The sequence below is a fragment of the Mya arenaria genome, chromosome 14 (genome assembly GCF_026914265.1).
Source record: "Mya arenaria isolate MELC-2E11 chromosome 14, ASM2691426v1".
Classification (NCBI taxonomy): domain Eukaryota; kingdom Metazoa; phylum Mollusca; class Bivalvia; order Myida; family Myidae; genus Mya; species Mya arenaria.
In genome coordinates, this window is record NC_069135.1 from 5,477,336 (window position 1) to 5,531,595 (window position 54,260).

General features: G+C 36.4%; 1 protein-coding gene across 1 annotated transcript; it reads left to right on the plus strand.

Moving 5' to 3' along the window:
- The first annotated feature begins 10,127 nt into the window (after positions 1–10,127).
- LOC128217479 (uncharacterized) lies at positions 10,128–50,054 on the plus strand. Its single transcript, XM_052924634.1, has 36 exons — positions 10,128–10,303; positions 18,569–18,644; positions 19,426–19,502; positions 20,728–20,941; positions 21,521–21,797; positions 22,697–22,901; positions 23,205–23,260; positions 24,702–24,836; positions 27,690–27,773; positions 28,409–28,528; positions 29,899–30,091; positions 30,426–30,613; positions 30,857–31,154; positions 31,438–31,646; positions 32,258–32,517; positions 33,173–33,284; positions 33,561–33,689; positions 35,158–35,263; positions 36,809–36,994; positions 37,402–37,604; positions 38,586–38,851; positions 39,440–39,527; positions 39,878–40,039; positions 40,391–40,592; positions 41,542–41,682; positions 42,381–42,615; positions 43,022–43,205; positions 43,450–43,684; positions 45,062–45,175; positions 45,818–45,999; positions 46,774–46,945; positions 47,202–47,246; positions 47,618–47,687; positions 48,007–48,062; positions 48,440–48,694; positions 49,456–50,054. The coding sequence occupies exons 1-36, from the start codon at positions 10,231–10,233 to the stop codon at positions 49,515–49,517; spliced, it is 5,670 nt and encodes a 1,889-aa protein (XP_052780594.1). The 5' UTR covers positions 10,128–10,230; the 3' UTR covers positions 49,518–50,054.
- The last annotated feature ends 4,206 nt before the right edge of the window (positions 50,055–54,260 follow it).

Below are 54,260 nucleotides of genomic sequence, written 5' to 3' on the forward strand. Positions count from 1 at the left end.
AAAACGAATATTAAGTATTACCAATTGACCCGAGTGTGACCAACCGACATGGTTATTGCAATCGTCACGCCCTCTTCGCATAATGAACATTTTGACAAAAGTGTATTACAATTCCCTTAAGCATGGCAAAGTAACTACCCTGAGCATACACTGTTTTTAGCAATAACCTACTAGTATATCTTTTGCTATAACTTGTCCTTGAATATGATGGTTGAAAGCTAAACAACTCTTATATTCTAATACAAAAGTCTTTAAAAGAGAGCATCTTTTATTATGACCTTTTTTCTTGAAAACATATATCTTAATGGTTGGAGTGGCACTTATCTATGAGCTACTTGAAACAAGTTGATTTTGCCATTGCTAATTGCGGTTACTTATACAGCCTGTTGTGGCTCATTCCTTGGTTAACAAGCATTGCTTTGATAATTGAATCGCATTGTTACCAGTGCTATACTTAGAAGGACGATTATCGCCAAATCCAAATACCTGTAAATAAGATAATTCATGGATTTAAACGGAAAGAAGTCTTGTAGTGTCATCCGTGCATGCGATTTCTCGTTAGTCAACAAACAATACTTGTAAAAGTTGCGACAAATCAAAAGGTCAAAAGCGAACGTTTGAATTAATATCCTGCGCGGTGATCTCCCCTGACAATCTGATTAGAGCGTGAGTAGCTCGATTTCAACTCTATAAACTCTGCTCACCTTTTTGATAGGTTTAATCAATTATTCATGCATTGAGTTTAAAACAGAAAATATATATATTTATTTACAATCTTCACCGATATGAAACTTTAAGTATATATGGTCACATGTTTGCATTGTGGCAGTGATTCCTGTTCTGTAAGGGAAGTAACGATGCGTGGATTTTGAATTTGATTAGCACAGGTATCAACGCTAAAAGAAAGGTGACAACCTTGCATTTTTTATGTATGGTACTTTCTTCATCGTAATTTTCTTGGGAAAATAATTATTTCTTTACAGTTAAGTCCTGTCTTATTTTTTGAGAAAATCACTGCCTTCATATAGTAAATACTTTTAGGTTAAACACTCAGTAAAACCCTAGTTTTTGGCATAGTAAAAAGTATACACGTACATTCAAACATTACAGCGTTATGTATGTGATATAAGAAACTTGTTGTATAAATATGAAGAGACAATTGATAACATATCAAGACAGCAAATAATGTCTTAAGCCTAATGGATGTATTTGTCAAGGCTTGTAAGGGGAGTGAACTGTGTAGAAGATTGATGCCTTTTTGATCTTTGTCAAATGATCTGCAGTAATGAGTATGGTAATTGTATAAAAAAAAATGTTACAGATGCGTCGAGTTTCAGCTGCACATTCTCTTTGTTTCCATTTATTTATGTATGTTACTGAATGATATCTTTTGTTTTCCTTTTATTATAATAAATGGTTATAGGCTTATGATTAATGATCAGTTCTAAAAATAGTATTCGTTTATCAACCATGTTATGAATCATGATACCGCTGTTTCATACGTATATATCTTCTGCACGAAACGATAATTCAAGCATGTTGCTGAAATATAGAGATATTATGTCACCATATTTAAGTAGCGCGTTATTTTCAAAGTCTCAAAGTAAGACCTTTCATGTAAGATATGAACTTGAATGCATTTCAGAAATATCCAACATTTCAAAGTCACTACATACTCGTATAAATTCCTGATCAAACCTATCGATCATTTATTAAATATCGTTCTCGTCCTGAAATTATGAAAATATTGCATAAAATGGACCAATCAATAAGCCTGTTTGTTCCTGACCTGGTATTCGCTTCGGTCCTGTTATTATAAAGAGCATTATGGAAAAGCTATTGGAATTGCTCTGCAAATTGTTGGCATTAAGTCTCGCAAAGCACCACATTCTTTTGGGAGCCAAGGTATGTCTCCAAGGCGATATAGACCTCGAAGTTTAAAGCTGTTTACATTATGAGAAGATCGTAAACAGAACAAAAACTCGAAATTGATCGGACCTTTCAGCTTTGTCAAAGTGTTGATTGATGACAGAAAAGTTACGTCAATCCTCATGTAGCACTTTGTATGGAACATCCGGGCATTTTCTATTTATCTCTGTATAAAGTCAATTTTTTCCTCAAATGTAAATATAATCGTGGAACGATTTTTTCCCTTTTACAAACAACACACAATAAAATAAAGCATTTAAATGTAAACCAAATAAAAACGTCATTGATTTGTGTTCTGTTTACAAATTTTGTTTAAATATATATTTGTATAAGAATACTTTAAACCGAATACATAGTACGTCATTAAATGACTTTGTATTTATCCATGTTTTAGCTTTGAAACGTGAACAAAGGGTCTTTTATTTAAATTGATCACAAGGTCTAAATTTGAACCGGTGGCGAGGAAAATGAAGAAGCAAAATATTATACAATACAAATACAAAAAAAAATGCATTTCAAAAAAACTCAGTCATCACATTTTCATTTAGTGAGTTGCTTGTGACATTTGAATTTAGAATTCTACCATTTACTCTATAAATCATAATGGCTTCTTTATTAGGCTACATTAAAATCAGTTATTATAGCATTTTTTTCTTACAAATATGGAACTTTTTTAGATTTTAAAATTTGTTTATTATAGTGACACAGAATCAAATATTATTTTATATTGATTTTTTTAATTATTTAAAAAAATATGTATGTATGAGATGTTCAACATGATAAGTTAATTTAAAGTATTTTACGTTGTGCAACATAACTTTTATATATTTTTGAGGATTAATTTTCAAGCGTTAATTTTGAAGCCTTTATTTATTGCTATTGTTGGTGTCCATTGTCATTGTTGGCGTCCATTGTCATTGTTGGCGTCTTGCCATTGTTGGCGTCCATTGTCATTGTTAACGTTCATTGCCATTGTAAGCATACACTGCCATTGTTGGCGTCTATTGCCATTGTTGTCGTTCATTGTCATTGTTGGCGTCCATTGCCATTGTGAGCGACAATTGCCATTGTAAGCACCCATTGCCATTGTTGGCGTCCATTGCCTTTGTGAGCGTCCATTGTCATTGTTGGCGTCCAATGCCAATGTTGGCGTCGATTGCCATTGTTGCCGTCCATTACCATTGTTGGCATCCGTTGCCATTGTGAGCGTCGATTTACATTGTTTGAGTCCATTAGCATTGATGGCGTCCATTGTCATTGTTGGCGTCCATTTACATCGTTGGCGTCGATAAGCATTGTTGGCGTCCGTTGTCATTGTTGGCGTCCGTTGTCATTATTGGCGTCCATTGCCATTGTTGCCGTCCATTGTCATTGTTGGCGTCCATTGTCATTGTTGGCGTTCATTGTCATTGTTGGCGTCGATAAGCATTGTTGGCGTCCGTTGTCATTGTTGGCGTCCGTTGTCATTGTTGGCGTCCATTGCCATTGTTGCCGTCCATTGTCATTGTTGGCGTCCATTGTCATTTTTGGCCTCCGATGCCATTGTGAGCGTCCATTTACATTGTTGGCGTTCATTAGCATTGTCGGCGTCAATTGTCATTGTTGGCGTCCATTGCCATTGCTGGCGTCCATTGCCATTGTTGACATCCGTTGCCATTGTGAGCGTCCATTTACATTGTTGGCGTCCATTAGCATTGTTGGCGTCCATTGTCATTGTTGGCGTTCATTGCCATTGTTCGCGTCCATTGCCATTGTTGGCGTCCATTTTCATTGTAGGCATACATTGCCATTGTTGGCGTCCATTGTCATTGTTGGCGTCCATTGCCATTGTGAGCGTCCATTTCCATTGTGAGCGTCCATTGCCATTGTTAGCATCCGTTGTCATTGTGAGCGTCCATTTACATTGTTGGCGTTCATTGTCATTGTTGGCGTCCATTGCCATTGTTGGCGTTCATTTTCATTGTTGGCGTTCATTGCCATTGTTTGCGTCCATTGCCATTTTTGGTGTTCATTGCCATTGTTGGCGTCCATTGCCATTGTTGGCGTTCATTTCCATTGTTGGCGTTCATTGCCATTGTTTGCGTCCATTGCCATTGTTGGCGTTCATTGCCATTGTTGGCGTCCATTGCCATTGTTGGCGTTCATTTCCATTGTTGGCGTCCGTTGTCATTGTTGGCGTCCATTGCCATTGTTGGCGTTCATTGTCATTGTTGGCGTCCATTGCCATTGTTGGCGTCCATTGCCAATGTCGGCGTCCATTGTCATTGTTGGCGTTCATTGCCATTGTTGGCGTCCATTGCCATTCTTGGCGTTCATTTTCATTGTTGGCATCCATTGTCATTGATGGCGTCCATTGCCATTGTGAGCGTTTATTTTCATTGTTGGCTTCTATGACATGGTTGGCATCCGTTGCCATTGTGAGCGTCCACTGTCATTGTTGGCGTCCATTGCCATTGTTGGCGTCCATTGTCATTGTTGGCGTCTATGACATGGTTGGCATCCGTTGCCATTGTGAGCGTCCATTGTCATTGTTGGCGTCTATTGCCATTGTGAGCGTCCATTGTCATTGTTGGCGTCCATTGCCATTGTGAGCGTTTATTTTCATTGTTGGCGTCTATGACATTGTTGGCATCCGTTGCCATTGTGAGCGTCCATTGTCATTTTGGGCTTCCATTGCCATTGTGAGCGTCCATTTTCATTGTAGGCGTCCATTGACATGGTTGGCGTCTGTTTACATTGCTGGCGTCCATTGTCATTGTTGGCGTCCATTTACATTGTTGGCATTCAATGTCATTGCTGGCTTCATAATAAGCTCACCTGGGTTCTTCTTCCTGCCTTCACCAAGTTGTTTGAAATTATCGTTCGTTTAACTGTTTTCAACAAGCTATTTAAAATACAAACGCTCATTTTACTGCATACTACTATTACTTCATTGTATCAACACTATGTTTAAAACCTATCTACTTATGTATCATTTCATTGATTTCAACACGTTGTCTGAAATCCATCCGCTCATAATTCTTAACATCCGCATCATTTCATTGTTTTCGAAACATTCACGAAAATGTCAACATCGATTAGTACAATTCACATCTCGAACCGTATTCATAAAATGTTCACCTTAATGGAAAGCTTCCTTTTATCTAAGTTGATTTTCAAGAAACCTCACAATGTGTGTACACTTAAAATATGAAAAAGCAAGGAAATGGTCTAAATAATTTATGCATATGAATATGTATTTGATCAAATGTAGAGGGTATTTAAAATAATCTTTTAAAAAAAAAATCGAAGTTGAAAATATTCACTTTTATGAATACGGCTTCTGCATTATAAATACATTACTCGGTTAATAAGCCATGCCAAAACGAATTTGGTGAGACTAACATACATATATAAACATAATGTGGGGGTGTGTAAGCTTATTTATACCTGCACTCGGGCCTTGCCCATACCGCGAGTGCTCCAATAAGATTGTTAGTCATTTTAGGTTGTTGGAGCATTGTGCACTGACAGGATGAAACGCTAGTTAAAGCTACCCTGGTTCTTTAACGTGCATCAGTGTATAGCACTGTCACACGGGTCCCCACTTTAACGTCCCCCCGGAAGACGATGAGTGTTTTAGTGGTGCTCCGGGAAATCGAACCTGCGACCCCTGGATTGACAGTCAAGTGTGTTACCGTAGGATTTGAGAAGAATAGTGGTATTGGTGTTCTCCCCTCACCAAAGAGATAGGGGTTAGAAGCCAATGAGGTGTACTTTCTCAGGGCCTGACAAAAAGGACACAAGTACTGGTTTCTTCCCAGGAAACGAACTCGAGAGAGATGCGTGGTTACAAAGAAATCCTATCCTAAATCAATGCCATTTTTAATATTAAGCTTTAAAAATGAATTATATGCGAGAGTAAATATGTAAAATACATTAAAATACAGAAATGGGCTGAGTACAACAACTCAAATAGCCCTTTTCGAAGGGCACACTGTTTAAACTGAAATGAAATAAATAGCCAGAAGAGAAACATTTATATACGTATTGATCTAGTTTTAACGACTTGTTTTAATGTTTATTAATCAAATTAATTTTCGACGCTATTCAATATGTGTTTAACATTGCATTGAATGCGGCAAGAAAGGCAAACAGAACAGATAAATAGTGCTTATAATTAATATAATATAATGTATGCCTTTCCAGTTAAATCGTTAGTGACAAGACGTTGTACAAATACAATTAAATATTAAAAACATAAAAGAGTAGAAACCTATTTATTTTCTAAATATATTTAGCTATTGAATGTTTTAGTATTGCGGTTTATTTGTTGATGAAAACATTTGTTAAGTGCAAAGTAATTGTGACAATGTTACGACATTTGTTTAATGTTGCGGGGAGTTTAAAAGTCGCTTTCTGTCGCGTGGAAGTCAATAAAATGTCATTATTAATTCATATAAATTCGAACACTCATCGGTCGCATCTTGTATATTGCCAGGAGGAGCCAAACACGAACCTTTTAAACTGTGTAATGGTACGGCAGTCAAAAAACAAACCGTACAAATCTCGCAACCCTTCTGTGCATTGTTATTCCCCGTCCAAAATTAATGTAACATGGTTCAACACAAGGCGTATAACAAATGAATTGTGGAAATATAGTTTACATACTGATGATGAATGCCGTATGACATGTTTTTTATATTATTTTCGGCGTATGTAAGACAATACATCGTTGCTCCATGACTACCAAACGAGTAAAGCTTTGATGGACTTTCAATACCCTTCAGATGGACACTTTAAATCAAAAACGGTTTTATATTGTTTTAACAATATTAAAGGTTATGTTTTAACTTTTGACCTGTGTCACAGTTGTTCCGTGGTAATGTAAAGGCTATGTTTCAACTTTGGACCTGTGTCACAGCTGTTCCATGGTATTGTAAAGGTTATGTTTCAGCTGTTGGAACTGCCGTAGCTATTCAATAGTATTATAAAAGTTATCGTGTAACTGTTGGACCTGTCACAGTTGCTCCATGGTATTGTAAAGGCTATGTTTGATCTGTTGAACCTGTCAAGGCTGTTTTATGGTATTGTTAAGGCTATGTTTCAACTGTTGGACCTGTCACAGCTGTTCCATGGTATTTTAAAGGCTATGTTTCAACTGTTGGACCTGTCACAGCTGTTTTATGGTATTGTAAAGGCTCTGTTTCAACTGTTGGAAATGTCACATCTGTTCCATGGCATTGTAAAGGCTGTGTTTCAACTGTTGGACATGTCACAGCTGTTCCGTGTTAATGTAAAGGCTATGTTTCAACCGTTGGACATGTCACAGCTGTTCCATGGTATTGTAAAGGCTATGTTTCAACTGTTGGACCTGTCACAGCTGTGCTATGGTATTGTAAAGGCTCTGTTTCAACCGTTGGACATGTCACATCTGTTCCATGGCATTATAAAGGCTGTGTTTCAACAGCTGAACATGTCACAGCTGTTCCATGGTATCGTAAAGGCTATGGTTCAACTGTTGGACATGTCACAGCTGTTCCATGGTATTGTAAAGGCTATGTTTCAACTGTTGGACTTGTCACACCGTTCTATGGTATTTTTAAGGCTATGTTTCAACTGTTAGACCTGTTACAGCCGTTCCATTCACAGCCGTTCCATGGTATTGTTAAGGCTATTTTCAACTGTTAGACCTGTCACAGCCGTTCCATGGTATTGTTAAGGCTATGTTTCAACTGTTAGACATGTAGCAGCTGTTCCGTGGTATTGTTAAGGCTATGTTTCAACTGTTATGCCTGTCACAGCTGTTTTATGTTATTGTTAAGGCTATGTTTCAACCGTTGGACTTGTCACAGCCGTTCCATGGTATTGTAAAGGCTATGTTTCAACTGTTGGACCTGTCACAGCCGTTCCAAGGTATTGTTAAGGCTATGTTTCAACTGTTATACCTGTCACAGCTGTTTTATAGTATTGTTAAGGCTATGTTTCAACTGTTGTTCATGTCACAGCCTCTCCATGGTATTGTTAAGGCTATGTTTCAACTGTTGGACCTGTCACAGCCGTTCCATGGTATTGTTAAGGCTATGTTTCAACCATTGGACCTGTCACAGCCGTTCCATGGTATTGTAAAGGCTATGTTTCAACTGTTGAACCTGTCACAGCCGTTCCATGGTATTGTTAAGGCTATGTTTCAACTGTTGGACCTGTCACAGCCGTTCCATGGTATTGTTAAGGCTATGTTTCAACTGTTGGACCTGTCACAGCCGTATCATTCACAGCCGTTCCATGGTATTGTTAAGGCTATGTTTCAACTGTTGGACCTATCACAGCCAGTCCATGGTATTGTAAAGGCTATGTTTCAACTGTTGGACCAGTCACAACCGGTCCATGGTATTGTAAAAGCTATGTTTCAACTGTTGGACCTGCCAAAGCCAGTCCATGGTATTGTGGACCTGTCACAGCCGTTCCATGGTACTGTAAAGCTATGTTTCAACTATTGGGCCTGTCATAGTTGTTCCATGGTTTTGTGACGGTTATGTTTTATGTGTACGGATTGTTCCTGTTGCTTTTATCGTATAATAAATGTGAATGTTTCACTGATGGTCGTACTTTCTTGGTTTAATTGTAGAGTAACGGTTAATATTTCACTCATGTGCTTGTCCATTGTTTTAAAATGTTTTACGTTTTAACTTCTGTGCCTGTTCCGGGTGTGTTCATTGCATTGTTTATGTAATTATTTGACCGCTGGATGTTTCTGTCTTGTATCCATTGTATTATAAAAAAAATCCAACTTTGTTGGTTTCTGTAATATTTTATGTTACACTTCCAAACTTCGTTAACGCTTCATCCATATTATTTAGTTGCATTGGTTAAGGTTATATGCTTTGGTTTATTTTACATTGAAAAAATGAAAAACCTTTATTATATGGGCATTGGGCATATACAGCATTGGGATATTTCTGGAGACGGCAGCCAGGGACGGTTCCAGGATTTGATGGGTCAAAAGAGGGGGCGTAACTTAATGGCCAAAGGGGGAGGGTGGCGGGCAGGGGTAGTCCTTTAATAAAATATTAACAATATATCTCGTGGAGTTGTGCTTTTTAGGCGTATTTTATTACTTTTCTTCTCCTATATTTAAATTAAAAATGAACTTGGGCGATATTAGGGGGTTTAAAGTATATTAGACCACAATTATGATCGGCAGTGTTTGTCAGATAAGTTTTACGACTATGATTCTTAGGGTTGATAGTTTTATCTGATGTTTAACACTTGGTTGATTCTTAGAGATGTTGGCACCGTTTTTGAACATGCTTGGACCAGTCATTATGTCGTGCAAGTATTCAGGCACGCTGTCTCCGGTGGTTTGCATATAAAGCGTAGTTCATGTTTTTGGGGTGTTGTCGTTAGATGTAATTATCATAGACTGTCCCTGCACAGTGTTAGTTTTTTTTCAAATTCAAGTCTGAAATGGTGTTTGTGACATCTATCTCTTAGTTTTCGCCTTTCATAATGAATATGTTTTGAATAAGTGTTACCAGAGACTACCCGATCACAACAGATATTTTAGTACATATTGGTCCGTGATGAAAGTAAGTAAAGACATGTCGTTTTGTCATTTTGGCTTTGTATCGATTAAAAAAGACGCAACATAAGCCACTACTGAAGTTATTAATATTACATTGTATTGCATTACCGATATAAAATCAAACATTTATATGTTTGGCTGGATAACAATGTGATTAAAACATGCAAATATATCTGCTTTTTATGCTCCACGCGTTTTAATTAATATTTGATAGTGAATAGTGAACATGAAGACAGGGACTCAATGAATACATTACTGCCTTGTGAAGTTCTGTAAAGCAACACCGTGTCCTACAACCGAGATTATATATGGCGGCGATCAGAGGCATCGATTAACAAGAGACCGTTGTGGAAACATCCATTACCAAGATTAAAGTCAAAAGAAACACAGGTCTTAAGTCGGGGCGCTACCTTAATGGCATTGTATGATCACTGGTTTCAGATATCCGATCGGTATTGTTAAAGTGCGATTCAATGGACAAGTCAACAAGCTCTTGGAAAAGCAATAATCTAAATATAAATGTCTTTTAGCACTACCTAGAATTCTGTCACCTATCCAAAATCAATGTGGATTCGATCAAATGTCCCGCGCAAGATATTCGCAGATATCAAGGAGAGTGTGATACCGTCGGACACATTAGATAAATGAAATGACTTTTTAAGTGATACCACTAGGAATAATTATATCGTCTCATCATTTTTGAAAAGTTATTGCGACACTGAAACTGGATAAAGGAAATGAAGACTTTTGCTATTTATTTTGTTTCTTTTATGGTCATCATATTCAGACTTTCTGCTGGTTCCGTAAAAGGTAAGAGCACTTATTATAAGTTTCACATAACATACAACTTTTATGTATCATTATTATTATTATTATTATTATTATTATTATCATTATTATTATTATTATTATTATTATTATTATTATTATTATTATTATTATTATTATTATTATTATTATTATAATTGTTATTGATATTATTATTATTATTATTATTATTATTATTATTATTATTATTATCGGGCTATACCTTAAGTATTAGAAATTAAAACAGGAAAGCCGGGAAGTTGTCTACTGTACAACGAACACTCATGGTATGTAGAATTCTATATTTAAGATAGGCGTTAATACCTCAGGCCAAAGATGTTTTTTTGTTTTCTTTCACTAACATCACAAAAATAGGGTCAGGAGATAGGCATAGCTTTGTTTGAGAACCCGGATTTCCGTTCCAAACCGACCAACATATGGGTGTATCGCTATTATTGAGAATATAATATAAGTTTAGAATATAACATAATCAAATTTTAACATATTCACTCATATATGATCATTTTTTAGGATATTACAAAAAAGTACACACTAAAGCATAAAAAGGTCAAGGGTTGGGAGGAGTGGATAAAGGGTCGGTCGGGATAGTGAAAAAAGTACGCCGTATGTGCTTACAGAATTTAAAGTCGGTTATTTTAATGTATCTAAGAACCACAAACAAGATTATTTCTCTTAACAATTAATATTACTTTGGTCCACTTCTGCTGCAGCACAGTGTGTGTCAGTTGCATCATTTTATTCAAGAGTTTTACATGAATCAATGTTGCTTTCCATTTACTGATTACGCTCGGGTTGACACCCATCATGAGCAACAATAGCAATGATAGGATACTCATCTATAGCATTTGCACATGGGGCAAACTTGCATCGCCGGGGGCAAGTATTCTAAGGTGCTCAATTAGCCCCTAGGGTATTTTGGGGCTTTTTATAACGCAATTGCGAAACATGGATATTATGAATTAAATGTCAAAAAGTTCTGTGCTATATAGAAGACTCAACATAATGATCATGTTTTATACAGTTAATGAAAAGTGAAATATAAAATCGTTCACGTTTAGGCCGTGCGGATCGAAAACGCCGACCGATGGGCGCATGCGGACGCCGGTGACGAGGCTGAATGAATTACGGACCACTCGGCGTGCCCGAGGGTCGGATCTATGTATCTGCCCCGCAATTGCGTGAATGATACATTGTTTGTGCATTCGCCAAAAGGGATTTGTTTTGTAACAGTAAATTATGTTTTTTTATACATTTGAGCCAATGATGTTGTTACTAATGCATATATTCAAGGTCAACGTTAATTAAATAGTTAGCAAGTAATTTTACCGTTTATTTTTTTTGGAATTATTTAGATACTTTTAAATGTGTCTTACATTTACTCTGCTCTACCGAATCGTTATATTATTGATCAAAATTATACTCAAAAATAATATCAGATGGTGCGCTGTGGCACGTGAATCGTCTTATTCCGGGTACTGAAGATTAAAAATAACAATTCTGTGTTCTCGGTCCAGATGGAAAAAAAAACTTCCTTAAGACATTTGCGTGAGCCGGTAACAAGGCTTGCCGCAATGGAACGTGCCAGGCGGTCCAAATTTCATTTCCGGACCAGAAACACATGCTTATTCTTCTTCTAGTACACCTTGATTTAAATTTAGGTAGGAAGCACGTTTTGTACTTATAAACAAAAAGTGCGCTTGACGTTGTTAGCAGATGTCATGACGAGTATTTTAATCTTTTTGAATGTTCACGTCAGATAGCTCCTCTAAAATCCTGTTTTTGGGGATCACTTAATTCATTGCGCTTTATTTAAATGTCATAACAACCATTGAACCATTCAATAAACTAAATAAAAAGCAGCCCGATGTCACGCGATGTCACGCGTGACTCGTCTGGCAAGAGGGCGCCAAATAGAATTCTCAAAATGGTTCCATTCACCGGAAATGCCTGACCGGTGTGCGAGAAGGATGTTTCTAGGCCCGCTAGAAACACTGAAACGCAGATCTGTTATGCAGGAACATACAGTTCTATAGGTAAATAACTCAAGTGATTCAAGTCATATTGACAGGACTTCATATTTGATTAAAATATTTGCAACTTGAGGCGATATTATGAATCATGACGTTCATAATGAATATTACATGTAGTCCTTAGAATTCACGAGATCTTCTTAAAGCAAAACCTGGGCTTCAATCAGAATCAATTGTTGCGGATAAACAAGTGGGTGTAAATATTGAAAAAGTTATGTACATAATTATTGTTAAATACCATTTCAGATCTCGCTGTTGGATTTGGACAATCCATGTTGTTGAAATGTCGACGAAAACAAGCATGCTTTAAATTCATTTAAAGGGCAAATTACACCAATTCGAAAATGTCTATTAAGAAAACGTGATATAAAGAGCGGGCACTAATTCGGTATTTGTAGAATATATTTGACTGAAAGGGAGCACCCTTTTGGTTGTAGGAAATAGAATGTGTGGACATGAGCGAGCACTAATTCGGCAACAGACTATCGACCATATGACCGAGATCGACACCATTTATGTAATAATACATTTAGTATACGACCGAGAGAGGACAACAATGCAGTAATTGTACATATCATAAAAAAAATATGTTACATTGAGCCGGCACCAATTTGTAAATAGAATGTTATATATAACCGCGGGCTTAAATGTGGTAATAAAACATAAAATGTATGACCAAGTGTGGTTACCATTTTGGTAATAGGGCATTTAGTATATGACCAAAAGAGGCTAACAATGCGGTAATAGAACATAGAATATATGAGTGTGGTCACTATTTTGGTAATGGGGCTGCGAAGATACAATCAAGAGCGAGCACCAATAACCAAGTGAGGGGACCACCTTGTAGATGAGACATACTATATATAACTGAGTGAGGGCACCAATTTGTGTATAGGACATAAAATACTTGACCGAGGGCGGGCACCACCTTGTAAATGAGACATACTATATATAACTGAGTGAGGGCACCAATTTGTGTATAGGACATAAAATACTTGACCGAGGGCGGGCACCACCTTGTAAATGAGACATACTATATATAACTGAGTGAGGGCACCAATTTGTGTATAGGACATAGAATACTTGACCGAGGGCGGGCACCACCTTGTAAATGAGACATACTATATATAACTGAGTGAGGGCACCAATTTGTGTATAGGACATAGAATACTTGACCGAGGGCGGGCACCACCTTGTAAATGAGACATACTATATATAACTGAGTGCGGGCACCAATTTGTGTATAGGACATAAAATACTTGACCGAGGGCGGGCACCACCTTGTAAATGAGACATACTATATATAACTGAGTGAGGGCACCAATTTGTGTATAGGACATAAAATACTTGACCGAGGGCGGGCACCACCTTGTAAATGAGACATATTATATATAACTGAGTACGGGTACCAATTTGTTTAAAGGACATAAAATACTTGACCGAGGGCGGGCACCAGCTCGTAAATATGACATATAATATGTGACAGAGCACGTGCACCAGTTGGACAATAGGACATTGAATAAATGATCATGTGCGGGCACCAATTCGGTAATGTTACATATAATATATAACCGAGTGCGGGCAACAATGTCGTGGTAGGTCATGGAATATATAACAATGAATGAATTATCCAACAGTTAAGGTTTAAATTGCAAGAGCCAAGTATATGTAAGTGTTCATTTTGGCGATCTACAGAAAAAGGAGCAAGCGCAGCTAGGCTGCTGGCCGAGAACGCTTGCATCATTTTCTGTAGAACGCAAAGAGGAATTCTTAATTTAAATGGTATTTGCACTTATTTAACTCAATAGCTCCGCACTCTGCACTGTTATACGTGGCATAAAGGCGCGAAAGTCAAATCGTGATAGGTCATAGAACCTATGACATTCATAATGGTGAAAGGCTCTTTTCAATTACGCTTTTCTGATCTCTTTCCGCGTGAGGCTGAATATCAACAAGAAAATAGGACATGATGGTACTGAATTGTGCTTGTGCGGTTGTATATTAGAAGGAAAAGAATAAAAGAAGTAGAAGATATAATGTTAGACTTATTTTTTGTACGGAAAACATTTCACAAATATTTTGAATGTGCAGTCAATAAGATTCGATAGCGGAGATTCGGGTTCATGACGTAAGTCTCAACTGCACCCTTAGCTGTATATCATACTCACTTCGCGCATGTGCAGATGGAAGAGCGATCTATGAAAAAAGACAACTTTACCAAATCATGAAATCGACAAAATACTCTCTACGACAATAAATGGTTGTGTTCACCGTCAGATCTGCTCTACATAATATGGAGCTGCAGTAAAGAGGGTAAATCCTCGATTGTCATTGGCTTACAAATATGTGCGAACACCAAAGTTCGTATTATTCTAGAATTCGATGTTGATGTAATGGGGTAAAAAAAGTTCACCACAACTGTCATTTTGGTCAGAATAAAATGAACCAGTTGTATTGCTAAATTAATGTAAAGACCCTTAACAGTTATCACAGTCAACATACTATTACTTCATATTAAGTGCACGGGAGCAGTGGGTCTATACCACGTGATAAATTACGTCATATATGCTACGTCGAAAGGCAACAGTTTGCGTTAAATGAATACTAATTTAAAGAACAAAGATATAAAAAAAAATCTTTTATAACACCATTTTAAATGAAACAAAAGGGCAGTTAATGCCGCTTAAAGAGCCTCGCCTCCGTTTTATTACCGGAGTTTGATAAGGTGATTAGTTTCATCAAACATTTTGGCAAACCTGTTTCTAAAATAATATTTTGACAGTGCTCGGTCAGACGGCCGTTTTAAAAAGGTTTGTCGCAGTGTTTTAAGAAACAAAACTCACAATAAAACTCTATTAAAAGACCGAAGGCTGGGCTCCGTGATCGCCGTAGACTTGGCTATGTTTCATGACTGTAAAATGGTGAAAACATAGTGAAGTTATCTTAGTATAAAAATTTCATTCGAAGCAAAATGTTGCCCTCCGACGTAGCATATATGACGTTATTTATCACGTGGTCTGCACACACTGATGAGGCAGGCGAGTGTTTGTGCGCTCAACATCTACTTGAGTGTGGTGTCATAACAACTCCACCGTTCCATAAATCATGATGCACACACATATACGGTATAAACCAATAAGCCCCATACGGTGTTGTACTCCGTGGATCATGGCGGCTTCCGGATTAAAATTGATTTTGTTCTCTTTGGAAAACTACGGACATGTCAAAGCAAAGATCGATTGTGCCTTTATTGGCTTTCATCTTTGAACAGTAAAGCTTTCACACTTGAACGTAAATGAAAGTGTTGTTCGTTTTAGTTTATGAAACGGAAATTAAATTCTAAAGGGTGAACGTTCGATAAATTGTCCCGGAAGTGGTGTCCTAAAACATACATTCCGCTTTTAGACAGAAAGATTCAAGGCACAACAATTCAAAGTTATAAATGGAAAAAAAAAAACACGAAATGTTCTGAATGTACAAAGGAAGTTAGACCATATATTTAAATACACATATACATATTTATATATATATATACATTGCATTTGGTGATCATGAGGTGAAATGTATTTCGATCTAACAATGAATAGATTTTGTATATTATATTCATAAATAAGGTTTTAAAATGACTGTTAATTGTAGTTTGTACAAAAGAACGCCATTTTTTAAATGAACATTACGTCTTTTCAGATAGAAAAAGGAAGATTATTATAGGAAATATAAACCCACAATACATGTTTAAAATTAGCTCACATGGTCCGTGATAACATATATAAAATAAAATGGATAACATATTAAAATAGAGAACAGATCATTAATCCATTTTTGAAACACTTTTTAGAACTGTATCTATAGAATTTGACATAGAGTATATTCAGAAATACATGTATACATCATGTTCATGTGTATACATACATATCATAAATGATAAATGAATTAGTCATGATATACATATATAACAAAAACACAATATTTTAATATTTACATGAAAATTACTGTCAAGCAAAGTTAAAAGTATACAATTCATGCAAAATAACTTGATAAAGGGTTATTTAGGAATAATAATTGATGAACTGTGCCTTAATTGTTCTGTATTAAAACATATGGTAAAAACATAGTTTTGCACGGAATGTGATACCTTTTAAAATACAACTAATTCACTTTATCTTGCTAGTGATACACACATGACAAACCCAAATAACTGTGTCCCATTCCCACTCCACTAAATAGAGAAAACGAAAAAGTAGTAGGAGGGTTTAATTCTGTTGTTGGTATCATTCTGTGTGTATTGCAATATTTTAAAAAAATATTCAACTGATCATTGTTGGACGTGAAGTAAGACTATGACTGAACCACGCAGATTTTCTACCCGTATCTAAATATCTATACTTGAACATATGTTTTTGTTTTATTTCATACGCAGTCAATGTATAAACAGCTGTTTTTTTAAAATGTCTGCATTTTCAGACTTAAACTGCCTTAAACATGCTTGGTATCTCACTATAGTATTGCTTAATATGTTTATATCGCATGTTTTATACAAAACACTGTCAAATAACAGGTGGTACTTACCTTCTAACTTATTGCATGCTCTACATCAGCGATAATCTCTTGAAAGATGGACATATTTCGGTCTTAACAATTATGTTGGGCTATCCAGAATTTATGAACACCATAATTAAATAACATGTTTATAGCATTTACTGCCCAGATTTTACATAATCTCTAAATACTTTTTTGTCACTGAAAAAAATGAACTATTTTAAACCAATATTTTCAAAGATATGTCAATTAAATGGAATATGGTACAAACCCATTCTTCCTAGCTCATCACATACAATATGATTTTGTGTCGATGTTTTTACTCCTTTGAATTATAACAAAATATTGAGTATAATCTTTCTATATTGTTATGACGTCTTTGACATTTTGTCCCAGCCTGTGTGATTACTAGTAAATTGGATTTTTTTCAGTGAAAGCAGGCTAAAACATCAAAAAGTGATAAATATGAATCTAAGATTCCTTGCTGAAATATGAAATATCATTTTTATTTCTATTTTCTATAATTCATAGGAAAGCATATAAAAAGAAAACACGTTATGGTTGTACATTGCCTTATATTTGAAATAGGTACGCCATTAAAAACAACATGACCTTAACAACTTACCAAGGTACTGTATATGGACACTTTAATTCGGGTTTGATTTTTTTTTCGGAAGAAAACTGAAATCTTTTAAGTATCTTTCACGTGTATTTGGTTCGAATCGAAATAACCGACCCGGGGGCATGTGTTGGAGCTGGTAACGATGCCTGTCGAGTGGGTCGGATGTTTTGGTGCCCCCATCATGTGAATGAAACTGTTCATATCTCAAACGTTAAATTTGCACAACAATTGACGCTTTAAATTATCTTTTACGTATATACGGCGACGTCATGACCCGCAGTAATTTGACGCTAAAGTCTCTAAAAACGTCGCTGTCTATTTTTTTTTAAATTATATGTACAAATCTATATCTAATTTTGACTGTGTCATTCTCACCTGAGTTTTAATTGCGTATAATATCATTGAGAAATGGCGCGCTGTATAGTAGATTTTTTACTCGGGCTTAGGAAAAAAGATATTTCAAGAAATTGTGAAAATACGGAAATATAGGACCACACTTTATTCAACGAGTTTAGGAACTTTGTTTATAGCAAGCGAGCCTTTAACGTTCTGATTAATGAATAATTTCAGCATTTTTATTTCAAAATCGTTATTCAAATGGCATCCTTTTGACGCAATTGTCAGCATATGTAAAAGACCACAGAGATGTTGACGCTTTTTTAATAAATGAAATTTATGCGACGTTTAATACGTGGAAAAGACATCATGATGAAAATATTTTTATAAATAGTACTTTATGTGTTAACCAGGGAATCCGATCCCAAAATAATTGAATTTTGCACTCCTGTGGACCCTTTATTTTTTGTTTGGTGTTCAAATGTATGTCATTTCAAGTTCCATTTGAGTTGACAAAATACAAACTCCAATATCTTTTTTCAATAATTTTCTTTCGGCAATTTATTTGGCATATTAGAAAAACAGCTGGAAATATCCTTTATAGGTTCCCCATGTATCAATATTGAACATTTTGGCTTATTGAGCTATGTATATTTAAGGGTGGGATTCCTTTAACTCATAAATTGTGTCAACTCGTTCTTAGAGCAGATGTTGTTTCAGGTCAAGATGGGGTGAAGTCATCGAAAGTTAAAGAGGACTGGGAGGACCACCCCAAGCAACGCAAGCCTGACCACAAGTTTGTATACCCTAAAGTTATACTGATTGCAAATTACCTTAGTATTTCAAGTTATTTGGGCATTGCATTATTGGAGCTTGGAATACCGCGGCTTTATGTCTGACATCCGACAAATTAGTTTCAAAACAGTGCGACATCTCAAGCTTGCCGATCGACTTACCACATCAGAGGAAACCGACTGCATATACTTTATCGTATCACCATTGTACATATAAACTTCTAGGAAGGCTGACTCATAACCCGTAAATCATCCATCCATAGAGTTTGCATTGGTTTTACATTAACCAACTAATTAAAACTCTCAGAAGAAGGGCTAGACCTTTGAAGTGCCGAAAACCTACTATTCGAGACCGACTTTGGGGCGGTACAAAATATGTTGAGAAGTGATACTGTCAGCATAATTTAATTACCTGATTGTAAATACATGTACATACAAAATGTATGTTTTTCAATCAACGTCAGAAAAATGGTATGCAGATAGAATTATACACAGAGACTGCAGATTAACCTAGCGTACGGAAATATGCTTTACTTCAAATGTATGTATACCATGATGTTATACAGGAATGGAACACGTTTATCTCCATACATTTTTCATCAGTTTTTATTTCAAAAAATATTAAAATGTATGAATCTAATTTAAATAGCATATTTGTTTTGAAATGCTAGCGAATTTAGTATACACTACGTCAATAGTGGAAAGAAAAAGTCCACGAACACCAAGTTCATGACTCCAACCAACAATTACCATGAATTTTAATTTTTTTAATACTTTTGACAGTGCCAGAAAGGTAATAGATGAATGGGACGTTGCAGCGAAGTGCTGTCCAAACTGCCAGAGCGACTGCGAGAAATCAGGTTATTTTTGTACTGTTATATCGGTATATTTGGACAGGAAATATAAGAAATATATGTGCAGCTAGTGGTGTCCATTCCGCACCAGTCTTAAATTGTATCATAAAAGGTTAATTGTAGGTATGACGGTGTATAAGTATTTATTATAAACTAATTTAAAATCTGTAAAAAAGATCCGCTTGTGCAATAGCATTGTGTGTATACCACGTGATAAATTGTCATCAATGCTACGTCGGAATGCAATATTTTCCTCTAAATGACGTCTTTAAACGAAGATAACTTTACAATTTATCCACCATTTTAAATGAAACCTATCGCAGTCTACGCCACTTACAGAGCCCTGCCTTCGGTCTTTTACCAGTGTTTGATTGAAAGTTTAGTTTCTTAAAAAGACTTGATGGAGCACTGTCGAGCCATTAGTTGATTGAAACGTAGGCAGGGCTCTTTAAGCGGCATAGACTTACCATTTATTTCATTTAAAATGGTGGTTTTAAGTCTTCATTTTAAGCAAAATGTTGCCTTCCAACATAGCATATATGACGTAATTTATCACGTGGTATATACACACTGAATAGGGGCAACGCCACTCTGAGTTCGTTCAGAATTTAAAAACAACGATGTCAATTCACAAAAGTGCATTACTAAAATGCCATTAAGTATGCTGTTACGAGTCGTGACATTTAATGTGACACATGTGATATTTAAACAAGCGATGTATTCAATAAAAGGGTAACTCGCTCGCTTCTCTTCGGATGTGGAAAGTCGCGAGTCTATTCCCGGCCGCGACACACCGAAAATATGGCACCGGTAACTTTCTTGCCTGGCGCTCGGCATTCCAACGGTAGTACTTGGAATACTGAGTTGTTTTAAACCCAGGAGAGTAGCGTACTGTGTATCAGCGCTTTATATCGGGAACGTTAAAGAACCAAGAGTAGAAATGTATGAAATGAACCTCCCTGATTTCGACATGATTCCCAGCTCCACGGGTGGGATAAAGACAACAAAAAATCCAGTTTGTCTAAATCCTCTGTGTTTGACCCCCTGCTCCATCCTCAAAGCATTAAACGTATTGGGTCGATAAAACTATTATACAAACCTTCTTTCCTTTTAAGGGAGAGCGTAATTTAATCGAAATCTAACTACTCTTAAAATTGTAAAGCGTTAACTAATCTATCCATACGTTTTAATCTATCAACAAATAAAACTGAATCACTTTTTGAAACACCAGTTGAGCGCCGCGACCCCAAGTTCTACTCGGCTGTACAGATGGTTAACGTTCTTGCGGAGCACCACAAGGGAAGGACTTACATCCCCTACAACAGCACCACCTACCCCGGAGATCCAACATGTCCTTGCCGTGCCTTCACCTACAGCATCTCCTCCATCGAAGGCTCCAAACCAGATGATTCCGATGATGTGCGCAAAATATTCCGCATAGAACCGTAAGCATTGTTTGATTATCGTCTCTTCTATTCTGTGTGCACTCGTTAAGGATGCACTCTTACTCCGAAATAGGATGTACCACAATTAATACAATTGTTTTAATTTACCGGAAAGGAGGAATAAAATTAATATCGAAAACAATGCCCCTTATGAAGGATATCGTGTTTACTTTGAAAGAAAGGTGCATAAACTAGGTGATTCTACCTTATTACACGATAGTTGATCGCTGTAATTCTTTAAGCACTCACCAGTCATTTAATATGTGTGCGATATAATATCAGTAATTAATATTATCCGTAAATGCATTATTTAGTAAGTAGTTTAAGTTGTATCACTAAAAAGGTATGCTTGTTATACATGTGTTTGTATTGATTCTGAAAACGAGTGTCACTGTAAGCGTTTCATAACATTTTAAATCTCCCGAGCTGACTCTATAATTAACTGTGCTACTTATCAATTTGAGGCAGTCATCGCTGGTGGCATTTATACTAAGATATTATTTAATTATTTTATATAATATTCATTAGTATATCATATCTACTTAGCGCCTTCGAGTTAATATGCTTTGATATATCCAGTCACACAGGCCGACTGTACCTCGAAAATCACGTGGTGATGGGTCCAAATGAAATGTACGTTCTTACAATCACCGTGCGGAACCGGTTAACCGGTGCATCAGATGAGATGACGCTCTCACTCAGCTCCCCCAAGCGGATTACCGACATGTTCTCACCTTTCGAGGGCGATAAGAATGGATTCGAGGGGCGCGTGTTTGATGACGTGAACGAGGGGCGCGAGTTTGATGACGTATTGAGTGTGAACTCTGAACCGCACAGTCGTCATAGAAGAGCTGCAGTATGTGGAACCGACCCCATTTTCTCGAAATTCCTCAAGCTTAACAGGCTTTAGAAGCTTATTCCAATTTGCCTAAGTGCATAACTCACTCTGATTTTGATAATGGAAGTGGTTTATAGTGATGTATCATCGTCGCCAACTCTTGCGTTACACTTCATACACAACGTAGCATAGAGTATAAATGTGTATCGAGTGTCCGGCGATGGTGATTTACATAATAGTCCCAATTTTAAGTATAAACAGTCTAAAAGAATAAATATTACGCAATTTATAGAAAAATACAAGAATAGTAAACTCCGCTTAATCCTGTTATTAGGGGCTTGAGAAGTTTTTAGAAATTGGTGCCTGGTTCTCAACGTTCCATTTTTTTGTAGAATTTTAAACGATATTAAGATAGAGTGAATAATAAGCTCTTAAATTGCAAGTGAGTTCCATATTTTATATTCTGTTTGAGACTAACGTTGGCATCATGTCTAGGGGCTGGTCCAGGAATTGACGTTAGAGGGGGTGTAACTTAGGGGCATAAACTTTTGACATTCGCCTAGCCCTCAGAACCAAAATTTAGATAGTTTAAACCGTTGACAGGTGTGTTGGGGGTATTCCCCCAAGAAAATGTTAACGATTTCTAGTTCGAATGGATGCATTTTGGGCGTGTTTTACTAATTTACACCGATTTTGACATGAAAAGTTAAAATTAAAGATTTGAGAGGGAGCGCACGCCGAGTGCCTCCCGTCCCCCCTGAATACCCAAGCGAGGTCCAGCTTAAGCCGTAACAAGAGTTAACGTATATTACAGGTATAAACTTTGCTTCATATTTTTTATATAGGTATGCAATTCACATTAGTTGTAAATCTTAGAAGTTCAAAGCAATTTATTTGGTGTATCTGCATAATTCCAGTACACACCAGTGCCAGACGTGACCTTTAACCTGACCCAGCTGAACAGTGTGACCGAGATTCGAGTCGGGTCACGTGTCCAGTTTCAGCTGGAGATAGAGTTTCCCAATACTACTGTCGATATGTTGGTCGAGCTATTCGCGCCAGACGACAATGTCACCGTCATGATCCTGGATGACGTCAAAGTTGTCATTAGCACGAATCTTGGTATACAAGTTAAAGAGTTTTCCACTTGGTTATAATTTTTGATCAATCTATATGTATATGAAATTTGTAAGAAATTGAAATAAACACTAGTTACTAGTGATGCTCTCTAGCAACATTTCAAATCTATAAAAGTTTGATTCATAACTTGGGTAGTACAGATTTGTATAAATAAAGTGCACGCATTGCCTCACGTTAAGTATGGTAAAAGATGAACAAATGCTAATGTTATATGCAAAAGGAATAAATGAGTGTGCTACCTTCATGATAAAATTACAATATATGAAGTGTGTGGGTTTTTTTCAGACCACTCTTACAATGATACGCCGGTACTTGAATCGATGTATGGTAATATCTACCAGGTAATATTTGCTACCACTTATATAATAATAACTGCAATAAAATGTGCTGTATGTTAATTTTTTATATATTTATACCATCTGGGCAGGTTTTTGAAATTTAAGATTATGAAATCATCTCGATATCAAACAGAACGTGGCCAAATCATTTTAAAATATTTACATCCGTACTTCATTTTCTGAACGATAAAAATTGTGTTCATTTTGCATGAACCGGTCGACCTTTCGTGACCGTTGTATGGCAAGAAAGCAACGCTCTGATTGGGCGCTGGTGAATCACCGCGCGTAGTGATCTTACTACGATCTACTTTATTGCTTAATATAGAAGGGCACATTTTCTGTTGAATGCCGGCTTGTTTACATATTTCTTTTGATGTTTTACGAAGAATTTAAATGAAATACATTATTTTCTAGAAATATAATTTGAAAAATGCTTGATTTTACATTTGATAACAAAAGAACGCGGATTGAACAAATAATAAAAACAAATTAAATTGAAGCGGTTTTTACTACAGTTCGTCTGCAACAACTGTCAAAACAAACATGTCTGATAATTCTGAGTTCGGCGATTTCTTTCTAGGACAAATGATTGATCCATTATCGGATTCAGACAATAACTATCTTTCTACGATAGAATTAGGCGATATCATCGTCTACATTTAAATACATGTAATGATTGGAGACTGTCAAAGTGGCATGTATTTTCGCGAGTTCGAACAAACGTCTTAATATTGACAATTCGACAAGTACATCACAACGCTTCAATATATTTGCAAAAGTTAAAAGACAAAAAAAAATATGACGTTATTATTACCTTGAACTGGAAGTTATCCATTAAATCACCATGACCACATTTTTATGCCCACTCACATGGGTCATGCATATGTAAAACAGGAGTTAAAATGTATCGAAAGTTCTCTTGATTAAAATGAACCTATTACAACAAAAATCGTTAATACCTCCACATATTTTACAGAAACTAACAAATGATTAAAAAAATATTTTATTATTTATTTATTTCTGCAAATTACTTATGGACTTTTTATTATGCGGAGGATAAAAAGAACGCCCAGCTAAAACCCCAAGGGCGACAAGTGCTCTTACCATTTATATTCGCTCTACACGTTTTTTTCCCTTTGTTGTAATTAAAGACTTGTTCTCAAACACTATTAGGTCAAAAAAATTATAAGCAAATAAAAAGGGAAAATGTAAATATAAGTATTAATTCTTATTTTTTGTGCTTTCATGAAGTATGAACGCTCTGCCGCGATTTTGCATATTTTCCAAAAACCGCTAGCGCGGTTTATGGATATGCAAAATCGCGGCCGAGCGTTCATACTACATGAACGCACAACAGATATGAATCAATCCTTAAATGAGAGCATAGCATAATGATTTATATTTGTGTGATTTTATTATCTACTGATCAAAAATTATTTTCTAGCCTGACCGAGCTATCTTGGCATTCGGAAACGTCTCGAAAATTGCCGATCCAGCGACCCGGGACGACATGCTAATCACGATCACGTACGAGGCTGTTATGATAGAAAACAATTTCACCGATAGTGGGACGTACTGGGTTAGTTGGGTGTTTTTCTCAGTTATTCTTCACGTAAAGTACAAATTGATGTTCAACTTTAAATAATATATCATTTCTATGATGTTCTATAATTAAGGTTAAGCACACACAAACTCATACAGCCGCGCGCACACACGCACACACACACACACAGACACGCGCGCGCGCACGCGCGCGCACACACTCAGATATGTCAGCGATGTCCCCTACACTTAAACATTCGTAAAGATACGTAGCAATGGAGATTTTATTTTTGTTAAATAAATAATTAACTATTGTTTACAATAAAAAAAGAATGGGTTAATATTAGATATTGTACTTCACTGACATTGGGACGTACTGTGTTAGTATTATGTCTTATACGTCACTGACATTGGGACGTACTGGGTTAGTATTAAGTCGTATAGGTCACTGACATTGGGACGTGCTGGGTTAGTATTAAGTCTTATACGTCACTGACATTGGGACGTGTTGTGTTAGTATTATGTCTTGTGCTTCACTGACATTGGGACGTGCTGTGTTTGTATTATGTCTTGTGCTTCACTGACATTGGGACGTGCTGTGTTAGTATTATGTCTTGTGCTTCACTGACATTGGGACGTGCTGTGTTAGTATTATGTCTTGTGCTTCACTGACATTGGGACGTGCTGTGTTAGTATTATGTCTTGTACTTCACTGACATTGGGACGTGCTGTGTTAGTATTATGTCTTGTGCTTCACTGACATTGGGACGTGCTGTGTTAGTATTATGTCTTGTGCTTCACTGACATTGGGACGTGCTGTGTTAGTATTATGTCTTGTGCTTCACTGACATTGGGACGTGCTGTGTTAGTATTATGTCTTGTGCTTCACTGACATTGGGACGTGCTGTGTTAGTATTATGTCTTGTGCTTCACTGACATTGGGACGTGCTGTGTTAGTATTATGTCTTGTGCTTCACTGACATTGGGACGTGCTGTGTTAGTATTATGTCTTGTGCTCACTGACATTGGGACGTGCTGTGTTAGTATTATGTCTTGTGTTTCACTGACATTGGGACGTGCTGTGTTAGTATTATGTCTTGTGCTTTACTGACATTGGGACGTGCTGTGTTAGTATTATGTCTTGTGCTTTACTGACATTGGGACGTGCTGTGTTAGTATTATGTCTTGTTCTTCACTGACATTGGGACGTGCTGTGTTAGTATTATGTCTTGTTCTTCACTGACATTGGGACGTGCTGTGTTAGTATTATGTCTTGTACTTCACTGACATTGGGACGTGCTGTGTTAGTATTATGTCTTGTTCTTCACTGACATTGGGACGTGCTGTGTTAGTATTATGTCTTGTACTTCACTGACATTGGGACGTGCTGTGTTAGTATTATGTCTTGTACTTCACTGACATTGGGACGTGCTGTGTTAGTATTATGTCTTGTACTTCACTGACATTGGGACGTGCTGTGTTAGTATTATGTCTTGTACTTCACTGACATTGGGACGTGCTGTGTTAGTATTATGTCTTGTACTTCACTGACATTGGGACGTGCTGTGTTAGTATTATGTCTTGTACTTCACTGACATTGGGACGTGCTGTGTTAGTATTATGTCTTGTACTTCACTGACATTGGGACGTGCTGTGTTAGTATTATGTCTTGTACTTCACTGACATTGGGACGTGCTGTGTTAGTATTATGTCTTGTACTTCACTGACATTGGGACGTGCTGTGTTAGTATTATGTCTTGTACTTCACTGACATTGGGACGTGCTGTGTTAGTATTATGTCTTGTACTTCACTGACATTGGGACGTGCTGTGTTAGTATTATGTCTTGTACTTCACTGACATTGGGACGTGCTGTGTTAGTATTATGTCTTGTACTTCACTGACATTGGGACGTGCTGTGTTAGTATTATGTCTTGTACTTCACTGACATTGGGACGTGCTGTGTTAGTATTATGTCTTGTACTTCACTGACATTGGGACGTGCTGTGTTAGTATTATGTCTTGTACTTCACTGACATTGGGACGTGCTGTGTTAGTATTATGTCTTGTACTTCACTGACATTGGGACGTACTGGGTTAGTATTATGTCTTATACTTCACTGACATTGGGACATACTGGGTTAGTATTTGGTCTTGACCAAGGCAGCCATCCAGAAGAGAATATATTATAGAATGAGGCGGTTGTTTAGGACTTTGTTGAAGTTAACAACGTTGTTAACGACATCGTTGTTTACTTTCAAATCGTTACTGATCAAGAAATTTAATCAATACACTTGCGATCTGCTTTACTTCTAGCAAGATTCGAGACATCTGTTACAGTTAATTTGAAGCAAAATATTAACTTCCGACGTAGCATTCATGACGCAATTTATCACGTGGTATACACACACTGTGTTACAGCTGGACTTGTTTATATTTTAATGTGTGAGCACATCATTAAATAGTTAGCTGTTAAAGTTACGAATGAAGTCGTTTATCACGTTGTTAACTTGAAACAAGTTCTGAACCATCAGCCCAATGCATTCAGATATTGGTGAACACGATTTTATCTTATATGTGTAACGTTCCCGGGTTGTCTTGTCCACAACAAAGTTATCAGACTATACAAAAGTCAAGAGTGAAACATAAACAGAAGGAATCAATCTTTTACTTTTTATATCATATAAATAAACTAGAAATAGTTTATAAATGCTTTACAAAATAACAATATTATAGTTCGTTGAGCATGGTGCCGTGATAATGTTGCGCTTGATATTACAATAGTCTTAACTCTTAATCACAAATAGACAGTTAGTATCGTACTCTGGAGGAGAGCGTATTGCATGTATATGATGGTTCCTTTGCCAGAATTGTCTTGTACGTTTTACCAGGTGAGCGCTGGTGCAGAGTTCCTACAAGAAAGCTACATCTGGGTTGGCCAGGCCTCCTTCGATGCCATCGTCGATGGAAACATGGTGAGATAAGTCAACCTTTCTATAGCCACGTTTGTAGGCACGCTTGACATTTCCAGCGTTTTTAGACTAGTATCATATTATGAAATCGGCATTTGATCTTATTCATCTCAAACATTTTGATGCGGCCGATTATTTTAATGCATTTTTGATGTATCTTGTCACGCATCGGAAAAACAAAAAAGCATATTCCCGTTTCGGGTTTCCGTATAGTTTAAATGGCTTAAATAATCATAGTCTGTTTAAATTCGCTGATTCATCTGTAGAACAAACCAGACATCATGAAAGTAACAACGCATAAATAATACATATAATCGACACAATATAACAAACGATTCATATACAATTTCAAAAAGTATGTCGGTAAAAAGTATAAATAGAAATGATAAGTAAAACGAGAAGTAAAACACAGTCGAACCCCGTTGGCTCGAACTAAAGGGACCGGCGAAAATACCTCAGGCCTCGGGAAGTTCTAGCCAAGTTAAACTGCTTCCCTTCTGTAGAAAGAAATCGACCCTATACACCCAGTTCGAGCCAACGAGGAAATCGAGCCAAGCGAGTTCGAACCAACGTGCTGAACTGTATGGTGTATTCATGTATATTCTAGGTCAGTAAGGGTGTATTATATTACATTACAGACAGTGGATACGCTCCCCGAGTTCAACGTCACCATGCCAGTCAATATCGCTCTGGGAACGAGTTTTGAAGGAACTATTGACATGTTCATACCCTTCCCCATGAGAGATTACGTTCTTCAGGTAAATACACGAGTAGATGATGTTTTGGCACATAAGGGGTACCACCATTAATAGAGAGGTTGCACATAATAACTAGTAGGAGCATCAAGGTATGCGTACGTTGTCAAGTTGAAAGTGTGTTGTCAGTATGAAGGACAGAGGTTGTCCGCTTAGCGCAGTGGTTAGCGCACTCGCTTCTCACCTAGACGACCCGGGTTCGATTCCCGGCCTTGGCGCATGTGAGTTTGGTTTGTGGTCACCAAGCCCGACAAGAGGGTTTCCTCCGGGTACTCCGGTTTCCCCCACAACACAAGACCACTCTCTCGCGTAATACCGTGCCAACGAGAGTGATTAATATAATGTTGTAATGTTGATTTTCACAATCGTTGTAAAATAAATAAGTTTAAACTAAGGACAGATGTTCAATTTGAAGTATACGTTATATATAGGTATGAGAAGACTCGTGCTCGATGAACGGTATTAACGAAATAAAGTCACTCCTAGGTATGAGTAGGCTCATACTCGATGAACGGTATTAACGAAATAAAGTCACTCCTAGGTATGAGTAGGCTCATATTCGATGAACGGTATTAACGAAATAAAGTCACGCGTGGGTATGAGTAGGCTCGTGCTCGATGAACGGTATTAACGAAATAAAGTCACGCGTGGGTATGAGTAGGCTCGTGCTCGCTGGACGGTATAAACGAAATAAAGTCACGCTTAGGCATGAGAAGGCTCGTGCTCGATGGACGGTATTAACGAAATAAAGTCACGCGTAAGTATGAGTAGGCTCTTGCTAGATGAACGGTATTAACAAAATAAAGTCACGCGTAGGTTTGAGTAGGCTCGTGCTAGATGAACGGTATTAACGAAATAAAGCCACGCGTAGGTTTGAGTAGGCTCGTGTTAGATGAACAGTATTAACGAAATAAAGTCACGCGTAGGTTTGAGTAGGCTCGTGTTAGATGGACGGTATTAACGAAATAAAGAAACGCGTATGTATGAGTAGGCTCGTGCTAGATGAACGGTATTAACGAAATAAAGTCACGCGTATGTATGAATAGGCTCGTGCTAGATGGTCGGTACTAACGAAATAAAGTCACGCGTAGGTATGAGTAGGCTCGTGCTAGATGAAAGGTTCAAACAAAACAAAGTCACATGGGAAACATCTTCTTCAGAAATAGGTCAATGGACGCGTACACATTAATTAAACATGATTTTTGAAGTAATTTTATCTGTACGTGAAGCTACATGTTCAGTTACACGTTCACATGGTGGTTTGCAACCTCTCGCATGTCTCTATTCAGACGTACTCAAATATCCCTACTCAGACGTATATAATGCAATACATGGCTTTATTCCTCCATAATATACTTTTTACATTTTCCTAGATTTTCACGCCCGCGGACGAGGTTGGACTGATGTCAGTGTGCTGGGTTCAGCCAACTTTCAGCGAGTCGGACTTCGGCCCGAACTTTCAGTGCGGAAACAATTATGGCCAGGTGACTACTGGGTTAAAGGAGGAACAACAAGCCATAGGGAATGCAGTAGGAGAAGTTAACTTTGGGAAACTGTTAAACAAAGGTATATATACTAGTAGGACTTTGATGATATAGTGCGATGTGACAACTAGGATTTTATTTTCTATTGTTTGTTGTATCTATCATTCAGTGAAGCTCCGTATTGATTTCTTAGTCCCGAAACAATATCAGCTATCGATTGAAAGTCATTCCGGGGAAACGTGTGCAATCATCGATACCTTGATCGATCCGACAATACCATTCATACAAAAATAATATTGCTTATACAGTCCAAATAAAAATATCGGTAAGCAGAGTTGCAATCAACCAACGCCAGGTCAATGTTGTAGTGGAAAAAATATATTCCCGATACATGCACACCGTTATGTATTCCCCAGGTTCAAGAGACGAAGTCCATGTGCTTTCTGAAAGTCTTATATCCGTGGACTTTATCGCCCACCTGTATCCCGACGCTACAAAGGTTGGTCAAACAATTGGCCTCGGGTTTGCACTAGAAGTGGACTCCCAGAACTTCTGGGTAGGCAATGGGGAGTTCACCATCTCGGCGGCAGCTACAACTGGACTGGTAAGCTTATTGTTTTGATAACCAATTGTCTGTAATCATTGATGCATTGCTATACAAGTATACCAAATTATTAATTTTTAAAATGGTGTTGTTATTTATAGTCTTATAACAGTCGATGAAAACCCTTTAACAACTTTGACCTTTTAAGTTTGCGTACTGTTGTCATCGGTTTGAAGACGAAGCTTTACCAGTCACTATGCCATAAATTGCTGTTATAAATACGATATTTCACATTTGTTTCAGTCCAATCCAACTCTTAACTCCGCTACACCAGGAATAGACCTAACTAGTGCGACCATAGGCGAACCGTTTTCAATCGTTTATAACATCTCCGTCCCAGTGTCTGCAGTAGCTTCCCATTACGTATTGGAAGCCCTTGCCCCACGAAATGCCACTGATTTCCCCATTTTCTCAGTGTGCTCCCTGAAGGTCACTTTTATCGGCGAAAATATGCCTTGCCACAGAACGTCTGAAATGATCACAGAGTTTTCGTCGGTTGATCCATTGTCTAGTGAGCCCGATACCGCCAAAGTCGATATGGGTAATACAATAATACTGCATTTCTTTCTTTTTTTCGCTTTTAAAGGACCGCTTATGTTTTTGGACCAAAAAATATGTTTCCGGTTATGCACAAATAGCACAAAAAAAATAAAATTAAAGTATACATAATCTGGTTGTAGTGGGGAGAAAATTTACTAAATGAATCTAATTTTGATGTTTGATCTTAATCCTGGCCATATATTTTCATTTGTTTGAGGTAACATGTGATCAAACGACCACGTGTTTCCATTGATTCACCGGGTGCCTCTGTTTGTTTTGCACAGGCTACATAACCAACTTGGGGAAGTCTCTAGGACCTGACTCTGGAGACATTATTGTTGAAGCCGTGTTCCGACCATTGGCTGACAGCCCGGATGCAGCCATATCCAGTTCTCACACCGTGACTTTCGGGGTCTCCGTGGGCGGAAGTTTTATCAACATATTCGACAGTACCGTTACTCTGACTCAGAATCAATCGGTTCTTCCCATATCGGTATTTCCTTTGTTTTGATTATGAAAAACATTCTTTCATATTAAAAGCAGGTTTAATATACATTTAAAAAATATATTGATGCGAAAAAAACACTTGTCTTGTGAAATACAGTGAGTTTAGTATGTGTGACATCTTTTGCGAAAAGGAGTTCTGAAGAGGTCGAACTGGCACGTTCATTCTTACAAAATAGTGCGTCTCATAAGCAGACAATTGAGTGCAAGTTCCATATTTATTAATCTTTAATTCAAATGAAACACATTGTTATAAGTGTTCACATCAATCGCTTGTATAAATCAGGATTCGATTTCGCAGACCACGCCACATATGTCAACAAAAAATGTCAATGTTTTCAAATAATAAGACCAGATCAGTTAATGCCGCCTAACGTATTGAAGACAATTCATTTTTATAATATTTACATTAATATTTCCATATTTTCCATGAACCGCTAGTTCATGGATATGGAAAATTGCGGCCGAGCGTTCATACTGCAAGAACGCACACAAATAAGAATCAATCCTTAATTACTTACATTCGTACTTGATTTTCTGTTCGATTTAATTGAAGTGAAATTCTTGCTGATAGTTCCATTCTTTGCATATCGTTTCCAGAACCTGACAGCTCCTAACTTCTTAATGGAATACTGGAACGGTATTGACGATATCAATGTGAACGGAAACTCGCGCATTGACGTCACCATGATGACTTCACGTAACACGACATATGACGAATTCGATATGGAGTTCATCATGCCGACCAGTACAGATACATCGTTGATGCATGTGTGCCGAGTTGATATTGTCAAAAACGGAAAGAACATGCCCTGTATGTCACCAGAGTGGTATAACAAGAAAATGCAATACCTTTCCCAGTAAGTATTTGACCGATGCAAATGACAACAATTCTTATGGAAACACTATTTAAAATAGTAGACTGATCCGTGAGATGTAGAAATAAGTACTTTAAGTCATTTCATATCTTCAGTCACAGTCATAATTCCGGCTTACAACGTGTTTGCTATAATCCCAGTTTCTACCTTCACGGTCTTACTGTTAATTTTATATGTTAAGTTTTTTTCTTCAGTTTGCTGTCTTGCTTATTGATCCAAATCATTACACTCTGAGGGTCACTGGGATTGTGTCCGTAGTTTTATAGACATTTAAAGCCATAGTAAGAACGCCATGGTGCTACACTCAACTCATGCATAACAGCTTATCTTAAATGCGTGTATGTTATGTTCGAAAGTTTGATAGTATTAGTTCGCTGTTGGACATTTCATGACGTTATTGTCCAATAAATGAAACTGTCACAGATGCTTAATTACTCGAATTAGTTTATTTGTATCCTCATTTTTATCGATACTTTTCGTCTATTTTAATTGGACAATACAAACTGTATGAAAACGAGTGTTTATCAAAAAGTGAGTTATACGTCAAGGATGACTTCGATATACAGGCGGCTGAAAAGCGCTTGGTGTTTGTTTCGTTAATCATTTGGTTAAAGAGAATGCTTTATGACATCTGCAGGTTTAAGGACAAATACAACGATCGGGCAAAGCTGACCTTGGGGAACATGTGTAACGTCGAAATGAGCACCAACGATACAGAAGACGAGACGATGTTTTCTATATATTTTCGGGTAAACAACACATACGTCTCATTAGTTTTATATCAGCTTTCAAAGGAGTTTGTGAATGTCAAAACCATCAAGGCCGAACAGTGATGTAACAATATAATTTTATACTTTATGTTTATTGATACAGGAAGAAGCGGGTGGGTTATTTTCTTCGGTTTTTCTTTATTTGATAGATCACACTTCTTACTAAAACCGTAAGTCTATGATTTAACACACTTGTAAGATATTTTATAATTCATACTAATATGGAACAATCTTACCGCCTCGTCCGGACCACAGATAAAGGACGTCCCAGAGGTGACCGACTTGTCGTCCCACTATGTATCAACGGGGCTTCTCTACTCCAGCACCCAACTGTGGGTGGGGCAGCTTAAGGTCGATGCCACGAGGGGAGTCGAAGTTGGACCTGTGAGTATTCCCAATAGGCAATTTGTGGCATACAATTGATATGTTAAAAACATAAGAGACCTTTGTTTCAATTAACAGACTGACCATTATTGAGAAATGTTGAGGGTTGTAGAACTATTGGTGCGTTTTTAGCTCAGCAAATTTGGGTTTCTGTATTTAAATAACGCCATTTGAACTCCGGAATCGGAAATTACAGTATAGGGACATTCTTATATCTAATAATATATTGTGTATTCAAACACAATCATTATAAATATGATTTTGTTATTTCTGATCATTATGCACTTTCTCACGATCACTCACATTACAGGCCGATAACGATGTAAGTTATAGAGTATCGGTATAATTGTTGTCAGTGTGTAATTTTGTATGGTCTCGTGGTAAGCTTGCATGAACCTCTTGTTGTATATGTATATTGTATGTAAAATATATGTTTTCTTGAAAATATTTGGGACAGTTTTCTTTCTTTGCATTATAGTTTGCATTAATTCTCATAAAAGAAGCTACCGTGCAAAACGTAACGTGCTGATAAATATCAACGATATTTCAAAATAACACACCCTACTATATAGCAAGACAAAACGGCATTTAACAGTTACTACTGATTCTTGCTCGTTTAAAATTTCAATACCTCGGTAAATGGGTGGTGTAGTTACTATTAGTTGTATTCTGAATAAGAAGTCAGCTCAATCAAGTTATCTAAACAGAGTTTTCTTTGGAGTAAGGCAAGTACGAGTATTTGGTTTCGTATTTAATTCAAGAACTGTTGTTTGCCGATTTGTTTTGGTCTTTGTTCTTAGGCCTAAAAAAAAATACATTTGGTTCGGGTTACCCGACCCTACCTACGGAATAGGCGCCGACCCTAACGTTTTTATAGTCAGTTTGAAAAAAAAAAAATATATTCTTTTTTTTTTTTGCTTTTCAATATGTAGTTTAAAACCTTAATTGCTTATATAGAAGATAACTTTAACACCATTCTCCAATGATGAAAATGACATTCTTATATAAAGCCTAATAAATTTTTTTTTTTAAAAAAGCCTACCTACCCTACCTATTTTTGAAAAGGATGTAACCCTAACCAAACAATTTTTTTTAGGCCTTATTACAATTTGTATTGATAAATTGTTTCATAAACAATCACCAGTAAACTAAGTCATTATAAGTATATATATATATTGACAAAGTCGTAATGGCCACGTTTTTTTGTAAACAGACTATTTTCCCCCAGCAATCATGTTAAGAATTTAACTGTCATGTAAAATGAAAGTTTGTGAGTTTTTTTCCGTTCTTAAATGTTGAAGTCCATTTCGTCAAAAATACGAAAAGAAACCTCAGTACAATATTTAAGAAATATTATAATGAATTAAGAAGTGAAGCAATGTTCATTCATTAAATCTAAAAATATACATTTCCTTTATGTGATGATAAAGTTGCTATCCCATTATTGTGAAGTCTCCACTTTCTGCAGTCTGTATCCTTCGGCGTATACAGCCAAAATACAAGCTACAATCCGCTGCCTGGAGGTCTCGCCAAGACTGACACAATAACTCTCAAAATAAACCGCTCCAGTTCAGGTTTGTACTATTTCAGATTGTTCATTCTAATATTAATGACAATATCACTACCCACTAGGCCACTGCATTCCTATACTACCCACATACGTTAGGTTGGCGGAGGCCGGTCATATGACTCGGCGCCGGTAACATGCAAAAAAATAAAGACAGAAAACGCAATGACGACGTGCATGTCCGAGAAGCTGTTGTTATATCGTCTGCCGCTCGCAGTTCCTCAACGGGTTCGATTAACGCCGCTTGTTCAATAAAGGCATGGACAAGGTTGCCATTGGTGTTTAGGTTATAGCCTGTGTCTGTATACAGTAACATCTTGAGTCTGGATTTGTGACTCCGACTAGAGATACATATTTTCATTTTATTGTCAATTTGCTCTTAGTACAGCAATCATTCTAAAGGTTCCTGTATCTGTTAAACATAAACTGTTCTACAATCAGGCCCAAATATCACCAAAAAAATACACAATCTTACACTCAACGCTTAATTCATAATAACTTCAAAGGTTATTCAAAATCATACATATTTTCACTATTTTAAAGGGTCATTCTCGCATAGAATATGTTGAATTATAAGTGTTGTCATTGAAAAGTTATTCTATATAAAGAAAAGTAATTAAGTACAAATCTTGGTTACTTGAGTTCATTTTTTGCTCTAGAATTAGTTGTCTGTGAAATATTGCCTATGATTATGTTTTAATCATCACATTCTATGAGAAAATACGCTGTAAAAGAGAGTATAAGCATATGTGTTTTTTTTTAAAGATGTTGCTGTTAAAAAGGAAAATGAGTTGAGATTGAGATTTAGATTTGAATTAAGTATGTTGGTGATATTGGTATGTTGGTGATATTGGTATGTTGGTGATATTGGGGCCATGTCAACATCTTTTGTCAAAAAGACACTTATACTAAGTCGTTTTGAAACGTTGAAGCACTCAATTTTCTGAGCTTGACTCACAAATTCGGCACAAACTCAACACGTTAGTAAATATGGGCCCAGACTTTGACCGACGTAAGCTACTGTAAAGAATAAAGTCCTGACAACTATGCGTTAAGAGCACTTCAAAGCGAGGCGAACAAAACCAAACATTTCCTAACTTTAATCTAAATGCAATGTTTCTTTGTAATTGTTTTTGAAAATTAACGTGTGGCGTTATCAGGAGTTGAGTTTGTTACACTAAAATCTGCATAAAAACATATGCGCGTTATGTTAAGGCAGTTTGAAATTGAATCTTGCTTTACATTGTATTCGTTTGTCTTATTTTCTGTCAAAGGTCGTTTTTGTAATGGTTTTAAAGTAAATCACATTATTTTACATTGTGCTATTTTAGTATTTTCCAAGATATATAGATACACATTCCGTACATATTATTAACATCAAAATATGAAGAGTTTTGCTTCAACTTTACTTGACGATTGTCCGCGTTACAAAGTCGCGTTGTTATTAACTCGTTAAATAATTTGTAAAATAACTTATCATTTTAGGTGAAAACGCTTGATAAAATCCGTATCGAATGTCCAATTTTGTTATAAAACTGAATTTTCCTTACAGCGGATGTGACAGTAGTGGCCACTTCCCTTGACCCCAATCTTCACATCTGCTCTGTGCGAGTAGTCGCTGCAGGTCTTCATATGCCCTGTATATCAGACTCTCTTGTAACTAGGACAACGACGTATTGGCCCGGAAACGTGGGTTTCGAGTCTGTCACTGCTTACCTCGGCCACATAACAAATTACGGTACTATATAGAGCAAATATGTATGGTGGTACTCATTGTTTTTGTGCAGATGTTTGTTCGGTTGTTTTAATATTGAATGATTTAGTATTTCGGTTTAACAGTGAAAGAAAACATTTGGTCAGTGAATTGTTAGTGAAGTTCAAAGAACCTAGGATGCACGATTATTAGTGTACTGACAAAATGTGTCCATACAACGCAGTTCTACAATATTCAATATCTATATCGATACTCATTTCTTGAAAAGTTTCTTTCGAATAGTCAACTTACAACGCTGATAAATAGCTTCCACGACAACTTAAAGAAGTATAATTTCGTGTTCTTTTACTGCATCATCGTGAATGATTTTACTTGTTTCATCGAAGCTTTAACGGAGTATAAATATGGTCGTGTGAACGAATGTTTTTCAGGCGACTCTAGTGGAGTTATGACTTCTAACGGCCTGATGGACCACGACTCGGTACAGATAGAAGTGGTAGTCCGTGCAAATCCTAACGCCGTGCCTTCAACGTACGGCTATACTGCCACGGCTTACGTCAACACCGCTAAGACGAGCGCGCTCAGCTGGTCCATGTCCGTCACAACAACTGATAGCTATGTCTCTATTACTCAGGTTAGTTTCATTGAAGGGTATGACTAAATATGCTACTCCGTTTATTTCATGAAATATACATAAAAACAAAATATTGATGGTTAAGCAAAAAAGTGACGAGCCGTTTCTTGATTCACTAAATTTCAAGGCCAATGTCAGTACTATCTCTATCCGTATTTTCATTTCAGCTCAGTTAATTAAAAATAAAATGTGCGTTATACTTCTAACACATATATAAGATAGTACATGAGTTGCAATATACCACTCAAAATGAAACGAGTTTATGAAAAGGCTACAATGCACGCCTTAAGAGTAGATAATACAATACAACTACTGTAATATTTTTTCTGATAGTACGTTTGTCGCAAAAAATAAGTCTGTATACATTTTGCGTTAAATGTTTTGACGGTAAATTAATGAGGGAAATTATGTAAATGTCAAGTTATATTATACTAGTATATTATAAAAAAATACTGAACGGTTATTATATTACAAACTCATGACAAGCAACGTCATATTATACATATACAGTAGAACCTGGCGCGAGTCGTCATAATTAAATTATGATACAATACTTTATTCTTGAAACGAGTAAATTTGCAAGCACTCTTGGCGAGCCTACTGACATAGTCCCTGGTCGAGTGGAATACAATTATGAGCTAAATGATGAAACGTGTCAGATCGCTTTAATCACATGTTGTTTTTTTCCTGTGAAAAAATAACAAAACAACAGACCTATATTACCGGTGCTGATTGTATATTCCGTAAATTGACAAATGTCTTTTCCCGCAATACATGCATTGCAGATACCCGAAATAAATTTAAACATTAAACGAAAGCATGGCTTGCTGGAATATTACCAATTAAGCAATTATTTCTTTACACTTAAATCATTTACAAGGATGCGGAGTGATATAGCAAGTGATAACAGGAAATATGTGACGTGTTTACATCCAATATCAAACGTTTTAAAGAAAGATATTAAAATGTTGTTCACTTCAGAGCGAGACACACGGCCCTGTGAGCGCAAGCATGTCCATGGGGGAGATAGCTGGGGGAGACAACTCTACTGACGTCACATTCGGGGAGGTCAGAAAGGTCATGATGGACATCGTTATCCCGGAGAATTCCGAGTACGATATAGAGGTCTCTTTCGGCATACCTTCAGGCGACGTAGGGAAGTTGGAGATATGCGACGCTGCAATTGTCTCTGCGGGAGCCAATGTGCCGTGTGTCGATAAGGACATGGACCCGCTTCTGACGTCTTTGTATGTATTAAATACCTTGGGAAAGGACCAAGTATTTTACTTGCTTCTTTTATTATTTCTCATTGTGTGCTTTCTTTAATAAACCATTTCAATAGGCAGCGTTATATGCTTAAAGGAATAAAGGATTGACTGTATGGATTTTTAAACCTTTAACTTAAAAATTCATCAAAAGAGAATTACAGTTCAATATGTATATGCATGTTAAACAAATTTATTATGTTCTCAAATAATCGACTTTTTGTTTCAAGTATAGTTGTTATCTGCTGCAGAAAGAAGGAGTATAAATGCTGTATTGATTAGACTACATTTTATAACAAAGAAGCTCTTCCCTCAAATAGCACAGCAATTGGTACATTGATATTGAAATACGCTTGAAATATGATATCCTTCCATTCATCATCATTTTTAGATTAAATTTGTGTCAATGTTCAAGACAGATTTTCTGTACCCGAACGATTTGTAAAACAAAGATATGTCGAAGATTACTATGAACAACAGAAAGAAGTCTATTTTAATGTGTATGCATGGTTTTGAACGAGAACATTAATTATTGTTTTAGTTAAGCAAAATGCGTTTAACTAACTTCAGAGGAGGGACATACTACGACACCGCAACATTCGCTCTGAGCTACGTGTGTTCCAAACCTATATACCCTGGAGACGAGGAAGAAAATACGGTTAACTTAAATCATATATTTTTCATCAACATTCTATAATTGTCCAATAGAAAAATACTTTATAAATCGAATTTTTTTAAAAATATCCGATTTTAAGTATTGTCATATTAAATTAAATTGCGATTATGCAAGCAACAAACATACGGTTTAAGGCAACAATGCTAGCATCTGAGTTTTAGTGTGTTTTTCGTCTTTTATAATTAAAGTATGTGTTTGTCTCTTGTCAGCTGTTGGTTTTTGATCAATGTACGAAAGACAAGTACTGGGTTGCCGCTAATTATCCTGTTGCAATACAGAATGAGCGGTAAGCGGATTTTCTTACATTTCATGTTATATTTCTGTGCCTTTAGGTGAGGTTTGCGGTATATGTTCGCGTGGTACCGAATGGTTTGGCGGCGGTAAATGACGTGGTTCAAGTGTCGGGCTCCGTTAGGACGTTTACGTCGACCGTTACCGTTGGTACGTTCAGCCTTACTGTGGCGGACCTTGTAAACTTCGTAGACAAATATTCGGTAAGTAGTGTAATGAGTATGTGATTTTCTGTTGTGCATTTTTTTAATGTTTTGCTTTTAATTTAAAACATCATTAAATTCATTAAAAAGTTCGAACTCCATGCACCTGCTCCATAGTTCAAACTCCATTCACCTGCCATACACTGGCGTCGGGTTGAATACTGCGGCTTTGCCTTAAAATACCTTAATTAAGCGTTAGTGTCACTATCCTATACATTTCAATTATCATTTTATCATGTTTAATAACAATAATATTCTAATCTAACCAGCAAATTCACAGAACTTGATGGAATGACTCAGTGGACGTGTACACTAAGTTATTAAAACCTGTTTAATACTTGTATCTTGTAGCAAACAGCCGTTGTGGCTAATACAACCCTCATCAGCCTGTTCCCTCAGCCAAACGTTATACCAATGTTGATTGGTCAAAACCTAACGTTGAACGTGACGGTAACCATTCCAGCCTACTCCTCGTCCAAATTCCTCTTTGACGTCGAACTACCGACAGACGGCACGTCAGCGTGCATGACAGTCAACGATGTCAGAGTTATTGGTAGGCTAGGTTTCTGTTTAAATCTAACTTGTGTTTAAAGACCGCTTAGCACAGGCTTCGTTAAAGTCTTTGCTATCTGAATTATGTCTGTAGTTTCCAATGTATTATTTTATAAGACAATGGGGGCGATTGTTCTGAACTTTGTTAAAGTTAAGAACGTGATCAATGACATTTTCATTAAATTTTAAACTGAACTATTGATGATGTGCTAATATATTTTAATATAAAGAAGCGAAGTTGTCTAAAATCTTGGTATATTTACAGCAGATCACTAATATATCCATTAAACTTCCAGAGCAGTAACGATTTGATTCTTAAAACGATGATGCTAACAACGTCTTTAACTTAGATAAAGTTCTGAACACACGGTTCAATGTATAATGGAGGAAAGGCATTCGATAACTGCTTTTTTAAATTACATTTTGTGAACTAAAAGCTGCACTCTCACAGATTGAACGTTGTGATAACGTATATCTTTTTTGTCTTGGAACGAGCTAATTTATGTGACCATGCATGTAAACCAGTCATATAAGACTGCTGACAAAAAATAGATCGCAGATTTGTACATTTTAGTTCAAAGATTTATGTTTTTGTTAGTAACGCGTTTAGCCATAAAACATTAATTTTCGGAAGGAAGTATGAAAACCTGCGATCTGATCTTTTGTGAGTAGTCTTATATCACCTGTTTTCATATATTTACGCGAATATTGGCTAATTCCAAGACAAGTTTTTTTTTAAAGTTTTCAAATCGTTGAATCTGTGAGAGTGCAGGTTTAATAATATACCTTTATTGTTTATGGAAAACACCATAATTCAAACGCGTTCGAGCGTAAATATTTCTGGTAAAAGAGGGGATTTAGGGTTATTATTATTCCGGCTTACATGTCAACGTGTCAATTGTATGAGTTCCTTGGCGTAATTTGACACCTCCCCTATTACAACAACACAGGCTCGCCAGGGAGAAACGTGTTGTGCGTGGAACCATCAGTCAACGACAAGGGGGTTGTCTACACACCCGCGTTTAATGATACACTGGGAACCGGACAAAACACTTACGTTTTCCTCGATGTTGGCATTGTAACGAATACGGGTAAGTTCATCTATTCTTTGCATCAGAAATCAAATTTAATTTTTAAGATTAAAAATATAGCGTAATTTTGCAATGCACTTGTGACACACTGATATCCAAATGATCGGCTTACGAAAACTATTGACGATTCCTTTAAATGAACCAGTCAATTGTAACCATAACCCACAAGTTCCGGAGATCAGCGGAGACTTTGACTTTCGGTCCAGCCAACCAAATTCCCCCGCACCCCGAGAATATCCTAGGTAATGCACATTCTCCGCTATTTTCGGCGCTATAAACTGCCCATTCAGTCGGCACTCCGGGCAGGGCTGCCCAGAAGGTAAAAACACGGCCCATTTCCCCAGCTATCCCCGGTATACCCCTGGACCTGGAGGTGGGGGCGTGGTAACAATTGACTGGTGCATTAGGTGAAGATTAACCAGGACTTAGTTCTTTATCTTGAATAAAATACTGTGTTTATGTATTTATTACCCTAGTCTTTTTGTTCCACCGAATGTGATTTATAAACATGGTTAAACGTTAACGAGGAATGATATACTAGTATGTCCCCCATGTAGATGCAAAGACAACAATTAATAATTAAATGATATTAATATCGAAAAACACTTTAAATGATGAAAAAAAAAACCTTTGTAAAAATAAATTTAAAAAAATACTCACAGATATGTTAGTTTTGCATTCAAAATGCCCTTGTTCAGGTTTAACGTACACGAGGAAAGCGGAACAGCAGGGTGATGATGACGTCATTCTTGAAGTTGACATCCAAATGGCTGACTGCTCTCTCAGTTCACATGGAGCCATTCACAAACTGTCGATCGGAAATAAAGTGGCCAACTACATCTTTATTTACGACCACGATGTGGAAATTGACAGAGTCGGAGATGAAGAGCCACGAATATTCGTGGAACTTAACAACAGCATTGCTTCTACCAGGTATTAGCCAATCGCAACTTCCCTTATTCCCGCATTGATTCAGACCAGGTATTAGCCAATCGCAACTTCCCTTATTCCCGCATTGATTCAGACCAGGTATTAGCCAATTGCAACTTCTCTTATTCCCGCATTGATTCAGACCAGGTATTAGCCAATCGCAACTTCCCTTATTCCCGCATTGATTCAGACCAGGTATTAGCCAATCGCAACTTCTCTTATTCCCGCATTGATTCAGACCAGGTATTAGCCAATCGCAACTTCCCTTATTCCCGCATTGATTCAGACAAGCTACTAGTATTAGCCAATCGCAACTTCTCTTATTCCCTCATTGATTCAGAAATTGTCTTTAGTTTTTACAAAATCATTAATATCATAATTCAACCACTAATAACCTTGTTTTAATCAGTTCGTCCTGGATAGTTGAGGGCGTGGCCTACCACCTAAACACCTCCCAGGCTGAAGGCATCAACACCAGCATCGTCCTACAGTTCCCCACGTACATGATACCACAGACTACTTTTATAGCTTCAATCAAGCCCAACTGCGACATCATATCAGACAGCGGAGACCCAGCAATACTTGAAATTTGGGTATCTTTATTAACAAAAAGATATTTAGGAGTTTACATGGTGTTCTTTTAACACAAATAAGGATAAATGATATATATAAACTTAAATACTATATAATGGACATGCAGTCATTAATGTATAACTTTTTAATGGTAACAATAGTAATAGTAAAATAGTATATTTTTTCTTAACCACTTCTTTATAAAATATATAAAGATGAAATTATCTGTCAAAACCAGAACAAATCTATGTATTGGCTACACAGTGCGACCGTTTCTACTTCACTGACATCTACACGTTCACCGTGCGCGCTGACGTCAACGTTACAGCGTTTGTCCCGGTGGGCTACAACGTTGATCCTTCTATCGCTTACTGCGAGGTTAAGACCGAGTTTTTAAGTGCGTTCCACCAGACTGCAGCCAGCGAGCCCTGGTTCCCTGTGATAACAACCAACACGCAGTCTCTCGAGATCTCTGGCATTGTGGCGGGCGCCGGAGCAAGTGGGTGCTTTTTAGCATGCCTTCTTATTGTTTTACATGTATTCAGATTCAATGTCTTACTTTGAATATGATTATAGGTGTACATTTGACTGTTATTGTCCTGTACGTATATAGCACCATCGCCGGCACTTTTTTTAACCGCACTACAAACTGATTACGAGGGGTGTTAAAAGTACTACGCTGAGAAGTGCTCGCATTTCTTTTAACGATACGCACTGAAACCTTTACGATGTGTAGACTAGAGTTTGGAGTATGGATTCAACACGACCTATAGTCACCAGTGTGTGAATACCACGTGATAAATTGCGTCATATATGCTACATCGGAAGGCAACAATGTGTGTATACCACGTGATAAATTACGTCATTAATGCTACGTCGGAAGGCAATATTTTGCTTAAAATGAAGACTTAGATCAATTGAAAGATAACTTTTCTTTTACTACATCATTTTAAATGAAACAAAGGGCAGTCTATGCCGCTTAAAGAGCCCCGCCTTCGTTTTATTACAGGAGTTTGATAAGGTGATTAGTTTCATCAAACACTTTGACAAACCTGTTTCCCAAATCATGTTTTGACCGTGCTCCGTCAGACGGCCGTATTGTGAAAAGGTTTGTCGAAGTGTTTTAAGAAACTAAACTCTCAATCAAATTCTGGTAAAAGCCCAATGACCCAATTTATCACGAGGTATACACACACTGATCAAACTCTGGTAAAATACCGATGGCGGGCTCCGTAAGCGGCGTAGACTGCGCTATGTCCCATTTAAAATGGTGAAGAAAAAGTAAAGCAAAACGTTGCCCTCCGACGTAGCATTTATGACGCAATTTATCACAAGGTATACACACACTGGTCATAGGTGTGTAAATAACTGGAAAGAAGTCTCTCTGGCAATGTCACTGAACGTTACTCGGCACAAGTACAAGAAGATGTGTTCCAGACAATATGGGCCTAGATACGTTTACTCACGTTGACATAAAGACTGATTCCAATTATTAACAGAGTGTGCGGTGTTTATCAATACAATACATATTCTGATCTACATATTTTAAGAATCCGTTTAGTCTGGGGGAGCACTTTCCGCGTAAAATTTAAACACTCCCTGTCGTAAGCATCCTTACCTCACCAAAACAATGAACTAGTCATATCAATTTACAGGAACTAAGTAGGGTCATTATCATTATTATCATTTTTATTATTATTATTATTATTATTATTATTATTATTATTCATTATTATTATTATTATTATTATTATTATTATTATTATTATTATTATATAAACATTTAAGTACTTACTTTAATCCACTATTTTATTCCGCCAATAAGAATAATAACCGGAAACAGATACAAACATTGTGTCAATGACAATGGTTTCAGGCTGCAACACTGCTCTTGGCATGGAGACAGGGGCTATAGCGGACTGTCAGATAAGTGGCTCGGACACCAAAAACGTTGGCACCCATGTATATGCAAGACTAAACGGAGGAGCTGGTAAATAGCGTTTAATACGTAAACATGGTTCACATTGATAGGAAATTCTACCTACAAGTCAGCAAGTGTATTGATAATTTAATTAACCTGTATTTTCAATATTGATGCCATGTTTAATACCGCATATAATGTTGGTATCATTTGAAATGATATTGCTTGCTGAATATTCAGTATTCATAGATTTATAACAGGTCAAAAAATGTATCGGGTACATTAAAGATGCACTCTTACTCCCGAATACGATTTACCACAATTAATAGTATTGTTTCAATATTCTAAAAGGAATGAATAAATGCCGAAAACAATGGTTCTTAAGAACGATACCGAGTTACACTTGAAAGAAATGAGCATAAAACACGGTATTTCTATCTTAAGAGACTATAGTAGACCACTGTAAATATTTTAACATTCACCAATTATTATATGTTTTGCGCTTTCTTCTATTAAATACACGGTTACAACCTTTTACTCAGTAATTTATATTTTCCATAAATGCATTATTCAGTTAGTAGTTAAAGATTTATCAGTCAAAATTGATATTTGTTATACATGCGTATGTATTGAATTTGAATAATAATGTCACTTGAAACAAGCGCATGTTACAATGATAAATAGCGAATGCAAACACATTGCTTTAATCAGGTTGGGTCCCGTACGTGCGTGATGGTGAATTTGCAAGCATGCGTTACGTGAGTGTTTACTTTGGCAACGAGACACAATTGACGGCAATCGACGTTCAACAAAATCTCGGACGACCGCACAAGGCTACTGAGTTGACCTTGGAATATACCAACGACGGCCAAGCCTGGTTTGGGGCTGAAAAGGTATAACTATGAGTAATAATAATGATAAACGGATGGATTGTATTCGCTTTAGCGGCATATGTCAGCGTTGTAGTTGAAACACCAGCAAACGTTATGTAAAACCTTTGTCGTATTTTTGTTGAACGATCATTCTGAAAGCATCTTTGCGTAAAGAAGGCTGAGATTTTACTCTGTGTGTCGTTATTAAGACGCTTGATTAGGGTCTTGGGACATATATTTGGAAGTAGAAGTGCATGTATCTAACAACCTCGATGGCGTTCTGGTGGCAACGTGTTTTGTTTTGTTTTCGTGATTTTCTTTACCAATACATTTCGCAAAACATATGCTTATTGTTCTTGACAGTAAATGTTACTTGGGCCCATATTCATCTTGAATATGAGTTTTGCGCCTGAAAATAAAAAGCAAAATTTCAATTTAGTTGTTAAAATGCTAGTATGCATCGACAAGAGACTATTCTGCATAAATATTACGAGAGGAAAGATGGTTTAACTTGTTGTATCTGTTACACATGGTCTTATCTACGATCAAGCAAACATATTATGCCAAAATAAGTTATAATATAGATATGTTGAAACATTCAGAAATTCAGTTATCTGAGCCCGAGGAGCAAACTCAGGCTCAAGACGCTAATGAATATGACCCTTCTCCCCACCCCCACCCCATACAACATCTACGCCAAAAATAAATTATTGCATTTATACTTACACAAGTCTAGTGACTGGGTTCTTTAATCCAATTTATTAAAGATATTATATGTTGAATACACACCACTAGCTATCCCTCGGACCCGCACCCGCTGACCTTGAGAAACTCTACACGAGCGGCACGGTGGCCAGAGGTGTCCGCATCTTTATCAGTAACGACACAGCCCTCCTCCAGAAACCAAACGTTGGCATCAAGTTTGAGCTCTATGGATGTCTTCAGTCCTCTGACATGACGGCGGCAGGTTGGCTTATTTATTGTCCGAATTTTGCCAATTTATGATTTTGTGTTACCAAATATGTTATACGGTAAATTTCCATACCATAAGTATCTTCGATTTTACTTGTTCTACATGTAAAAAAGTAAAATTATGAAATGTATATTACACGTTTTGTCACGAGTTAGAATCAAAGTTCTTAGAGTAAACGTTTGTTTGCCTATTAGTTTTAGATCTTGCTTTATTGGACCTTAGTTATAAACACAAAATTCTTTAATTTTAGCCGCTTGTCAGGTTGTCGCCGGGGATGCAACAGTTATACCTACAGGTGAAAGACATTATTTTACTAAAACTCATTGTACTTGTCCATATACATTGATGTTAAATTAAGGTGTTCTAATGTTAGAATAGCCCTCTTCTAGTTTGATATTCATGTAGTTTTGATACACTAAATGTTCTAGTATTCCATTTACTTCTAGGCCAGTTGCATATGTTATAATATATAGTAACGAGCATAGTGGATTTTGATACCATTATATGACCTTCTACGACCAATTTGTTTTCTTCAACTAGTACTCACTATTGAAACCAATACAGACAAAGTCGATACCATTCAATTAAATATTGTTGCAAAAATAAATGTTCTACGGAGTGAAAAAAGGGACATGAAACCCCTACTTTAAAATGTTTCAATTCCAGATTTCAACTACCGCAGCTTCATTGAGATGTCCAATGGGGAGGTCGTGGTTTGTGATCGGAAGGTTGACCGGTATGTATACAGTTGTCATGGTAACAACAACTTTATTATTGTGAATTTGATGACTAAAACAACTACTTCTACCACTACTAGTCTACTACCAGTCTACTTATTAAACAATTATTAACATTTAAAAAAAACTTCAGCATGATTATGATAGTTATTGCCAAGAGTATTAATGGATATTTGAAAATAAAAACTGTGTTTATGGTGTATCCATTATAATTTCGGTAACCTGACAGTTAAAATAGTGGTGATAAGGACGACTAATTCAGAAATACGAAACGTTGGTAACGATGAGGTAATCAATCACTTTTATTTGCGTTTTCAGTGCTCGATATATTGGGCAATGCTATAGAAGTGCTTCAGTCGGCACACGGTTTGAAGGTACCCTCATATCAATAAAATATCCACAGCCGTTTATTTTTTTTCAAAATTATATAAATATGAACAGACTGGTTGACTATTGACCTAACAAATCATATGGTAATTACCAGGTTGATTATATAATGCCGCTGACCAATGTCATACTCGTTGGCTATTTTGCGGACGAATACATGTAAATAAAACTGTTACGTGTCTTCGATCTACTTTATCACTAATGAGGTAAATTTGTATCTTCCATCTTCTTATGTCATGTTTTGAACTTTTTAAAGATATTTAACTTAAAAAATATAGGAGTATGTTTCCATGTTATAAATTTAATTTTAACAAATATATCTGAATATACCTACCAAAATACATATGTTTATTTCTCTTTCAAGCTGTCGAACCTAACCTCGCAACCCTTGTTGGGATTGAATCATCTCAGAACCGTGTCTACGGATATGCACAAGACAAAACGACCGTTATGGTCTCCGTAGATGACGGTGTCACGTGGCAAGCTACCATGGCAACGGTGCTTGCTGCCGACAAGCTTATGATGGACTGGGCAGACGCCATTGCTGTACCAGAGACTGATGATGTTAACCTGGATCAGGTCACACCGCATCTCGCATTCACTCAAGGGCAGTGGGGTGGTACGTATTTATATAGTTTAGTGATAGTCCATTATGGAATGTGATAACGTGGGATTTCGTAATAGCTGTCCCCAGAAATACAGAAAAAATAAAACATATCATTTACAAACAGAATAAAGTTGTGATGAAGATAATACGTATAACTTACCTTAACAATATTCGTAACAGTATGTTTTGAATAAAATTATTTTACAGCAAACTATTCCATCTAGATATATCAAAAGCTGTAATGGTCTTTTGTTGTATATATGTAAGGCCGCACACTTTGTGCCTCTAAACAGCTAGGGTCACAGTTCAATGTCATAATTCAATTTCATAGCTCAAGGTCATAGTTTAATCTCATACACGTAGCTCAAGTTTGGTTACTCGGATTGCCCCAGTATTCCATGTGATAAAGTTTTCCAACAGGAAATGGTATACATGCATGGAATGTATGGAGTCATATAGGCTCGATTTTTATTAGTAAAGATTAGTAATTTGGTAATATTTAGGACTCTGGTAAAATCATAACGTAATAAGATAGCAATGCGAAGTGAATGTGTATGTGTTAATTATTTCCCAGAGAGCAATATTGATAGTATGTGTGTTTAATATGTTTAGTATAATTTTCCTTTTATAGCTAACAACTACTTTTTGAAAAGTATATTTAGGCCAGAACTTAAATAAAGACTTTAAAGGGGATTTGTTTATATTCCTTGAGGAAAAATTGCAGTGATTTATTATAATTGTCATAAATATGTGAAATCTGTGTGGTTTTTCAGCCACCTACACTGGCATGCACGTTGCTGGAACGAAAGTTCTGGAGTGGTCGTCAACGCAGTAGAGGCGCGGCTCCGATCATCATGTGCCGGTTTTACTTATTAAGACAATGTTATCATATCAGAATGCCAAAGAAGAGTCTGCGTGTTGGACGTTTCTTTTTTGTTTCAACTATTTGATTGCAACGAATGATTTAATGCTTGCAAGTGTTTGTACAGTATTACAGAGAAAATGGTCATATATTTTCCTAGTAACTTTTAATCCATGGTTTGTTGAAATGTAGTCACGCTGTCTCTCAAAATTTACCACTCACCGGAACAGACAGAAAATTGTTCGTTTTACTTCTCTTATTTTTTCCAAAATTTCTCAAAATTATAAAACCAAATGAAGCATTCTATCGTGTGTTATTGTCATGGAACAACGACCACGTAAAATTGGTCAGCATTTTTATGTTTTTTTATTCCAAGGAATATTAATTGCAAATTTGGAACTGTTATTGTTATTAAGTCTTAACTTACCGTTTTAATTGAATGTCCTTTCAAATATATTATTGTTTCTTCAGCTCTGTGATATTGTCTTTTTACTGTTTTGAATTAGTGATGTGCCTAGTTTTAACTCCAGTTTCGTTTCAATAAAAGAAGAAAAAACATAGTTATTTTTAATACAGTATAGTAAGTATGCGGCAGCTGACAATTCAGTACGAAAGGTAAAATAATGATTCCTTTTTGGAATTGCCCAACAACAATTAAAAAAACTGGCATGGACCAAAGAATACCTGTAAATATAATATGAAAAAATATTATTATATTATACAATCGCAACAGCACTGTGTGCTTGACATAAATTGACCGCTTACAGTGAAGGCGCGTCCATATGTATGGTCATGTTATGACGTAATAATTCTGGTAATAACTTAATCACCATTTTGCCTGTTAAGTTTTTCATGGCCAAATTACTGTGTAGAAAAACGAACCGTCACAAGTGTTGTTTTTTTTTTGTTTAATAGTATCTTCCAACAACCCATGGCCGTCTATTTGATATTTGATGTTTAAGAAGAAACTAACTGTTAAGATTAGGTTGAATTTCAGAACTGAAGTATTGCATTTATCAAATTAAAAGTAGATATACTAGTACAGTTTTATGGTATTAAAAATAACTTTAATGATGGTGTATAATGTCTTGACCTGAAAATATTGCAGCCATTAATCTTGGAATTGTTTCGTATAGCTGTTGTCCGAACATGACAATTTATATATTAACAGAAATAGCCATGGTCATTGAAATGCTCAAATTACACAAACGCCCCCCACCCCCAGTGAATTCATAGTTACGGTTTTTGAATTGATCAAAATACAGGCATTTTTTGTAATCCGTGCTGTAACTCAAGGGGTGTATGACCGATCATCACAAGTCTTTGACAAAGTGCATCTGGTCAGAATATATCGTCTAGGTATGATAACGAGCCACTCACGTGAGAATTATGGCCCTTTCATTGCTTAAATGGCACAAACCTTATGCTAGAACTTGAGGATTTTTTTGTCATATCATCAAAAAGTTTTGATAGCATATAATAAATATTTCGACCATTCGATAATAAGTCAATATGCGTATTTTGAAATACACGTCCTTTGTCCGATGATCCCGTAATTTAGACAATGTGTTTATTGGTATAAAATTTATCATTTAAGTTCAAAAAACAGTAAAATACCACACAACTTTAAAAAAAAAATGACAGACGCATCTAGTGAGTGTTTGCCATCGTTGTTTTATGACTTTGGTTCCATTGGTCTCTTTCAACTTAGTTCGCAGGGAATTCGTAACATATGAAAAAAGTTTGTTGTGTATGTTCGTGTTCATGTCTTATCAATATAATAATGAATACAGACCACATGTCTTAGCCTTCACTGTCTCTAATCATATGATGTACATCCGTTTTTTGTTTGACCTACTCACCGAATTGGCAACGCTCATAAGTTTTCTGCATTGCATGTACTCGTTTTCGAGAACAAATAATAACAGATTAAAGCATTATGACAAAAAGTTTCAACAGATTGCCTTTATGGAAAACAGTTTCAACAGAATGACATTATGACAAACGGTTTCAACAGAATGACATTATGGCAAACAGTTTCAATTAAATGTCATTATGGCAAATAGTTTCAATTGAATGTCATTACGACAAACGTTTTAATAGAACCTCAGTGTGACAAACAGTTTCAACAGAATGACATTATGGCAAACAGTTTCAATTATATGTCATTATGACTAACAGTTTCAACAGAATGACATTATGACAAAAAGTTACAATTCAATGACATTATGACAAACATTTTGAACAGAATCCCATTAAGACGAATAGTTTTAATTAAATGTCATTATGACCAACAGTTTTTATAGAACAACATTGTGACAAACAGTTTCAACAGAATGACATTGTGGCAAACAGTTTCAATTGAATGACATTATGAAAAACAGTTCCAATTGAATGACATTGTGACAAACAGTTTCAACAGAATGCCGTTATGACAAACAGTTTCAACAGAATGGCATTATGACAAACAGTTTCAATTATATGTCATTATGACAAACAGTTTCAATAGAATGCCATTGTGACAAACAGTTCCAATTCAATGACATTATGACAAACAGTTTCAACAGAATGAGAAACAGTTTCAACAGAATGGCATTATGAAAAACAGTTTCAATTATATGTCATTATGACAAACAGTTTCAACATAATGCCATTGTGACAAACAGCTCCAATTCAATGACATTATGACAAACAGTTTCAACAGAATGACATTATGACAAACAGTTTCAATTATATGTCATTATGACAAACATTTTGAACAGAATGTCATTATGACAAACAGTTTCAATTAAATATCATTATGACCAACAGTTTTTACATAATAACATTGTGACAAACAGTTTCAACAGAATGACATTATGACAAACAGTTTCAATTGAATGTCATTATGACAAACAGTTTCAACAGAATGACATTATGACTAAACAGTTCCAATTGAATGACATTATGACAAACAGTTTCAACAGAATGTCATTATGAGAATCATTTTGAATAGAATGCCAATATGACAAACAGTTTCAATTGAATGTCATTATGACCAACGGTTTTTATAGAACAACATTGTGACAAACAGTTTCATCATAATGCCATTATGACAAACAGTTTAAACAAAATGTCATTATGACAAACAGTTTCAACAGAATGCCATTATGAAAAAAGTTTAAACAGAATGCCATTATGACAAACAGTTTCAACAGAATGCCATTAGGACATTATGACAAACAGTTTCAACAGAATGCCATTACGGCAAACTGTTCCATTTGAATGACATTATGACAAACAGTTTCAACAGAATGCCATTATGACAAACAGTTTCAACATAACGACATTATGGCAAACAGTTTCAACAGAATAACAATCTGACAAACAGTTTTAATTGAAAGGCTTGTGAAAAATTGTTTCAACAGAGTGACATTATGGCAAACAATTTTATCAGAATGACATTATGACAACCTGTTTCAACTGAATTTTATTATGACAAAGAGTTCAACAGAATGATTTAAAATGCAGAATGCATTCTACAATACTGATACATCATATGACAAACCATTTCCAGCAGTTGAACTATAAGCTAACTTCACGCAGCTAGGCCGCTAGGCCGCTAACTTCACGCAGCTAGGCCGCTAACGGATACGGAAGTAACACAATCAGCAATATCAGTATTTAAAGTGTAGTTTTGGCCATCCATTTTACGCATTGCTAGCCAGCATGCAAATGGTACCAACATGATATCGCATGGTTGCGGTCACCAGGCATTAAAATATAGCATTGTTGCAACTAGCTGTATAAAATGACAAGTTTAGATTTGCATCGGGTATCTTTATGGTGAAATGCAAGAGTGATCATAGAAATTATTTAAATCCTTTCTCTTGGTAAAATATCAGCGATGCGACAAATATAGATATTCGGTTTCACAATGGCAACCAGTCTTCTGTCAAGCATACAAATCGTTATGGCTGAATACAGTACGTCAATTCCATTTTAAAAGCTGAATCCCACGGGTAACATTGACAATGGATGATAATACAGCTTACAACTGCACAATAACCTGTAATCAATAAATCACATTGAAGTACTTTACTTTGTTTAAGTCCGGAAAATAAACATCGCTGATGTCAATTGAAACTGTCAGTTTAAACGATCCTTCTTGCCGTAAGTGGTTCATTTGTCTGATTGTGTATCGATATTGAACTAATCGATAAAAGTCGTTTACCAGACGGCCCAAGAAAAAAAAACAGAGATGACAGATACATTTAAGTCCCAATGCCACTTAGGATTAGAGAAAAAATAAATGTGAGTATATAATTATGATAGAGTTTCATATAATGTTTGATAATTTCCCGGTGGCAAAAGGATGCACAGAAATACCAACGAAATTTCTAACACTTGCTTAGAAGGTAAATAAGTGGATGAAGCATAGCGCTTTACAAACAGTACCTGAGCAGTTGCATGACAGATACATACAATATTGAAGATTTTATTTTGAAGAAGTATTGGCATTGTATGGATCACGCATTTTTGCAGAAAGTCAAACAACATTGACTTGTGTTTTAAAATCAGAAACATTACATAGTTATATGGTATTATCTAACTTATACACCAAAGAAAACAGGATGTTGATTAATATCAGCTTATTTCTCTACTGAGCCTTGCTAACAAAGTCTTTGAAATAATATCGCAGGAAAATCAGTTCAACTTCTTACTTACGACATATTG

Coding starts and splice junctions, on each gene's coding strand:
- LOC128217479 (XM_052924634.1), top strand. CDS start 10,231: ATGAAGACTTTTGCTATTTATTTTGTTTCTTTTATGGTCATCATATTC. Junction 24,837..27,689: donor CCGATAGTGGGACGTACTGG/GTTAGTTGGGTG, acceptor ACGTTTTACCAG/GTGAGCGCTGGTGCAGAGTT. Junction 40,593..41,541: donor CAACGATGTCAGAGTTATTG/GTAGGCTAGGTT, acceptor ACAACAACACAG/GCTCGCCAGGGAGAAACGTG.